Genomic DNA, 72089 nt, shown 5'->3' with positions numbered 1-72089 from the left:
CATATTAAAAGACATGTTGCTTAACTGTTGCTTGCTCCTCGCAGTACTCGCGACAGCACGAAGTCTTTTAAGCAAAGCACGTTCGAGGTTCATGCACACCTGCACAGGTCTACCTCAATACACGTGCTGATAGAGCACACGTTACGCAGAATATGTGCATTTTGCTTCCCTCGGCACCGTGCGCCTGCCAGCCGACGCTTCATCCTGGAAGATGGGAAAGAAGCGGCTGCTTTGAATAAAGGAACGAATGCTCCCTACCGCAGGCGTATCTTATGTGTGCGCACGAGAAGCGCAGGGAAGTGAAGGCTAGCGGATGCGCTGCAAGAGTCGGCAAGGCTCCACAGAACGTACGCCTGCGACGAACACATCAAACGGCTGTTTCATGGTCGCACGTAGGCTGGTTCTACGCGCGTACTGTTCTGCACCGTGCGCCGGCTATCGCAAAACTTTGGTTCCGTGATGCTTCACTTACCGTGGTAAGAATCAGGCCGCAGTCAATGAACCTAAATGCGGAGTCAGAAATAACATTCTGCCTCCTCGCCGGCGCGCTGTCGCAGTGATGCGCGGCCGCCCGAAGTTTGTTCAATAAAGTGCAGTGAGAATGCCGTGCATTTTTTTTTTCGTATCACCAGACGTCCAGTTAGCAAGACCTATAGCCCAAGCAGAGAAAAGGAAGTAGAAGGCAGCGATAAAGGTGACCTTTTTTAAAAAAAAAAAACACGCGAAAACTGGGCAGTGGCCGGTACCTGCGGTTGATGAGAACAGTTCAGTTGGCTGGCCTTGTAAGGCATGTTTATTTTCATAAAAGACGGTAAAAGTATAGCCGATTCGACCTCACGGCCGAATTTGCGAAGTTCATTATGAACTTCTTTTAGCATGACTTTAGCATGAACGGTAATGCAATGAGTCATCGGGATTGCTTAGTATTGCTGCGGAATGCGCGCATGTCCGAGCAGCCCAATTGCGAGCAGCGCGGCGTGGTTTTGCGAGAAATGTAAACAAGGGAGGAGAGCTGGCCCGATGGGCTGAGCAACGCCATGAGCAACGCGAACTTCCGGCTTCACTTTAGCTTCACAAAGGGTGACGTCAGGGCCTCTCCTCAGTTTCCTTCCTCCATGGCCCTAGTTATACTGATATATAACTCTATGCGCTTCTGCGATTACGCTACCACTAGAGCGCTGCGATCGACCGGCGTGTCTAGCTCGCGAAATTTAAACATGTGCAAAACTTTCTGCATTTATGAACTAAAACGCTGTCTAAACAACAGAAATTAACATAATTCACAAAAAATAATCACTGCAAATTGTTAAAATATATCAAAACGGCGTCTAAGCTTGCACGTTTCCAACCACAGATCATGCAGTGTTCCTCATCGTCTGCTCATCGTTTCGGTTGCAGAAGACAAACACTCGTCTACTCGTTCCATTCGGTAAGCACGCATATCTTCTTAGTATTTTGAAACACACTATGATAAAAAGCCCGGAAGTAGCACCTGCACTGTGCCTGGTGGGATGCATAGGATTCATTTCATGTTGCATCAGCCAGAAAGGCGGTTGCCAGGTTTCACTGAAGAAAACAAACACACAAATGCGCACGCACACACAGATATTTAGAAATGAAGCGCTTCACGTGCACATAAAAAATGTGCGAACGCGGCAGGAAAGACCACATGCAATCAGCGAGCTCCGTACCTACATGCATGACCTCCGACACAACCATAACTGCCAACCCCGGAGGCCCGGTATTGCACCATTATTCTCCCTCTTGCCAGCAATGACTCCAAGCTGCAGCGACAGGTAGCGCTGCAGTAGACCGGCGTGCTCCAGCACCCTCGGCCGTCATCGCAATAAGAGGCATGTTTTCGCCGCCGGACGATACACTACCCTATTTCAGTACACCGTAGCGAAGCTCAAGCACACACTATCAGTCAAGATGGACGCATCCGCGTTCTACGGGTCGGCACGTGAGTGCCCCCTACAAATCTCCTAATTTTGTCATCATATGTTTTTAGTAGCAAGTAATTCTTATAGAAAGTTGCTCATTTAGGCTTCTGACGTTTGCTGATGTTTACTTGAGCTTAGCTGGAGCGAGTCTCGTGTTAAGAAGAGAAATATATAAGCGTACACAAACGTGCACAACGCGCCTTCAACACGAGCGGAGCCAGGAACGTGCTGGGCCAGGAAGCATGAGCTGACCAGGAAGCCTGGACTGGGGCTTCCTTTGGTACTAATAAATATTATTTGTCTTCCTCTCTCTCTCAAGCTGATTTCGATTCAGCTATACGGTCCGTTCCAATCATAGCAATCGTAGCATACCAACAAGTGCTGTCTTCATGGCGGTGGGGGTGATAAACTTTATTGAAAGGGGGAAGGTGGCTGAGGGATCGGGCTCAAGTAAAGCCCTGGGCCTGCTTGGCCTTCTCTGGCCAGTCCACCAGTACAAGCTGTCGGTCGACGACACAGGCCCTGAGCTAGGTGGTCCAGTCAGCACGCTGCAGACCGGGTGATGAGAAAACGGGAGCGAGGCGCATTCCTACATTATGTGTGTGAGTGTCCCTGTTTGTAAACAGAGCCTACATAGGTCGCTTTCCTTGCCCCTTGGGATTTTGTCAATGTACTTTCGGTGTGGGTATCTGTCTTGAAAACGACAGGCGTTGCCACTTTTTATTGGTCACATGGTGGCACGCCAAAGGAACTGAAAGAAAAATGATTCTCGCAGACGCAAGCGGTGCCATCGAAGTTTGCAAGAGCAATCGTGAGCGCCACGCGTCTGCACGTAAAAAAAGGCGCGACGCCGTCCAGATCGCCTTCTCGGTGTGCAGATGTTAATTGCTGTTTTTCATTCAATGTAGGAAGCGATAGAGCCGCAGGACAAACACGGGAGCTGCCGCTGCCAAGTTGTGGCTGCTATGGCCACGCTTCTTCTTGCCTCCATCGTGGTCGCTCCCTCAGTTAAAGCCTTCTTCACGCGAAGTATATGATGGTGTTTCGACGCCGGGTGCGAAAAACAATGGCAATGGAGCGAGCTGCGCGGAAACTCGCGTGGCGTATTCTCACATGGCTCATACTGAAATAACAAAGGTTGTTTAATTCTCTTACGCACGCTTACATTACACCGTTATTAATGCGATGAGCACTAATTTATGGTATCTATCTATCTATCTATCTATCTATCTATCTATCTATCTATCTATCTATCTATCTATCTATCTATCTATCTATCTATCTATCTATCTATCTATCTATCTATCTATCTATCTATCTATCTATCTATCTATCTATCTATCTATCTATCTATCTATCTATCTATCTATCTATCTATCTATCTATCTATCTATCTATCTATCTATCTATCTATCTATCTTACGTCAACCACGCAGACCAAGTTGGTGCCAACTATAGGGCCACTAAGTAAGTGGTCGTGGTCGCGATGCCGTCGTTGTCGTTTCATCGTCGTCATTCCAGCTTCGTCATCCCATTCTAGTCATGCTGTCGCTGCCACAGCGTCAGCTTCACGCCATCGTCATGTTATTCTCCTCATGTGATCGTCGTCGCGCAGTCGTCGTTCTACCCTCTCAATTACTTCAGAATTGTCATTATTGTCGTCATGCTGTTGTCCTACTGTCGTCGTCGTTTTATCGACGTCATTCCTTCGGTGTCTCTGTTTCGTCTTCATACAGCAGTAATCATGCCGTCAGGCTCATGGCCAGCCTTGGAAAGCGAGTGTCATAACAAAGTGTGCCGAAGCAGTGGAAGTCTAAAAATGACTGCTACCCGCTCTAAATAATCTTTCTTAATTAATGTTGTGTTTCGCTACATTGCTTGAATGCTAGTCGCATTGTCATCGGCAGCCTTCGCGAGATGAGTTCTGCCGCAATTTTGAAATATATGATTTTATAACGCAGTTATTACAGTAAAGTGGTATAGGGCTAGGGCATGTCTGTCATCCACGAACAACTCGCGAACTAGCCTGTTGGCGACCCTCGGCACAACCGCACGAACGCGCTCTTAGCCACTGCTCACGCATTCGCCGTCGTCGTCGGCTTCCAAAGCTGGCTTCATTGACGCTCATTGCTTAAAGGGGCATGAAACATTCAGTTGCAAGAGGAAACTATCGTCGTCGTCATCATCATCAACTATCATCATCAGCAATGGCTCGAGCATTGTCGTCTTCTTCGACAGCTTGCTCGTTTGCGTCCCTCGGCGCAACCTCTCGAACGCGCTCGTGCCTATGCTCACGCGTTCGTCATCGTCTTCCACATATGGCTCCGTTGCTGCTGATCCTTTCAGCGTAGAATTTGATTTCTCTTCCGTCGTCGTAATGGGGAGGCCGCGTTATTTTTTATGCGAAGCATATTACGAGAGCTCAACTCAGCTCCTCAGGCGCGGCGGTGTCGCCTTGAATACCACGTGACACCGTGACGTCACGACAGTGGAGAAACGGGGCTCCAATTCGCGCCGTCGCTCGCGGCGTCGCGGCGGTATATAAGCAGCTGCGCTTGCCTCTGCTAGACACTCACGAGGTGAGATGCCTCCTGGAGACAGAGCTGCTCGTTGGAATGAGAAGCGAAGGTTGCGGCGTGCTACAGAGACTGATTTTCTAGATGGCTTTGGCTCAACTCTTGCAAGATGGGCTGGGTAGGAATCGAACCAGGGTCTCCGGAGTGTGAGACGGAGACGCTACCACTGAGCCACGAGTACGATGCTTCAAAGCGGTACAAAAGCGCCTCTAGTGAATGCGGTGTTGCCTTAGAAACGAGCTGTTTCTAAGGCTCAGGCGTGCGTCGCTTGCTCAGGCGCACATTTCGTTGACGCGCCGAACGCTGCGTTGCTCGACGCTCACCGCGTCCAATGCGGGGCGCGTAGTCGCTGCGCTGTAGCCCATTGTCTTACACCCCTCGGCGGGTCGACGAGAACGCTGTCGCGTTCCACTCTTGAAGGCGAAGCAGAGTAACGCATGAGTTGTTTCTTCGTCTAGCCGAACCAAATATAGCCAAGCAACAGCAGTTCACCAGGCTAAACAGTGGTTCAACAACTAAAATAAAGGCTAGTATGCTTCGTATCCTGGGCTTAACCTTAGCTAAGCCACAGCCATTTTTTGTTATTTACGACGACCCGTGCTGGATCCATGTGCTCTCGCTTTATCGACCTCCAACGCTGGATTTCGACCATGTCGAGTGCTGTGAGTGATACCTATTGACTTACTACCGCAACGCGATCACACGGATAATTGAAAAACATTCGTCGCCTTTTGAAGGTCCTTGAAAAACTATCGCCTCTTGAAGATCCATGGTGAGGGCTGCCCAGCCAGGCCTAATCGAACGTGAGCTACCACAGCATCGACGGCTGGCCGCCCGCTGTAGCCGAGAAATATTTGTTGGGGGATAATCCTTGCAAAGGCGAAAATGACTCCAACACAACCGCCCTGGTTGACGCAGACCCTGAAGACACCCAAACCTCCGAAAAAAATGGAAATCAATACTGGAAACGCCTCAGAAGGTGAAATCAAAGATACCAACGACAATGGAGGAGACTGCGTTACGGTGGTCCGTAAACCCCGACGCGAAGCTAGCCTTCCCACAACTACGACTGGAGAACCCAAACCAGACCGTACGACCAACCAGGTGCACGAACGACAACCACGACTCCCAGCTCTTCCACCGTCCGATCGCAAGACCGTCCTCCGTCCACGAGACGGCCTTGACATCAGCAAATGGTAATCTCATCGCGTCGCCCGCGCGGTGAATCAGGCTGCCCACATTACTGCAACCGAATCTGACGCATTCACACTGAGAATCCGCAAAACAGAACCTGGCAGTGGCGAGTACGCCAAAGGAGGAGCTTACAGAATGGATCAGTCAGATCACTTCCCTCCAACTCGTTGGGAAGAAGTACCAAGTATACGCATACGTGGCAGCCGCCGACATATCCTGCAAGGAAGTTACCACAGGGATCGACAGTGAAACTCACCCGGAGGAACTAATCTACGCTCCCCGCAAGCACCGATTCTCTTTGCACGCATGCTCGAAAGTCGACGGCTGCTCTCATCACCTTCGACGGGCTGGAAGTGCCAAGAGCAATTTATTATTATGGAGGAGAACTTCTATGTCGACCCTATACCGACCGTTATCTCGAGCATGCAGCATATACCTCAAAGCCGGGCACAGAGCGGGCGTTTGTCCCACGCCGGAGAGCACCCGGTGCAAGAGCTGCAGACACGAAAACCCATCGAAGGACCACCAATGCCAACCGAAGTGCGTGCTGTGTGGAGGTGATCACACAGTTACGGACCCAAGCTGTCCAGTCAGGCAGCGCAAGCGCTTCAACAAATCGCACTTTCTACGTAAAATCGGCTACGCCAGTGACGCCAACAACAATACCGCCACCAACAACCCTGGGACTAGCACCAGCCAGCCAAAATCTCACGGGTCAAAATCGCCGCCAGCTCCCACGGAGATGAACGTAGACAGCGGCCAATCACCCCGAAGATAAACGGACTCAAAGAAACTAAATAAATCCAGGGACACGTCCATATCCAGATCACAAAGCCTGTCGCGCGCAAAGACACCCCGACATGAACGGCATGAAAAAGCTGCAAACGACCAAGGACGGAATTACAGTCAACCATGAAGAGGAGCGAGATAAAAGCGGTCACGAAGGGCCCTGCAACGAATCCAACAAAGGTGAGCTGGGCTGAGTGGCTTTCCAACTCTTCCCCCTTAGCTTCTTCCAGTGCCACCAACTTTCCACCCCTTACAACATGCATGCACACGTAGTACTCGTACAGGGCAGGTACCTCTTACAAATAACTTCGCTACCGACGCTCAAGTGCAGGGAATGATTAGGGACATAGCCCGAACGCTTAGGCAAGAGAGACGAATATGTGTAAATGAAATGGCAATAACAGGAATTACAATGGCAATAACAATGGCAATAACAGCAGTTAAAACACAAGTTTCAAAAAGATAGGGAGCGCCTGAGCAACGAAATGCAAATGGACAGAAAGGAACTCAATGAGAGTTTCACGCAAGATAGGCAGGAAATAAAGGAAGAAATCAAAACCACCCTGTAACACATGTTCAATGAGTTAACCAATGAATTTATATAACAAATTCGCGACTAAGTTACTCAAACAGTCACCCACAACGCCACCCCGAACCGCACCTGTGTTAGCCCACTCGAGGCAAGAGACGATATCCGGACACTTCCATACGCACACCCTTCATTTCAGTACAGCTCACAATAAATCATGGCTAGACAACAAAATGTAGCCAAAGCACAACCTATCAATATTTGGCAATGGAAATGGCGCAGTTTCCACCGGAAACTAGGAAATCTTACGCAGTTCATACACGCACAGACACACACACCAGACATATTGGCACTACAAGACACATACATTGAACATAAACTGACTGGATACAATACTTTTGCGCACAAAGAACACCAGAATGGGTCGAATAAAACACAACATTAGTGTCAAAAAGATTAACCGCAATCGACCACAAACTCGGCTCTGAACGCATACCGCACGTACTCACCGAAGTCATTCCTGTAGACAGGAATGAGCCTAGCTTCCTTGTGCTCAACATCTATAGCGCCCCTAAATATCGGGCAGAATGTTTCGCCGGACTCTTCAAATATGCACTAAAGGAAGCAAAGCAACAGTTACTTATTGTAGGGGACTTTAATGCAGCACAACCAACGTGGCGTTACGAGACAACTAATCCGAAGGGTCAACAGCTAGCACTGACGATAGCACAACTAGGGTTAACAATTCTGAAAGACGCAGCCTACCCAAGAATAGGCAACAGCGTCAGTCAAGACAGCTGCCCGGACCTTACGCTGATGAAAGACATCAGGTACCAATGATGGGACAACCTTCATGAGGCCCTCGGTAGTGACCACAATATAATAGAAACGCGTCTAGTAACACCGCGAGCAAAAATCAAAGAAATTAAAATACGGATGACTGATTGCGACAAGTGCCGAAAACGGCGCAAGCAACAAAGCACCAACGAAACCTACGAAGGCGACTCGAAACCAGAAACTCTGCAGGAATGGATACGACAAATTCAGACAGACTTCCATGCGACAACGAAAGTAATCGACACGCGACCAGAATATCCCTATGTCGACTGACAGCTGTACACCTTTGGGAAGCTCGTCATTGCCTGCAAAAAAGGTGGAAAAAGCAGAACAATCGTAAGCTCAGGCAACGGATAGCCGCCTTAACGGCCCAGGCGGAAAGTTACGCGATCGAACTGACGCAAAACAATTGGACGAACCTGTGCAATCCAATGCAGGGTACCATGAGCACCGCCAAAACGTGGGTACTGCTTAGAAATCTCATGGACCCCAATCAAACCAAAGCAACGAGCAGAAAAACCCTTCAAAAAACCATGAGGCCGACACCTGGGGATGATGCGGCCATAGTAGAACAGCTAAAATACACTTACATAGGTACAGGCCCCATACCAGCTTGCATTGAATATCCGCATGTGGAACCTTGGGAATTAGACAAAGACACCACACAACATGAAGTTAGAGCGGCACTGCATCGAATAGTACGCAACACCGCCCCGGGAGCAGACGGAATAGAGTACCGGCTTTTAAAAAACCTCGAGGACGGATGAGTAAAAGAACTCACGGATTACTTTCAATACCACTGGCTAGAGGTCACGCTGCCGCGACAATGGCGGCACGCCAATATTAAAATGATGCCAAAACCAGGCAAGCAGCCGTCTCAAAATCAACAGAGACCCATCTCGCTAACATCATGCATAGGAAAGCTGTTTGAAAACGTCCTCCTGGCTAGGCTTCAGCCGTACCTAGAACAAGCGTTATTGCCGCACACCATGTTCGGTTTCCGACCAGGGCTATCCACTCAGTACGTTCTGCTCCAAATTAAGCAAGAGATAATTGACCAGATCAGCACCCAACAAACCAAAGCCATCCTTGCATTAGACTTCAAAGGTTTGATGAGGGAATAACGATCTCATACTAACCAATCTAGCTGCAATCAAGTGTGGCCGACGATTATATAGTTGCGTCCGGGCGTTTCACAAAGATCGCACTGCAACAATAGGTATAGGGCATATATGTTCAGATTCAATTCCTCTAGCGGAAAAAAGGCATGCCACAAGGTTCAGTGCTTTCCCCCGTGCTATTTAACATAGTTATGAGCAGACTACCACCACTACTGGATTCCATACCGAGAATCAGACATACGCTTTATGCTGATGACATTACCATCTTGACCACCAGTGGCTCAAGTGGTGAAATGCAGGATGCACTACAAGTAGCAGCAGATGCCACCCAGCTATACGCACGACCAGGAGGACTTATGTGCGCAGCTAAAAAATTAGAACTGCTTATAGTAAAAACACTTCAAAGGAAACATCACCTACCCCCTGACATCACGGTGATCGTCGAGGGTGAACCTGTAAATAAGGTTAACATATTACGGCTACTGGGACTCCACGTCCAAGCCAACGCGAAGGCGACATATACCCTGACGCTGCTGAAGAAACAAATTAATGAGGTAGTCCACATGATCCGTAGGGTCGCCAACCACCGTCGCGGCCTAAAAGAATCAGACGTCATGTGCATAATACACGCCTTAATCGTAAGCCGCCTTACCTGTCACACAACTTACCACCGACTCACCCCCCCCCCCAAAAAAAACAGCTAGACATTATAAACACAGCGGTAAAAACTGCGACAGGCCTTCCTATATACACATTAACAGTCAAACCATTACAGCTTGGTTTGCACAACACTTTGGCCGAATTAACCGAAGCTCAGAAAGTCAATCAGATCGAACGACTGAAACGTACGTCGACCGGAAGGCACGTACTCAGAAACTGCCCCACGTGAGCCCTTGTCAATCGCACCAAACACCAGAGAAGACATTACAGTGGCCCCCATATTTCGGAATATGCACCCCGAACACGATAAAGGCAGGCGCGCTGCACGTGCAATGGCACTGCGCCGAGTATACGGCAACGACCTCGGCACCTTCTATACAGATGCCGCGTGTTATCCCGATATTGCAACTAAAGCGGTGGCGGTGGCCGACTGGAGGGGCGAAACAGTACTGTCAGCCACAATACGAACTGACAACTGCACGGAAGCGGAAGAACGTGCCATAGCTCTCGCCATCACCGCTCAAGCCCCAGATAACATATATTCTTACAGATTCCCAGCAAGTATGTCGAAAATATGCAGAAGGCCGTATTTCCCCGATGGCTCATAAATTGCTACACAAGAACCAACATATCCCACTAGTTCACCTAGTTTGGTCACCTGGGCAGGCGTCTCTCCCTGGCAATGAGCAATTTTTCTGAATCGGATGGGCCGACGACGCCTCGTGTAGTGACTGTGGTAACGAGGAGACTCTTCAGCACCTTCTCTGTGACTGTCCTCGCTATAATTTACAGAGACGATCGCTCGCAACCGCGAGCGAGCGCTTTGACCGAAGACCTCTAACAGAGGAACTTATTTTAAGATGCCGTCATCACAAGGGGGGGGCGGCATCGCAGCAGAGGGTGGCGAGGGCACTGTTGCAGTTTTCAAGGGCAACAGAATTGGACAAGCGGCTGTAGCCTGAACAGATGTCTATAGTGCTGCAAGTGTTACTGTGCTGTGCGGTGACATTATGCGGTGACAGTGACCGATTGTGTCTATGCTCCTTTCTTTCTTTATCTCTACTTTGTTATCACTTTACCTCCCCTATTTCCCCAGCGTAGGGTAGCAAACCAGATTTTCCCCTCTGGTTAATCTCCCTGCCTTTCCCCTTTCCTCTGTCTCTCTCTCTGGCAATGAGCGCGTTCATGCGACAGCATGAGGCCTCCCCTTCCGGGTGCCGGTGGAAGGCCAGTCCAACCCAGACAAGTGGAAAAGATACCACATACATACACGAATATGCTACAACACTACAAACTATCCCGTAGAACGTTCCCTCCACCACACGTGTAACTAAACCGTGAGGTGCAGCCGCTTGGCGCCAGCTCCAAACTAATACGTTCCCCAGCCTTGCTTTCTACCACACTTTTACCCCACCCAGTATCCCGACAAATGTCCTTTTTGTGGAGGACACCCAGGCCTTTACCATTCTACGTGAGAATGCTCCAAACAACCCGGCCTTCCTACAATACCCAACGCCTCCCCATCCCAGTGGGAAGCCGTTCTTTCTAGCACAGCCTTTGACGACCAGCGATACCTAATTGACCGGGCCAGCCGGATAGCAGCAGCAAATGGGGCTCTGGACTGAGGGATCCACCCTCTGGGACTTCATTACCAAATAACAAAGTTTTCTACTACTACTACTACTACTACTACTACCACTACTACTAATACTACAATACTGAACCATTGCTGCGTGACGGACCCATGTAACAACAGAGGTGATACGAGAATGTGTGTGCATACCTATCATCATGATTACCACCGATAAAGATAGTAAATATGTTCGTACCTTTGTTCAAAAATTTATCTCACCTACGTGCTGTGTGCTACACAGCTTCGCTGGTCATCCACCTTCACAGAGTGGAATGGTTCATGACTATTCCTCATCCGACTCTCGTCACACTATTGTCGTCCCGCCATCATCTTCACACGCTCGTCATCTAATTACCGTCATGCCGTCGTCGAAATACCGCCTAAGTCGTTCCATCGACGTCGTTCCTTCTTCATCATTTTATTGTAGTCTTGCTATTGTCATTCAATCGTGATTATGCTGTAGTTATCACGCCATCGTCGTCATTGTGTCGTCGTCATGCATTCGTTACCACACCGTTGGTCTTCCAGTGTCGTCATTCCGGCTTTGCCATTGGGTTGTCGTCATACAGCAATCATCACACTATTGTCGTCATATAGCGTCCGTGATATAGTGGTCGTCAGGCCATCACCGTCATACGCTCATCTTCATCCCATTCTCACCTTGCGGTCGTCACCACGTGGTCGTCGCTAAACCATCTACATCATTTCGATATCATCATCAGTGTAGCTTGATATCGGCGTCACACCGCTTTCGCCGTTACATCGACTTCATTCCATCGTCGTCACCGCATCGTCGTTACACACTCGTCGTCATGCCGTCATGCTCATGGCCGACTTTGGCAAGCGTCATAGCAAAGTGCGCTGATACCCGAGATAATGTATGTCTCATATAGCTGAAGCAACGGAAGTCTCACAATGGCGACTACATATTCTAAATAACCGTGTCTTCAGCAATACGGTGTTTTGCCGCATTGCTTTAATGAGAATCACATTATCATCGATAGACATCGCGAGATGGGTTCGGCCTGAATTTTTTTTCTTACCGCAGTGGTGGTTCAGAGGATCTTGCATACTGCTTACTTGACCACGTGGTCGGCGGTCCAATTTTCCTTAGCAAAACTTCTATCGTTATGTGTACGGATTAAAGAGGCCAGGAGGTTTAAAGCAAATACTCGTGCACTGTACTTTGAGTGCACGTTTATTAACCATCCATGGGGTGTCTCCTATAACCCGTGGCTTGCTTTAGGAGGTTACATCCCGAGCATTTCCGTGTACAGTGCGCGAAATTTTGACTGACAAAGTATTGCCAGTGAGAGCACCTCTCTTCTGTCTATGAAGACAATAAAGCATGACATAAGAACTGCATGTATAACATCGTCTTGCACTGGAATATCGAATAAAAGCACGTGATATTCGTCGGTTACTTTGATTTCCCTTCATATTTGATACTTAGGCTACTCCATTCTTTAGCCACTGTGCATGCCACTCGGTATACGCCCAATATTGCCCATCCTACAGAATGGATATGTGCTATGGTGACCCAAGGAGCATTGAACCCCTAAATGCATTTAAACACATGTGTCGCATACATCTCGGTACATAGTCCTCTCATCGCAATTAATTTCTCGACAAGCATCATACTCGTGATATCGCTGCGTTAACATCTCACGCTGTATATTCACCTGACTAAGTGTGGGCAGTTCGTCACAGCTTATGAATGTTGTAGTGCGTAGACATCAGACTTGTACGCATTACAGAAAGAATTCACCCGATTACATTCCCTTGTATAAAGAATAATCGATTCGGTCACTAAAAACTGCCGGCCCACGAAAGTAATTGAGCAATTACTAAAAAGCAACCGATTATTTTAACGTTACTTTCCTCCCTGCATTTATCAACATTGCACAAGTACAGCAAATGGTACAGGCTGGCCTGGCCCTTTCGATGCATCCTCCGCAGCCCTTCACACGTTGTCTTCCCTAAGTATTCCGTTTCAATATTTTATTCGGTAACTTTCCCTTGTTACCTTCTGAACACTGAATGCTCGTTCACTGAGGGCGCTGGAGAGAAAGAGTGTGTAGCAACGTACGAACGCCTTTCTCAAACGATTGTGATTACTCAATGCCGAAGTGCTCGCGTCTGGGTTCTCTATGAAGCCCAGCGCTTCACTTATGATGGGGCTAGGGGAATGCATTCGTGACAGGGCGGGTTAAAAACGGAAAAGTGGTATTAGGTTATCCCTTGCACTAACGTCTGAAATGGTCATCGCCATCAGGTCATTTCAATTTGTCGACCAACATATGGTGAACCTTCTCTCGGCGCCCTTCACTCGTTGGCCATTAGGCTTCACGACTAATTCTAATGGACGCCAGCAAACGTTCACGTTCCTGGAAGAGGTGTCTAAATACGTAATGTAATTTTATATTATGCTGCTTATTATTCAGCCTTAGATATACTGTTCTTGTGTTACAATCATAAAATTAATTACCTGTATATCAGCCACGTAGTCATTCATATGTCTATATCAAACAGAGAGAGACATGAATATACTTGCCAGAAACGTCTGTCTGTATCAGAGAAGATATATAGGCTACATCAAGCTAAGAAGGAAGGCCGCCTATAGATCTTTCCATCGGGCGAGGAGGAAAGGCTGTGCGGCAAGCCTTTGTTGAGCTTCGACGGAGAAAAATGAGCTTCGGTGGGCAAAAATTTCGCGGCGAGGTAGGGTCCAGAAAGACATCATTAACAAATATTTGTTAATGTGTTTTTTTTTAATTTGGCAATTGTTGTAGTTATTTGTATTAGGTACTTGAAGACAATCGTATTCGAGTGCAATTGCATATTGTTTAGTTTCGGAGCGCTTGTTGAATCAGACATTCATAATTAAACTTGGCACTCATTACGCTAATTTTGCATTCAGAGGTGGAATCGCAAGCATAGTGACAACTAGGCTATGACCCAGTCGAGCAACGGGGTAGTGCTGATAACAGCTACGCTCGTGTTCTCGGCTGGCAAAGACAAGACTGGCTTGTCCCTTTCCCATGCAATTATTTATGTCATTATTTATGTCATTATGTATTATTCGTGCTTGCGTCGAGATTCTCGCCTCTGAATACGAAAATGGTGCAAACTTTAAGAATGTCTATCTCGTTACACAGGCGCTCCAGAAATATCCGACACAATATACTTGCCCTCGAAAACAATCGTCTACAAGTACCTAATGGAAACGTATACTGTAATTGCAAAATAAAAAGAACAGTTAATAAGAACATTGTTGTTATGCATTGACTGATTCTACTTAGTCGCGAGAATTTTATCCATAAAAGCGCATAAACCACTTGCGTAAGGAGCATTCGGTAGCTAGAAAATCTTTCCGATAACATTACTTATAATATTACGTTTAAGAATCTGCACAACTTGATTTAGCCCTGAAGGCCAGCCTAGTCAGGCTAAGGCAAGTCGAATCCACAAATAAAGGCAAAGTGTGGTCGTTGGTCGTATAAGTTAGGACAATGCGTGCAATGCGCTGCAGACTTGGCGCAACGCGGAAATTAGCATCGGCGATGGCTGCAATGTCGCTTCTCTCGTTTCCGCTTTTTTTTCTGAAATCTTGGTAATATTTTGCTGAAGAATCTACAATTGACAGACACAACTTATTCTGCTTCGAGCTTCGAGCGTGACCAACACCTGCAGGTGGTTAACATATTACTTATGTCCAGTTTCAGTGAGGGAACAGCAGCTACAATACAGTGGCTATTAGAAATGCAATCACGTTCTACCAAAACACGAATGTGCAGTGTTTTTCCTCCTATCAAATCGCCTCCCAGAAAGGCGGAACTGGGAAAGAGCAACTTCCTTAGGACTGGTGCTTCGCAGCGCTGTGGAGGTGCGGGAATTAAAGGCCCGTAGACGGTCGAGAGTGTACGTTTGACACCTTCAGTTTCACCTCCCACAGTCCAGCCTTAAATATGTGACATCTTCGGGATTTTCTTCAACAGGTGTTTGCTGCTTTTTTAATAGTAGCTTTCTGGTGAGTGCAACGGGAGATAAGAAAGGAGAAACAAAAATTTCACACGTCTCTCATCAATGTGTAAGCGTAAGGCAGCGGTAGTGGTGCTATAGGACATAGCCGAGGTCGCTCAAGCATCGCCCCATGTGCAGCGTGGTCAGAGCTTCTCCTTGGCGAACGCCGGATTCTCTTGCCCCTTGTCGAGCCAGTGGCGTTCTATGTGCGGCACCTGGACCATGGGTTCTGGAGGCGGCGGGCGCCTTGCGGCCAGCCGCTCCGACACAAGAGCCTCGAGGCGCACGAAGGGTTGCTCCAACAACAGCGAGAGCACGGCCGCGGCCACCAGGCTGAGCACGAAGTGGTGCAGCAGCACGTAGGCCTGCGTGGGGACCGGGTTTACGTGCAGATGAACGGCGACAGTAGGCATTTGGGTGAAAAATAATGGCGCATATCCACATTAATTTTTGCTCGTGGTAATTGGTTGCCACAGGATGGCGACCTTTGTTAACGACATGTTTACTGCATCGCGATTCGCCAGCGCTTGTGGCGGACCGCTTGCGAGTATGCGAAATGCTTTTTGAAGATGAGCCCAAGATGGATACTCATAGGACAGTAGGCTAGAGAACTTTATGAGAGGACACCAGCTAATTCGTAGTACCGAACATATTACCGGCGATGCATGGACGGCCAATGATTACACGTTGTCAATCAATCAATCAATCAATCAATCAATCAATCAATCAATCAATCAATCAATCAATCAATCAATCAATCAATCAATCAATCAATCAATCAATCAATCAATCAATCAATCAATCAATCAATCAATCAACTGTGTTTATTAAAGTGTCCAGGAATAACCTCGAGGGCCTTGGTGCTGGCGCACTCGGCAAAACAATGCACAGGAAGAACAATTGGAAGCTCACACACACACATACACACAAACACACGCTCGCACACATAAAAAAGAATAATAATCTTGCTAATACAGATTTTAACAGAGCATAACATGTGTACACGAAGAGAATACAAAGCAGACGAGGAGAAACAGAGGAAAAGATTACAGAATGACGGAACACACAGCAGATATGAGTTTTTGTTCAGTTATTGAAATACGTCTGCAACTCCTTTCAGGATAATATTAGCATTAGGCAAGATGATATGCAGGCACCCTGAATGAGCGTTGTATACATCGCCTGCACTATAGAAAGAGGGTCACAAGACCCTGAAGGCTGAAAGGCGCGCTGTTTCCTTGTGCCTTTCTGCGGGATGTAAAAGCACACATTGGAAAGCAAGTGCGAGCCGCAGATTTTTCCATGTTATAATTCGTGAGGAAAAATAACATCCGATTTATTGCGTGTACTGGTGAGAATAGGTAACGTGAGTGTCTGTGTTAGCTCCATGGAGATGGAAGGCTTTTGACAGAATCGATGTTTAAATATAGATGTGAACTTTTCTTGCAATTTTTCGATAAGTTCACAATTTGACCTACAAGTGCCACCCCAAACCACGGAGGCGTACTCAAGACATGGAAGGCATACGCTCTTATGTGAAGTTACAAATGGCCCAGCCTGTTGGAAGTCTGTCGTCAGCCGACATAATGTGCCGAGCGTTCGAAGCGCATGCTGCCTCGTCTGTTGAGCGCGGGGCGAGAAATTCAAAGAGCTTTCGAAGCACACTCCAAGGTCCTTCGTTCCCTGAGCTCCTGGCAGGAGAACATCTTTAACACTATAGGGAAATAAAGTCCTGCTAGCCTTCCGGGTAAACCTTGCAATTTTGTTTTTGATGCATTTACAACCAGCTTGTTTTCAGCGCACCCTGACGCAAAATTTGCAATGTTCTTCTGAAGAGCGGCGTAATCATCAACAATTTTTAACGGGTTGAAAAACTTTGCGTCATCAGTATATAACAAAATTAAAGAGTTTTGAATGACTGTCGAAACGTCGTTAATGATCAGCGAGAAAAGAAGAGTGCCCAAGACAGACCCTTCAGTAACTCCACTTGCAACTGCATAAAGTTCTGACAACTGACCCTTCACGATAACGTAGCAGTAATGGTCATGTCGGGAGTTTCTTATCAGCGCTGTGACAGAGTGGCGCAGATCAAGTTGTGTCAACTTTGGAAGGAGTATTTTGTGGCATACAACATCAAACTCCTTACTGAGGTCAAATTGAATGTCATCAAGCTGTTCTTTCCTATACAAGGCTTGAGAGGCATGCATAATGAAGCTAATAAGGTTGGTAGTCGTGGAGCATACCGATATGAATCCATGCTGCTGAGGAATGATAGTATATTTATTATAGGATGGAATTATTCAGTGTAGAGTTGACTCGAATAATTTAGATGCTGTGCATAGAAGAGAAATAGGCCTGTAGATACTCGCAGCAGTTTTTACCCATGACTTAAAACACTGGAACGACCCGCGCTGTTTTCCAAGCCTTTGGGAATATGTTCGTCTTTAAAGCAGAATGAAAAATACAAGTAAGCAATGGGACAAGAAGTACCGTGCGTCTTAATCAAAGCAGGTGGAATGTCATCAGGACCACACGAAAAAGACGATAATAATAATAATAATAATAATAATAATAATAATAATAATAATAATAATAATAATAATAATAATAATAATAATAATAATAATAAACTTATAAACTTATTGCTGTGATTTCGGCCCGACGAGGCTCGTATTTAGTAACCAGTTCATTTACAAGTGAAAGCGGTTCCGTGCCGGTTGACTATATATAGTGCCGTTAAATCAAGACAGCGAAGCGAAAAGGAAACGAATGGAACGTTCAGCGAATGGAATTAAATGTGGCTGCAGTCTGCAGAGAACTTGAGTGGCATCTCATTGCTTCTCTCCATCGCAAAGCTATTTATATCTATTTTCATATGTTGAATTATGTTCGAATCGGTAACTTCATGTCAACGTCTCCTGCCCTTTCTTTTCTTTCCCTATCGAATTGGGCAGCAAATTTGTCAAGTTTTAGGCTGTGAAACTAAAAGAATTGTTCACAGTGACATATTCGGATATGAAAGTAACTACTCGGGAATTTATCTTTAGGGAAAGCTGCGACGCAACTTTGGAACAAAATCACCAAAGAAGGACATAATGGACATAATGTTATGAACATTTGTTAACCCGCCGTGGTTGCTCAGTGACTATGGTGTTGGGCTGCTGAGCGCGAGGTCGCGGGATCGAATCCCGGCCACGGCGGCTGCATTTCTATGGGGGCGAAATGCGAAAACGCCCGTGTGCTTAGATTTAGGTGCACGTTAAAGAACTCCAGGTGGTCGAAATTTCCGGAGTCCTCCACTACAGCGTGCCTCATAATCAGAAAGTGGTTTTGGCACGTAAAACCCCATAATTTTAAACTTTTGTTGAACAATATGTGCATAAGAAAGAAGTCAGCATCTTCTATATGCAATTCTGAATATCTAAGTCACCGCAAGCTTTTTTACTGAATGAAAGAAGGTCAAGGAGCAACGTTACTTATAATTTTTGAACCCTCGAAGAAAAGCAGCAGGGGGAAAAGTCTTGGTGTTCGGAGAGGAGAGCGCTGGGTAGTTCGTTACGACACAAGCTTGAACACGTCTGACCTAATAGAAGAGCTTGCGGTCGCGAAATCTACGTCTGTTCGCCAAACTCTTGAACCTCACTGGAATTGAAGTTCCATGAGCCTTTTTTAGCACCCCCCCCCCCACTCTAAGTTTGAATTGCTGTTAAAGCTACCGGCTTGAATACACAATTTTATACGCTCATCATTCCAAATGGAGCGTTCCATGAACTATTTCTCTCGTGATACAACTTCTGTGCTCGTTGTTCGAAGTCTGAAGTCCACTTCACTCGTTCGCCACTCTGCATAGTACCATAAGGTCAGTCTGTCTCATCGCGCAAAGGTGCATCGCTTCGACATCCACAAGCCTTTGCTCTCACAGCCAGAGCTGTGAGGCTCTGCGCGCCTCCGTTTAAAAGCAACTTCCTTTGCAAATAACCTTGGCTCCACTCAATGATGGAACTTGTGCAACAGTTGTGGCTGGCCATCCTATCGCAATGATTACCTGTGCATGTCACCCCTAGTGTGTAACGCTCTAAAAGTTACAGCTTTGAAGGCATTCCGAAATCACGAGTCGAGGATTTACGACCGTTCAGTAACAACAAAAAATGAATAATGCGTTTGTCAACATATACCAAGTGACACGAGCAGTGCGTTAATCATAATTACACTTGAGTTTCACCGCTGTTGAGCCTTCCAGACATGGCAGAAATTCATTGTTCTGGTCACGACGGATTGAATGAATACACCCCTTTAATCGGCATAGCTTTATTTCCAAAAGTCGAAGTGTTGAGGTAGAGTTCAAATCAAAATGAAGACTTTCGGTTCCGGGCATGACCAACTGAAGCGCAAGTCACAAGCTGCAGAAAGCTATCTTTCTAAATAATTATGCTATACGCGCGGTTTTTCTTTGAATACGGATATGTGAGATTCCGTGTGCGTCGTGGAAGGTAGCCCTTGATCAATGCTGGGCCCTGATTCGCGAATCGTTTATTACCAGCGAGTTGTTCCTGAAAGCAGCAACTGCTAATAGTGAGAGGAAACGAAATTAAAGCAACGCCCGGCCGATGAATAAAATCCCTTCCAAATGTATGGTGCGGGCATGTGGGCAAGTGTATGTGTGTCTGCATGTGCATCAGTGATATAAACGGTGCTGCTCGAAGCGCGCGACAGTGAATGGGGAGGGGGGGGGAGGCTACTTCCGTCATTTCGCTCTGATCAGTGCATTTTCGCAGATTCATTTCTATTAAATGTGATTACAATTCGTATTTTTTTACATGCTCGTAAATTGGTCAAAGGGCCGTGGCAAAACGTGACTATGAAACTAACGGCTGCTTAGGGAAAAAAATGGCACAGCTAACAACAGGGGTCGTCGGATAAATATACTTTCATGGTAGCACCCCTGTTCCGTGTAAATGCCAAAACTGCGCACCCTCTCGCGTTTGTGAGCAATTGATGTGCGTTTACTGACCATGGCGTCGTAGGAGAGGTAGTAGGCGTGCTCCCGGACTCCGTTCGAGTAGGCGATGACAAGCGGGCCGACCATGTAGAGCGAGCAGAGGAGACGGCTCAGTGGCTGCCAGCACTTGAGCGACAGCAGATTATTCAGCCAGCCTGCATCGCCGACGAGCGGCCGTATAATGTTTATGATGTGGAAATAGGGAAAAAATAACGAATAACAGTCAGCTGCAGTGTTATTAGCTTGCCGTCATGAGTATCCCACTGATTGTCGACAGTCATGTATAAAAATATGGAGGCATATTGACGCAGTCGGGGTGCTAGGAAGCACACAGGTCTTTACTTCCTCTTCGACACTAGCCTCCGCACACCAAGCAGTAACTAAGGTGCTGCCAGGTAACATTCGTGGAAAACAAAGCAATACAAATAACAGCCAAACAAGTTGTAAACAACTACCAAAGAAAGAAGACTTCAAGGAAGTACCGTGAAGGTGACGGTGAGTAATGGGGCCCATATGCTCATTATCTATGCATCTAACTTATTTGTCACGAAGCTTACTGCTTGCAAAATAAGTATATGTGGGGAATGGAGAGACTGACCGGCATCCAAGGCATTGGGCTGCTTGTGTCAAGAATGTAAATTTTGTTGTATGCCTTTGTGTGATCTTAAATTGATAATTTGCAGTGTCCATTCTATCGAGAGTACGCAGGATGACCATATTTAAGTCGTAGGGAAATTGAAAGAATAGCTCGCCGCGGATAACATCATTCTAACGAAGATGTTCACCTAGCGGACATGTACAATTTGGCTGCTGCTGATTGGCTGGGCTGGGGTACCAGCGATAACAAAACACGCACCTACAACCAGTTTTCCTCTGACTGGTTCCGTTCCGCCCTGTCAGCAGCGGCGGAAATGGACGGCGTACTAAGTGGCCGCTTACAGAATACCTCCCACCCCATCTTAAATCAAACGGGCATTGGGACACATGAACTGATGCCGGCGCGGCACAGATGCATGCGCCCGGTTTCGTCCTTTCGTACTCTTCTTAGCGCGCAAGTGTTTCGCCGCTTTGGTGCATCCTTCTTCTTTAGCGTCCGCGTAGGATACAGTCAGTTATCTATTCACAAATGCTCCGTAGGCATTGCGGTAAATTTGCTTTTCTATCCCATTGAAAGGCCTATTATGTGCCAGGCGAAACATGTCAGTGCAATGTGGGCGAGGGGCCGACGCTATGGCTGCGCAGGGCAGAGGCAAAGCACTAACAGCGCGGACGCCGTGAAATTTCATGCGCTTAGCAATGATGAGCTTCGAATCAGGCTATCTCTGTGTCATATTAGACGCACCAACACCTCGGCCGAGGCACTTCGGACACGCCGGAGGAGAAATTGAAGCTTCACCGTTTCGCCGATATAACCGCAACTGTCACCCAGTGGATTTGCCCGCTTGCAGAGGCACAAAACGACGACAGATGACGAGCGGTACACAGCGGCCCCGTCTATAGTGTGCGTCTATACGCGTTCCTATAACAAAGCGCGTGGATGATGACGTACCACCATAACCGTGGGCACAGGCGACGACCACCCAGCAGATGGAAGTGGCCCAGAGGACTCGCGAAAAGGCGCCGTACGCGGCCGACGCCTCGGTGCTGGGTAACTCCAGGCCGCGGTTCCACTTGAACGGTGCGTGGATGAGAGCTAACAGGGTACCCAGGCAGCACAGCCAGCCAAGAAGCACCAGCCCCTGCGCAGGGTGGGACGCACTCTCTCTGGTGGGTGTCGTTGCACTCATTCGGGTGCACGACGTACGAGTGCAATCTAAGCCAACCTGTCACTGGCCACCATGTGCTATACGAAATGTGCGGGTTGTTCAAAGTGAACATCGGTATTATTTAAATATACCGGAGCTTTACACTTAGGTAGAACCAACTGCACGATGCGTAGCAACGCGCAGCATAGCAACGGCTCGGATATGCTGTCGCAAAGCTTCTCGCTCTTAAAAGCTGTTTGTCGTTGGCAGGTCGCCTTACATAGTAAAATACTGAACATTACGATAGGCTGACAATATAGCTTTGACGGAACCCATATTCACAACATAGTTATTGCTTTAGAGCTGTTCGTAAAGAACATACGCCAGCCAATTGTGACAATGGACATATTAGCAAGCGCGGCCGGTCGCAAACAGCCGTTACAAAGTAAAGGCTTCTCGAATTCAGCCTCAGCACCTTTTCTTCCGTCCAATTATTTGTCTACCCGAAACAATAAATCAGCACCTTATTCGCGGTTTTTCTGAGATGTCACCTAAATAGTTACTGAGTGCGTTGATAAACAGCCAAGCCGTGCAAATGAGTCTAATGAGCCAACATTTACGTTGCAAGCTACGAAAGTAAGCTGCCAGCTGAATAGAAAGGAAATGCCGTCCAGCCACAAACCGTCTGTAGGTGAGATGCGGCTTGCCTTCACGAGTGGCTTTTGGATGTTAATGCTAGAACGAACGCAAGTGAACGCGGGGAAGTGTGAGCAGGCGCGGGCGGGGAGGGGGGGCAGTATAGTACATGCATGCATGAATGTAACTGGAGAGTCATTGCCACCTAGTTTTGTTGAAGTATGGTCCTCGGAGCTGATAAGGAACGTCTTGATCAAACGTTCAGGTTAATATGTTAGGCAATATGTTCGACACTTCTCGATTGCTTATCCATCTAATGGGAAATGCACGCACGCTAACAAACACAGCGAGTGATTTATTCCCATTGGGGCCTGATAGAAGTAAGGGTAACACTTTGGGCTAATTCGTTTCTGTAAAATTCATGTCTAATAGCAAAAAAACAAGAAAAAACAGCTGACATACGATAGATAATGTATGATAGGTGTATGCAATATTTTATATACGCGTAGGCGACTTTGTTAGGCTGGAAGATTTGGGACATATTAGCCGGAAAGCCCAGTGTATTTGATGCTTAACTAGACACCAACGTTGAATGAATTGTTGTTTTTAATGATGACACGGCCATGGGTATTGAAGCTCAGTATAGTGTTTGTACCTTGCTGAAGGAGGTCTCTGTAACTATGGGCTCTACGCTTTCTTTTTTGTATGCTGAGACGCAGGTTCTACTGAAAATTGAGCATTGGGTGATGTATGTTCATTTGTTTTCGGCTAACGCATCAACTGCACTGCCACCTCAACAACCAAACATAAGCTTTCGCTGCACTAGCTCGTACCGAATGACGACTCAAACTATACATTGAAATGATCGGTCACCTTGTTGATGGTGATCTTCTTCCGGTGGGAGAGAAGCTCGCCCGCCAGCGTTCCCAAGAAGAAGGCACCGACTCTTGTGTAAGGCCGCACGTAGATCATTTCCGCGTAGGTGTCCCGCGTTCTAGAAGTTTTCGGGAAAATCAATCAATCAATCAATCAATCAATCAATCAATCAATCAATCAATCAATCAATCAATCAATCAATCAATCAATCAATGTTTAGCGGTCTTAGTGGCTACTGTAAGACCGCTATACATTGATAACAATTTAATAAAAGTGAAAAAAAATTAATCAGTGCTCTTTCCAGTCCGTGAAGGTGGTCGAACAGCGAAGAAGTTACACCGAGTGTTACACCATGCAAATCAAACTTCGCAAGCAGTCTATATTGTAAATCTTTTGTTTCACGATTATCTCACCTCATTTTCACTTTTGCGTGCTTCGCATGATGAGCATGCTTTAGGAGTGCTTTTTTTTTGCGATTCGCCCAGTGTTTCCTTTTCTTTTGCGCGTGAGTCCATGTCGCAAGAAGTGCTGCAGCCACGCGCTCCTACACTCTAAGAAGAGTTTACATCCTTTCGAATGCCCCTTCTGCCACACAACGATAATCGTCATCTGCCTTGATGCGTTTCCTTTCTTTAACGCTGCGAGCCTTTCCAGTAAAGAATGGCTTGCGCGTTATCAGCATGATAGCATTCCCGACAGGAAAGTAGCGGGCGCGGCGTTTTCAAGTAAGGAAACTCATCAAGGCAGATGACGATTATAGTGGTGTGGCAGAAGGGGCACGCTAAAGGGTGTAAACTGTTCTTAGAGTGTAGTATCGCGTTTCAATCGCTGGGCACTGTTGGTTGGCCGCAAACCGCATACACAGCATTTGTTTCTTTCGCGGCAGGGTGGAATCAATGGTCGATAAATTCGATGCCGATCTGCCTCGATCGCAGAAAATGCACCATGTAACAACCGTATAAGATTCGCGTATACGATAGCATTCTAGCGGACAGAAAGGGGTCACTCCAACCCCTTTCCCCCTGTTGAGCTCTTTTTTCTTCTCCTGCTAGATTACGTGGCATCTTTTTAGCGAAATTCTTCAACGACGGCACAGCGTCCACATAAACAGCTTCGCTTTAAAAAGGACGTGGTACAGGTGCGCGGACGCTCATGATTTAAATTTTACTGCTGCAGAGCTGACGAAGGACCTTACCCGGGCTTGTACTCACGGAACAACCAGGTCGGTCCCAGGTCATGAAGCAATGTGAAGAGGAAGGTCAGTGCCATGGATGCCACGATGCCACTAATGGCCAGCACACGCCCCACCACTGGTCGACTGCGAGCGTTCGCAACCACGTGTGTATTACAATGGGGTAGTGGCTGACATTACTTCGAGAAACATCTAAAATGCACTTGTCGTCACCGATACAATAAACAGACGCGTTAGTGTAGTACACGCGTGGTCAACAGCAAGCGTAGGGCTAGTTTGCGTCCTTCGCGATACTCCTAAGCAAGCGCTGCCCACGAAGGCACCCATACGCTTTCAACTCGTTTGGTGAGAATGGATGCTGCAAGATAGTTGACTTGCTTGCAAAATAACGCAAGCTTTCTTGAGTTTTAATAAGGTAGAAAGTTGGATCGGTTGGTGTAGCATAGATCATAATTTGTAGGACCGACGTTTAGAAAGAACGAGGAAAAAAGGCACACACATTGCGCGGGAGTACTGGTGTTATCCCAGCGTCTCCAAGTGCCGGCCGCATGCTCTGGACCCTCTGCACAGGCTGCAAGCGCCAACTAGCGCCTCCCGCGCCGATGCAAAGTTACTCACCGCCTACGGCTCGAAGCAGCACTTACGAACACTTATCTCTGCCATGTTGGGAATGACCCACAGACTAACGTGGAACTTCTTGTGGATCGCAAGAAACCACCGAACACACGTGAATATGACCATCCAGCGCATTTCTCTATAGACACACTAAACCGACTGGACTCCAGAACATTTTCTGAGGCGAAATTCCTTGGACCGTGGCCACATCTGTCACTTGCGTCGAAAGTACAGTTTTTGGAAGTGCGCCAACATGAGCGACCATAATTACTTTGTTTAGCGCAAAACGGCAGACACAAGAAAGACGACAGGACAAAGCACCTTGTCCTGTCGTCTTGTGTCCGTTGTTTTGCGCTAAACAATGTAATTATGGATTCGCACCAACTAGCCCGCCAACGCATTGGGATGAGCGACCATGTGTCTTGTCCTGCGCATCCTTCTACGTGCACGCAGCATTCAGTCTCTTGCTCTTTGTACTCCTCTCATTTCCTTACTCCTCCCCCACCCCCACGTAGGGTAGCAGACTATATGATCCAGGGTTGACCTCCCTACCTTTACTATCCCGCACTCTCTCTCTCTCTACCTTAAATTTTTTTTTCTTCGGGAAGTTGTCTTGAAAAAAAGAAGTCCTCAGGGGGCCGTGGAGAGCAGACGTGTCTCAAATGGGCTCCCGCTTTTCGTGCTTCTCATCCTGGAACAAGGCCAACAACGAAGCCAAGTTTTGCACCGGTGCAACCAGCAAGACGAGAGAAATCGGCAGTCACTAGCCAGTTCCGGGTACATACACTTTACCTCAATATATCATACGGTATTCCCGACGACCGCACGCCCGCCCGGTCAAGCCTAACGCCAAAGCAGCTCCCGCAATCCCATCGTAAGAAACGCCGCCGCGCCGCGCGCTGCGTGAGCACGAGCGCTCGACCACGCCGCGCCGAAGAGCCCCTACGATGAGCCGAGAGACAGCTGCAGCAAGCGAAATATGAAAGAACCAGGAAGAAGATGACGCAAATGGCAATGCAAACAGACCGAGCGAAGAAAACACCGGTGAAGATTCCTGTAACTATCACGCAGAAAGTGGCCGAAGAAATGAAGCGGAAAGCGCCTGGACCACGAGAAACAAAAACGGAAGGGACACCGCGAATACAAGAACGCCAGCGAAAAAACCCAACCAATGAGCTGACGTCCAAAACAGCACCGTCACAGCAACAACGCAGACCAGGCTGGATGTCGTTCCTGCTACTCGACGACCTTATACATATAAATGCTACAAGCGTGAACGTCTTGTCTGATTTGGTTATGTGCCGCCAGCAGTAGTGCGACACGGGGTAAGAGAGAAAAAGAAAGAAGACGTTCGTCTAGCGATAACGGCAGCAGACGTTTTTCTATTATAAGGAAGCGACTATACTCGAAATCCCGCTTCACTCTATTGGTGTAACTTTATCAGTGCCTGTGATCCTATCTTCTGGAGCCTCCATTATTGGGTTCAGCCACAGAAATGTTTGCTTGGCAATCCAAAATTACCTAATTGAAACCAATCGATTTCCATGTTAGACTGATCGTCCTCCCTCCCAACCATAGCTTTCTTTTATTTCTTATCTATTAATAATTATAATTATTATTATATTAGTATTTTATACCCGGTTTTCTTCTGATTATTTCCTTCTTTTCTCCAAACACGAAACGTTTACTTTTAAATTCCACCGCTCAAATTGTTAAAGAGACCCTGGAACGATTTTGACGATTTTCCTCAAACGTACTGAGTCGTTAGAGTAGGTCCTTCTGATCATTAATTGACCCATCTAAGTGCTACGCGTAAAGCGTGTAATTTATTATAAGGTTTTAAAGATGCACATCGCTGCCGATCGCAGCACACTGCTCGGCGGAATTTTAAGCCGTCCCTACCCATATGACGGAAATCACCCATATGATGTCAGTGGGGCGAGCTATCCGATTGGCTGACCAGGGCGCGTGATCGATAATTTTTCCAACTTTACGGTAAACAAATAATGTTCGTAATAGCTGAAATGTTAGTTAATTTGCTTTTATAAAAAGAAAGTAACATAAAGAGAATGCACAAGAACAATTTTTCAGTACACTTAAGCACTTCCGGCACAGCAAGTGTCGTCTGCTTGTGTGACAACGTGCTCCGTCTTTGACTAGAGCTCCGCCGTCAGAGTCGGTCTGTCTTTTCGCGAGCGCTGTGATTCGACTTTGTTGCGTTGTGGACTGCAAACGTAGTGACTGGCAATATGTCAAGCTGCGATATTGTGTCCCTCTGCAAGCCAGTAGACGAGCGAACTGGCTGCAGCGCATCGGACTGCCGCTATCCGATCGGCGCCAGGATTTGCGCGATTGTGGCCGTCCTTTTACACCGGAAGATTACTAACGCAATAGCGCTTCGCGCGTGCGGTATTAGGGTAAACGCAAGCGCAAGGCTGTGTCCCCTTGCGTGTCGTTTCAGGGGATGAACAGAAGCGCAAATGTGAATGGTCTGCATGGTGCAGCCACCTGGTGGCATGGAGCTCAACCACACACAGTAGCAGTAACAAAACGTATTATTAGCTGCTGGTGTACATTTTTCGCAGGAGTGTAATCGTTAACACTTTACTTTTGTAAATGTTTAAAATGCTTTATACTTGGTCAGAGCAATACTAGCTCTTTCTTTGGATGGTTAAGCTCTGCGCCAACGGGTGGTTGGACCGTGGAGACCAATCAGGCAGCTCACGTACGTCTACGCTAAAGTTCCTTCATCAGCTTGAGTTTATGCCTTTACCGTTCCGTCGAAACTTCAGCTAGTGTATGATTACCGGAATACCAGACACGTTCGGCGCTACCACAGAATGCTCGCAAAGCACGCTGCTTCGATAGCTCTCGCTTGGGATCGACGGCCAAGCGGCTAGCGGAGAGGTTTCGCGCGGGCGGGCTTCAAAACAACCGGAAGTTGACGATGTCACGTCGCATCGTAAGGCAAACCAGTGAAGGCGGCGCTTAGCCCCGATTGCTTGGCGAACGAGTTCAGGAGGAAGAGCATGGCTAGGGAGGAGGGTAACTTGTAATCGCTTGTAGCTCCATTAATATGTAACCCTTCACTGAAATTGTGGTGCGAATGTTCCACTTAAGCTGTACCCTACGCGTCTACAAAATTTGTCCGAACCGTTTCAGGGGCCCTTTAGCTCCCTTGTTATTATTATTATTTTTTATGGGCCTAATTGAACCACCCGATTCTTGGTCACTCCCCCACTGTGGGTATGTGCCACGGCCACTCAGGACAACAACAACAACCTCGGCTGGCGCTCAGGACTGTCGGTTGCGTCCCAATAAACCCGGAAGCGAAGATCTTGGGAGCCTGGCCTCACAGTTCATTAGCGCAGAAAGCAGTTCGAGCGCTTTTTCACTACCTGAAGGCTACAGACTTGAGTGCCCGACTATAGACATCCTACACCTAAGTTCTCTCTCTTTCTCTTTCACTCTCCATTCCCTTGCCCCCGTGTAGGGTAGCAAACTGGACTCAGTCCGGTTAACCTCCCTGCTTTTCCTTCTTCCCTTCTCTCTCTCTCTCTCTACACTCAGAGATTAGCCCGTAACAGAGTGGTGGAGGTGCTGGGTACACGACGTCGCCGTACTACGGAGTCGCAACCGCTTGACCTTCGCCGGAGCCGCCGTCTAGCCGATCTCTCACCGACAATGGTCATCCTGCAGTAAAACGGAGGACCAGACCTGGAGCCAGTTTCAACCGCGCAAGGGTCTAAGCCAGCGGCTGCCGCACACCATGGAAGCACGTTCGTTCGCGGGAAGAGCGGGAGAAGACGTGGACGAGCGGCTTACGCACTACCATCGGGTGAGCCTATATAACCACTGCAACTCGGTCACGAAGCTTGACAACGTCGTCTTATTTTTGAGAGAAACCGCACAGATGTGTCTCGAGAATCACGAAGAGTCCTTAACAACATGGGAACTCTTTGTTGACAAAATAGAACCGTCTACCACCCGTAAGCTGGTCTAGACCTCGCCAAATGGAGCACCGTCGCAGTCATGCACGCCGTCGGCAGAGTGAGTGGACTATCGCAGCAAGATTTCAATGACAAAGTATGCTTGCAAGATCAGAGAAACGAACATTTAATCATCGCAAGCACAAGGAGGACGCCAGAATGCTAGTCAGCATCAATAGCGTACAGCTCGAAGGCACTTACAACGTCAGAGGCGTCATCAACAGCCTCATACCAGGAACCTGCACCGCAGAACTCATGGCAGAAGTCCGAGAACCGCAAAATACACCGTTCTTCACGCTCGAATGGGGGCGCTGCGAGCTGTCAAGGAGAGTGGACGCATTTCACGTCGGCTCCATCGAATCGATGTCCTGCCGCCAAAAATTTGTTCTGCACCGCCCGAAACCAGTTGGACTACATCCGTGAAGTCACCAGGAACCCGTGAACATCGTTATTATCCAGGTGGGCCAATTTTTGGCAGTTCTACGGGACTCTCTTCTTCAACCACGCGAACGCCGTAGGCGCGGTAGCCGCGGACGCGGCACCAGACGCGGCCTCCATGGCTCTCGTACGGGGCTATGACCCAGACAGCATGCGAGAAATGGAGCTTTCGACCGCGGAGACGCCAGTTTTTGATGAAACTACGGAGTATACCATCCAGAAAAAGTTAGAACAATGGGAGCGAGCAACCTCGACGCGCGCCCGTTCCGAACATCAACGCAGCCACGGTGGCGGCAGTGACGGCCACGTCAACACTCTGGCTCTTGGCAAGCACGCTCAAAGTAAACGCTGGAAGCCACAAGTCATGCCGAAATTCGGAGCGGAAGACGCTGTAGTCGTCATCAAGCCAAAGGGAACGCTGAACCTCGCACAATTTAAGGGCAGCAACCAGATCGGGGAAGCAACGTACGCTGCTGCCGGCATTCCGCGGGCGTCGCAGGCGCTCGCTATTTGGCCGGCCTGGGACCAGAATATAATTATTATTGGCATCAAGAACGCCCAACTTATTCGTCAGGTCCTTGCGATCGGACAGCTCTAACTCGGAGGACAGGCCCGAGTGGTTCAAGCCTACCTCAAGTCATCGGACAACACAAGCCGTGGTGTTATTCAAGTGGATCCCACAGCCACTGAAGCGGATATTACTCAAGCCATTTATTCCCCAGAGGCTCCAGTAGTAGGAGTCCGAAAATTAGGAGAGACCAACGTAGCAGCGATCACGTTCGAGGGCCGGAGGGTGCCTTTCAACGTTTATTATTGGGGCGAAGCTGTGCCGGTTCGCCTCTACCGCAAGACGACGCCAGCCTTTCCCCGCTGCGGCACGATCGGACATCGCGCCGATGTTTGCCCTAATCCACAGGCCGGTCGATGCCAGGCTTGCGGCGAGACGGATCTAGAAGAGGGCCATGAGTGTCAACCCAGCTGCCTCATTTGCGGGGGCCCTCATGCCACGGGATCAATTCAGTGCACGCAAAAGTACAGGAGAGGCGGTGCTGGAACTGGGACCAAGCGGAAGCCCGTCCATGGAAAAGCCAGTCAGCAATATCACTCCAGGAACGCTGGAGGGAGCGAAGCCCCCGACCTGCAAGCTCGGACGCAGGGGGCGACTCCTTCGCCTCGACCGCATGCAGGAGCCTTCAGAGGGGGCCCCAAAGGAGGCGGGCGTCCAGCAGACAAGCACGATGGGCCAGAGCCAGAACACAGTCCCGGGAACAAAACGAGCAGCAACAAGGTGAGCTGGGCCAGTGTGGTTGCTTCCCCTCCCCTCACGTTGGCTAATGAGAGACTTAGGGCTGAGAACGAAAGGCTCAAACTAGAAATACAACAACTTAGAAGACGGCAGCGAACGATACAGGAAACTCTAGAGCACTTCAGGTACGCTCAGCTCAGGCGATGGAGGAGGACAACCCTCCCCCGCTGCCGTCAGGTAGTGCGACTAAGTCACCCCCTCGTATGTCAGAATTCGGCCGAGGAGCGTCGGGCGGCAGCGTAGCGTTGGCGGCTGCACCCTCGACAGAGGAGTGTACCACACGCGCAGATGTGGACGCAATTACAAATAAATTCAGTTCATGGATAGAAAGCATGGAAAAGCGCATGCGAGAGGAAATCGAGAAAATGGAATGTCGCATGCTACCAAGCCTACAGGCTAGCGTAGAAACAATTGAAGAGACGCTAAGCAAAAAAATTGAGCAGAACTTACAAGGAATGACAGAGCAGACAATTCAAAAAATGTTAGAGCCGCATCTCTCAAAACTCCATGCTTACGAGATTAGGATTGACCGTAAGTTACAAGAATTCGCTGAATGCTCGCGCACTAAGACACCCAGATTGACAGGAAAAATGGGCACCAGGCAGATTGCGTCTGATGATGCGCTTGACCTGAGTAAAGAACAAGGACTGACCTCTTCCAGTTTGCATTATGGCTCGTCAAACTAAGTTAACAATATTACAATGGAACTGCAGGGGTTTTAAACGTAAGCGGGAATCTCTGCAACACTATGTGGACTGTCTAGATGAGAGACCGGATGTAATCGCGTTACAGGACGTTAATGCCGCAGTTAAACTCAGGTCGTACAGTACGCATCAAACTAACACTTCGACTTGCATACTTGTACATAAAGACAGTACGGCTTCAACTGTAGACCTCGAACTTAATGCTGAAATAGAACATGTGTTTATTCGTATCCTCCCTAACACTCGTTCCAGTAAAGGGGCGTACGTACTTAACATATACAGCCGCCCTAAACACAGGACAGCAGTCTTTGACGAAATTTTTCGGAAAGCAATGCAGGCTGCAAAAACTGCGCCTCTCATTATAGTGGGGGATTTTAACGCGCACAGCTTTCTTTGGGGTTACAACAATGAAAACGTAAAAGGCAGGAAACTGGCAGCAGCAATATCGGATATGGCTCTTACTATTCTGATGGACCCGCAGCATTCTACAAGAATAGGCAATAGCGTTTCAAGGGACACATGCCCAGATTTAACGCTAGTCAAAAATGTTAAAAATTGCGAGTGGCAAAATACGCACGAAACCTTAGGCAGTGATCATTATATACTCCGAATTCGCCTAGACCCCAACAAGCATCGTAAACACAGGGGACAAGCTCGGCTTACGAATTGGTCGCTTTTTCGAGAGTTCGAGGGTCCTCAGCTCGACTCGCCTATTGAGGATTATGAGCAATGGGCTGAGTCACTTCTAGCTGCCAGAGAGAAAGTCACGAGAACGCTGCACACCTCAGAGGATGTCCCGGCAGTCGACAACCACCTTCTCCACCTCTGGGAGGCCAGGAGAGGCCTCACCAGAAGGTGGAAAAAGCAAAAACACAATCGCAAGCTTAAAATCAAGATTGCTGAAATTACACGACAAGCGGAGGAATACGCGTGGACCTTAGCCAAAAACAACTGGCTAATCAAGTGCGACTCATTAAGAGGTGGGCTTGGCGTCAAGTCTACGTGGAGCCTACTGCGATGCCTCATCGAACCCAGCAAGACGAGCGGAGAGCAGCAGCGGAAGCTCAAGAGAGCCCTCCACGGCTATGAGGGTACGGATGAGCAGCTGGTAGCAGCCCTGACGAGCAAATACCTCTGTACGACCAAAGATGACGAGCCTGTGTTGCAGTATGAAGGCAAAGATAATCCAGAACTCGACAGAGACTTCGAAGTAGAAGAAATACAGGCGGCGCTACTAACCATGAGAAGAAGTACGACGCCAGGACAGGACAAAGTTACAGTCGGCTTGCTCGCCAACATGAACAAGAAGATGCTAGGCCAGCTGACGGATTATATCAATGAGTGTTGGAGAGCTGGCAAGCTGCCCCTGGCGTGGAAATCGGCAGACGTCAGCTTTATCCCTAAGCCGGGCAAAGAGGTAAATATTAACAACCTCCGTCCTATTTCACTCACGTCATGTGCCGGCAAGCTGATGGAGAAAGCAGTGCATGCCAGACTTTCAGCGTATTTGGAGGAAAACGATTACATGCCCCACACCATGTTTGGCTTCAGGTAGCCCCTATCCACGCAAGACGTACTGCTGCAGCTCAAGATGGAAGTTATTGACCCACCCAACAAACGCAGTAGCAGAGCCATCTTAGCCCTAGATCTCAAGGGCGCTTTCGGTAATGTGAAGCACTCAAAGATCCTGGAGAACCTGCGGAAGACACAGTGTGGAAGAAGGACTTTTGAATACATCAGAGACTTCCTACTAGACAGATAGGCTCATGTAAAAATCGGAGATTTTAGGTCCCAGCCAATCCCTATGGGCACCAGGGGTACGCCACAAGGAGCCGTCCTCTCCCCTCTGCTCTTCAATATTGCTCTTATAAATTTGCCTGAGCAACTCGATCGCATAGAAGGAATTCGGCACGCCCTCTATGCAGATGACATCACGGTCTGGGTGACGAAGGGCAGTCTGGGGCAGATGGAAGAGACGGTCCAAGAGGCTGCTTCGACAGTCCAAAAATATGCTGAGGAGTGCGGACTGCGCTGCTCTCCGGAAAAATCGGCACTTCTAATCATGCGCAAACGAGAAGATGAAGCCCCGGTCAAAATTAGGGTGCATGACGCTGCGATCTCTGAAGTGGACACAGTGCGTATCCTGGGACTACTGGTTAACAACAAGGGTGTCAACGCAGCAATGATTACTCAACTCCGTACATCATGCGAACAAGTAATGCGAATGATCACACGTATCACCAATAAAACGAGAGGGATGATGGAGAACGACACTCTTCGATTGGTCAAAGCCTTTATACTCAGCAGAATTGTGTACGTAGCTCCGTACCTTCGGATGAGGAGGTGCGATTTAAAACATTTCGATGTCATGATCAGAACAGCATATAAGAAGGCACTAGGACTGTCGGTCAAAACATCTACAGAGCGCTTATTGCAGTTGGGGGTGCACAACACAACAGATGAGATAATTGAGGCCCACCTGTTAAGTCAATATGCCAGATTGGCAGGAACGAAAACAGGACGCAAGGTACTAGAGGACCTAAATATCGGCTGTCCTTACTATACGGCAACAAGACAAGACATTCCGAAAGAGTGGAGGGGCAAATTCGCGACACTGCCCCTTCCTAAAAACATGCACCCAGAATATCATCAAGCAAGGAGGAGGGCAAGAGCCAAGAAGATGGACCAGATCTATTCTAAATTAGAGGGGGCCTTCTTCGTGGATGCTGCGGGTCCGGTGGGAAGAGTCTCCACAATATCGGTGGTGCATCAAGGGCAGACGGTCAATGGACTTTCTGTTCGGCACGGGGAAATTGCAGAATTGGAAGAGGCGGCAATCGCCATGGCGGCTTCGCATCCAAGTTCAGAATACATCATTACAGACTCGCAAACTGCCTATAGATATTACACGCGGGGCCGAATTGCACCGCTAGCTTGCAGGATCCTCAAACAATCTGGGGTCTTCGCTTCGCGCAAAGAGCTGATCTGGGTGCCAGGTCATGAGGGTGTAGAGGGAAACGAGCGTGCACATGCTGCCGCCCAAGCTTTTCTCACCCGGGGTCCCTCCTCCGCCCTCCCCGAAGACTCGGACTTCCCAGTGCCATTAATAACTTATGCAGACGTATTACAACACTTGCGCTTATCGCGATGAAAATACCCGGGCCCAGTTAAGGGATTAGACAAATCAAAAGAATGCCATTTACGAAGGTTACACACCCTGTCATTTAATAACCCAGTGAAGCTACATGCTATTGAGCCACAATCTTTTTCGGCCGAGTGTAAATTCTGCGGGCAGAAAGCAGATTTGTACCATATGGTATGGGCCTGCCAGGCTAATAGTCTCTTAGAAAGTATAAAACAGCCAACGTGGGAAGGATGGGAGGCAGCCCTGTCCAGCTCAACCCTCAAGGACCAGCGAGCCCTCGTGGAAAGATCTAGGGCGGCGGCCTTAGCCAACGGAATTCCGGAATAGGAATCCGACCACCCTTCTCCTAACTCCCCTCTCCCTTTTTTTTCTTTAAATAAAACGTTTTCATCATCATCACGCTCGAATGATGAATCAGTGGACTGCGGCAGTCGTATTCTTCGAAGGGCCGCACGTCCCCTACTGTATGATCTGCAGCGTGCGAGTGCGCATCTATTTCGTATATTGTGTATTTCACGGGCTTTTGTTTTTTCTTGGAAAGAACTACCAGGACCACTTCAGCAAGAAATAAATGCTTGATTCGGAGGTTATTTAAGGTGCCCTACAACATTGTATTTAATATGCTTGCGATTTAGGCAATAATTAAAAAAGTTCACTAATTAAAAGCAATTAACGAATTAATACTTGGTGATGAAAAAAATACTGGCTGCAAGTACAGGCGTAGCGGTAGAACACCCGCCTCGCGTGCAAGAGGTCCGTGGTTCGAATCCCGGTGCCGGCAATTTTCCATCGGATTAAAAAAAAAATCCGCGTGATGATAAAATTGCATAAGCAGGCCTGGAGTGTGGCCTGATCCCGGTGACCAGAACCGGTAACGCACTCCCTCACCAGAGCAGGATTGGCCACCCTGGTGCAGTACTTGGCCACAACCTCCTATATGAACAACACAATCAAACCCCGGCCCTCAGTCCCCAGCAGCTGTGAAGCAACTGACCACGGCGGCGGTCAGACCTGCGACGCAGCAGAGGGTGCTAAGAATCACTGGCTCCGGACAGGCCGCCATTGGAATATGAACCTGGCAACGTTTAACGCTAGAACGTTATCTAGTGAGGCGAGTCTAGCAGTGCTATTGGAGGAATTAGAAGGCAGTAAATGGGATGTAATAGGGCTCAGTGAAGTTAGGAGGCCAAAAGAAGCTTATGCAGTGCTAAAAAGCGGGCACGTCCTGTGCTACCGGGGCTTAGCGGAGAGAAGAGAACTAGGCGTCGGATTCCTGATTAATAAGAATATAGCTGGTAACATACAGGAATTCTGTAGCATTAACGAGAGGGTGGCAGGTCTTGTTGTTAAACTTAATAAAAGGTACAAAATGAAGATTGTACAGGTCTACGCCCCTACAACCAGTCATGATGACCAAGAAGTCGAAAGCTTCTATGAAGACGTGGAATCGGCAATGGGTAGAGTGAAAACTAAATACACTATACTAATGGGCGACTTTAATGCCAAGGTAGGCAAGAAGCAGGCTGGAGACAAGGCAGTATAGGGAATATGGCATAGGCACTAGGAATATCAGGGGAGAGTTATTAGTAGAGTTTGCGGAACAGAATAATATGAGGATAATGAATACCTTCTTCCGCAAGAGGGATAGCCGAAAGTGGACGTGGAGGAGCCCGAACGGCGAGACTAGAAATGTAATTGACTTCATACTTTGCGCTAACCCTGGTATCATACAAGATGTGGACGTGCTCGGCAAGGTGCGCTGCAGTGACCACAGGATTGTAAGAACTCGAATTAGCCTAGACCTGAGAAGGGAACGGAAGAAACTGGTACATAAGAAGCCGATCAATGAGATAGCGGTAAGAGGGAAAATAGAGGAATTCCAGATCAAGCTACAGAACAGGTATTCCGCTTTAACTCAGGAAGAGGACCTTAGTGTTGAAGCAATGAACGACAATCTTGTGGGCATCATTAAGGAGTGTGCAATGGAAGTCGGTGGTAACTCCGTTAGGCAGGATACCAGTAAACTATCGCAGGAGACGAAAGATCTGATCAAGAAACGCCAATGTATGAAAGCCTCTAACCCTACAGCTAGAATAGAACTGGCAGAACTTTCGAAGTTAATCAACAAGCGTAAGACAGCTGACATAAGGAAGTATAATATGGATAGAATTGAACATGCTCTCAGGAACGGAGGAAGCCTAAAAACAGTGAAGAAGACACTAGGAATTGGCAAGAATCAGACGTATGCGTTAAGAGACAAAGCCGGCAATATCATTACTAACATGGATGAGATATTTCAAGTGGCTGAGGAGTTCTATAGAGATTTATACGGTACCAGCGGCACCCACGGCGATAATGGAAGAGAAAATAGTCTAGAGGAATTCGAAATCCCACAGGTAACGCCGGAAGAAGTAAAGAAAGCCTTGAGAGATATGCAAAGGAGGAAGGCAGCTGGGGAGGATCAGGTAACAGCAGATTTGTTGAAGGATGGCGGGCAGATTGTTCTAGAGAAACTGGCCACCCTGTATACGCAATGCCTCATAACGTCGAGCGTACCGGAATCTTGGAAAAATGCTAACATAATCCTAATCCATAAGAAAGGTGACGCCAAAGACTTGAAAAATTATAGACCGATCAGCTTACTGTCCGTTGCCTACAAACTATTCACTAAGGTAATCGCAAATAGAATTAGGAACACCTTAGACTTCTGTCAAGCAAAGGACCAGGCAGGATTCCGTAAAGGCTACTCAACAATAGATCATATTCACACTATCAATCAGGTGATAGAGAAATGTGCTCAATATAACCAACCCTTATATATAGCTTTCATTGATTACGAGAAAGCGTTTGATTCTATCGAAACCTCAGCAGTCATGGAGGCATTACGGAACCAGGGTGTAGATGAGCCGTATGTAAAAATACTGGAAGATATCTATAGCGGCTCCACAGTCACCGTAGTCCTCCACAAAGAAAGCAACAAAATCCCAATAAAGAAAGGCGTCAGACAGAGAAATACGATCTCTCCAATGCTATTCACAGCATGTTTACACGAGGTATTCAGAGACCTGGACTGGGAAGAATTGGGGATAAAAGTTAATGGAGAATACCTTAGTAACTTGCGATTCGCTGATGATACTGCCTTGCTTAGTAACTCAGGGGACCGATTGCAAAGCATGCTCAATGACGTGGAGAGGCAAAGCAGAAGAGTGGGTCTAAAAATTAATCTCCAGAAAACTAAAGTAATGTTTAACAGTCTCGGAAGAGAACAGCAATTTACAATTGGTAACGAGGCACTGGAAGTGGTAAGGGAATACATCTACTTAGGGCAGGTAACGACGGCGGATCCGGATCATGAGACGGAAATAATCAGAAGAATAAGAATGGGCTGGGGTGCGTTTCGCAGGCATTCTCAGATCATGAACAGCAGGTTGCCATTATCCCTCAAGAGAAAGTCTATAATAGCTGTGTCTTACCAGTACTCACCTACGGGGCAGAAACCTGGAGGCTTACGAAAAGGGTTCTACTCAAATTGAGGACGGCGCAACGAGCTATGGAAAGAAGAATGATAGGTGTAACGTTAAGGGATAAGAAAAGAGCAGATTGGTTGAGGGAACAAGCGCGAGTTAATGACATCTTAGTTGAAATCAAGAAAAAGAAATGGGCATGGGCAGGACATGTAATGAGGAGGGAAGATAACCGATGGTCATTAAGGGTTACGGACTGGATTTCAAGGGAAGGGAAGCGTAGCAGGGGGCGGCAGAAAGTTAGGTGGGCGGATGAGATTAAGAAATTTGCAGGGACGGCATGGCCACAATTAGTACATGACCGGGGTTGTTGGAGAAATATGGGAGAGGCCTTTGCCCTGCACTGGGCGTAACCAGGCTGATGATGATGATGATGATGATGATGACATACGACTGCCGCTACTATGCAGTCAATATGATTTTTCTAGAGCTCGCACGTTTTTTTTTTTATCTTGGTCCAAGTTAACTGGGACACCCTGCATAGATAGAAACGAACGTAAACTACTATGAAGACAAATCTTACAAAAAAAGGCAAGCATAACAGAATAAGCTAACAAGGCTGAGCCTTCACATCCTAAATAAATCGTGAAGTGAACGAATTTTTTCATGTTATATCGTGTTTTTAACAAGTCAATATAAGCACACAATAAATCAGACAATTATACAATGCAGACACCAGGATGAAGCTTTAATTTGCAAGTAAATTCGTCAGGCTTTGTTATACATACATTATCTTGTGGTAGTTGATTCCAATTCTTCGAGCCACTAACTTTATCAAAGCATACCAGACACCAACACAGTGGATAATTTGCGGGGACTCTTTATCAGCTTTAGCATATCTTGAAAATAATGATGACAGCCAACCGCACGCACGAATAACATACGCAGTACTGAACAGCTTAACTCAGGCTAATGAAAGGAAACACGAAGTCATAATACAGTGGTTCCCGGGGCATGTTGGTATAGCAGGCAACGAATTAGTGTACTCGTTGGCAAAATCGACCCATAAAGATGCAGAAATGCAACTCATCCCTTTAACACCAATGGACACGAAACGGATATTGAGAGTACAAAAGAACTGTACGTCAACCTGGTTTATTGAAAATAGTAAGGAATCAATTCTTTACGAAGTGTACCCTCAATTCAAATACCAGCTGGATGTAGAACTTTCGATAAGTGCCGACACACTAATTCATCGACTGCGCCTTGGGAGAGCATACATCAAACATTCCCTATATCGCATAAAACTGGGTCCTTCCCCGGCTTGCTCCTGTGGCCACGACGATGAGGATGTTTGCCACCTACTCCTCGAATGCCCCATATACGCGATGCAAAGACGGTAGCTAGAACAAGAGCTACACTCCATTAATTTATTGCCCGTGGCTGTCGAAAATAGCACAGCGAAAAGCAATGAACGCACTTGAACATTTTTACGAAAAAAACATACATCCTTAAGAAGTACTAGATATTGGATTCAATAATCACACGATGTTACTATAACTTGCTTCGGTTAGTTGTAATTATTAGTGCTTGTATATTACGTGTTATACTTTTTCTTGTATTCTGTGCGTGCATTAGTTTAACTCTGTGCAATTCCTCATCTGTTTATAGGCTCATCGCAGTCTACATCACGACCGTTTGTGTGTATTTGTGACTTTGTTTACAAACTCATTATGGTGCAACTTGCATTTGGCTTTTATGTTGTTATGTTCTTGGGTGTATAGGAATGTATGCTGGGGGTGTCTGACCCTGTGACGTGATTTATTTTCATTTTCTTACATATGTTTTTATATTGTTTCTGCTATCAGAAAAGGGGTGGCCGTCACCATTATAAGGTGACTATGACTCTTTCTTTTCTTTTCATTTCAATAAAAAAACAGTGACGACTAAAGGGGGATATAAATACAGGTTTGTTCGGGCGAAGAAAGGTTATAATTTTAATTCGTGGTCTAGTCGAGCAAGTATTCGCTGGGCAGGTTTGATAAGTACAGATAGATGGGAACCGTTGTGATAGATTTTCCGAAAGAGAGATAGAAGTGACAGTAGTATGCGCGATTGCAGAGAAGGCAATAGAAGGAATGCTAGATGTCTGAGAGTAATCCTTTGTTATGAAACGGGCACTTTTGCTCTGAAGAGATTCGAGTTTATTTATGAGGTATGCCTGGTGACGGCTCCAGATTTGTGAACCGTAATCAAGCTTAGGGTGGACTAGCGTATTGTAAGCTAAATGTTTAGTAGCAGAGTTGGCGAAAAGCAAGTTACGCCTAATGAATCCGAGTGTTTTAAATACGCTGCTAGTTATAGCGTCAATATGTAAGTTCCATGATAAATCAAACGCTAAATGAAGCCCGAAGTATTTAATGTTGGATACATGTTCAACATGTGTGTCATTGGGCTCAATTTTGTAGTGAAAGAAACAGTTTTTGTGTTGTTCACGTTGACTTCTATCTGCCAGTTCTGGCACCATGTACCTAACCTGTTTAGGTTGTTCTGCAAGTTATTAGCATCTTCAGTGTAAGACACCTTCCTATATATCACGCAGTCATCCGCGAATAACCTTACGCTGGAAGTAATAAAATACTACAAGGGTTTGTAGCGGTTATTTGAGAACTCAGTTATCCAACTGATTACATGAGTGTTTAACTTAGGACTGCCAAGCTTATTTATTAGCCGAGCGTGAGGGACCTTGTCGAAAGCTTTCCTAAAATTCACAAAAACGGCGTCAATCTGGCACATATCATGTACAGCAATGTGAATGTCGTTAATTAACTCAAAATAATTGCGTTTCGCAATATCGACCACGCTGAAGCCATGCTGGTTAGAAAAAAAGAAGTTATTTGCCCCCAAGTACTTCATGACTGCAGATGAAATGATGCGCTCGAGCAGTTTGCTGCCGATAGTAGTGAGCGAGATTGGCCTGTAGTTCGCTGGTTAGAGCGGTCACCCAAATTCAGTATAGGGATTACGCGGCTACTTTCCAGTCATCTGGTACACAGAGATTGTCGAAACACAGCACTTAATATATGACTTACTTTTAGCTTCGCTGTCTTAAGTAGGTTAGGGCATATGTCGTCAGGCTCAGGGGCAGAATTCGCAGGAAAGCGATCAATGGCTGTTGCGATGTCTTCAGGAGTGATATATACAGGGTGTCCCACGTAACTTGAGCCAAGAACTTAAAAATAACAGGCGCGTCGGAAGCGAATTGAACTTAACGCATACTATTCGCAGTAGCCTATAGTAACTCAGAGAATTTTTTCTTTTCCCTTTAACTCTATAATTAATTAAGTTTAATTGTGCAACTCTTTAATTATTGGCTGAGGACACAAGACACGCTTCGGCGCCGTGTATGAGGACGCATGACGTATGCATCTGGTACGTCATTGGCCTGTCGCTAGGTAACGCAAGTAAGTCGCAAAGCATAACTTAATTTATGTGCACATATCTTTCGTTAGTTTTGCCGGGAAAGAATAAAAGAAAACAAAAACAATGACTGTTAACTATATTTCGAATTCTTTTTTTTTTCGATGCTCGCGGCAGCAAACGGTCGACATTAATACTAGCGTGACGTATTTCCTGTTGCCAGTTTTCGCCGAGTGTCCCCTCTTGTTGAAATCCTTTCCCTATAGATTACTTTGGAACGTTAGATGGCTCGTGCAGCTCGCGTATAAAAGCCGACGTACTTGGCCGGCAGATCAGATTTCGATGATTGTCGACTATGTTCAATGCTATCGTTGTGCTTTAAGTGTAGCTTGTTTTTGTGGGCACAGGTTCGCCCAATAAAGGTTCCTTTCGTTGTTCAAAGTATTGCTACTTTGTTCTTTACCGTCACTACTAGGTGCTATCTGGTGGAGGTATTTTGTGTACATGTAGCGGACGGCCCCACAAAGCCATGACCCAAATCCGAACGCTAAAGAGAACACCAACGTCGGTAAGAACCAGCGAGGTATTCGCAGGCTGCAAGGACTGCCCTCGGAGCACGGACTTTTGCCTGAGATGACCAGGAAGTTCGTCAACACGTCGACGCCTGTGGAGGTCCCAGCATCCCCCATCGTGATGCAACAGCCCAGGGAGACACCGGCCATCCGTTTTGAAGGCTCGATAACTGGCTGCAAACATTTGAAAGGGTCGTTGCATTCAACAACTGGAACTCCGGCGACAAGCTCTGGCATGTGTACTTCGCCTTAGAAGTCGCCGCCAGGACGTGGTTTGAGAACCGAGAATCAACCCTGACTACCCTGACGGCTTCCTACAGACGCTCACGAGCGTCCTGTGCAATGAGTGAGCCCAAGCTCTACTGGAAAACCACATGCAGCTGTCGAACGAGAACATCGCGATCTTTACGGAGAAGATGACTCGCCTCTTCCGATACGCCGACACAGACATGTCGCAAGAGAAAAAGGTTCGCTTTCTGATGCACGGTTTGAAGCAAGAACTTGTCCCAGGATTGATACGCAACCCGCCTAAGACCGCTGCCGAATTTATTTCCGAGGCCATGACTATTGAGAAGACGCTCGATATGCGGACAAGGCAATATAATCGCCGATCGCTGACCGCAAGCCACACCGACATTCAAGCACTCGGCAGCGAGGACCTGCGGGAGACCATCAGGGCGCTGGTTCGCGAGGAACTGCAGAAGCTCTTTCCAAGTTCGCCGCCTCAAGTGGCCTCAATCACCTACATCGTCAAACAAGAGGTTCAGCAATCGCTTGAAGTTCCTGAGGTGCAACCACAATCACCGCAGCCCCAGCCGGAGGCGATGAACTACGCCGCCATCACCCGTCGTCAAGATCCCTTTCCACGACCGCGCCAGGGCACTGTAACGCTGCAATTCCGTCGTCCACCGCAGCCGCCGCCAGCACGCCCACCCGCTGCCCAGCGCAACTGCGCGAGGATGATGGACATTTGGAGAGGCCCCGACCACCGGCCGCTCTGCTATCACTGCAGAGATGCCGGCCATATGTACCACCGATGCCCATACCGCGACTTGGGACTTGGAGGGTTCGCCGTCAACGCGCCGCGTCCACAGCTTGGCAAGCGCCTACCTCACATGGCCGACTACCTCGCCGCATATGAGAAGGTTAAGAAATAACAGGAAGAGTAGATGATATTGGAATTTCATCAGTAAAGACAGAGCTAAAGAAATTACCATATTCTAATGCGGCGTGTGTGGAGGAAAGGAGCTTTCCGTCATTGGCTGTTGATATTTGGGATTTCGAATCGTAATTTGGATTCTTGGCAGTGTTGCTGAGGACATTTTCTGCAGGTCGCCATCAGAATTTTACCATGCAGTGGCTTCTTTTCATCTCTAAGTTTACTCCATTGAACGAAGGCTTTTAAAGAACACCTTTCTACGCGAAGCCTCCCGGACTCAGTTGACCGTGGCTGCTGCAGCTGTCATTATCTTGCCGAATAGCTCTCACAAAGGATATCATCATCATCATAATCATCATCATCAGCAGCAGCAGCAGCAGCATAGTTACGCCCACTGCAGGGCAAAGGCCTCTCCCATACTTCACCAACTACCCCGGTCATGTACTAATTGTGGCCATAGTGTCTCTGCAAACGTCTTAATGTCATCCGCCCACCTAACTTTCTGCCGCCCCCTGCTACGCTTCCCTTCCCTTGGAATCTAGTCCGTAGCCCTTAATGACCATCGGTTATCTTCCCTCCTCATTACATGTCCGGCCCATGCCCATTTCTTTTTCTTGATTTCAACTAAGATGTCATTAACTCGGGTTTGTTCCCTCACCCAATCTGCTCTTTTCTTATCCCTTAACGTTACACCTATCATTCTTCTTTCCATAGCTCGTCGCGTCGTCCTCAATTTCAGCAGAACCCTTTTCGTAAGCCTCCAGGTTTCTGCCCCGTATGTGAGTACTGGTAACAGACATCTGTTATACACTTTCCTTTTTAGGGATAGTGGCAACCTGCTGTTCATGATTTGAGAATGCCTGCCAAAGGCACCCCAGCCCATTCTTATTCTTCTGGTTATTTCAGTCTCATGATCCGGATCCATGGTCACTACCTGCCCTAAGTAGATCTATTCCCTTACCACTTCCAGTGCCTCGCTACCTATCGTAAACTGCTGTTCTCTTCCGAGAGTGTTAAACATTACTTTAGTTTTCTGCAGATTAATTTTCAGACCCACCCTTCTGCTTTGCCTCTCCAGGTCAGTGAGCATGCATTGCAATTGGTCTCCTGAGTTACTAAGCAAGGCAATATCATCAGCGAATCGCAAGTTGCTAAAGTATTTTCCATCAACCTTTATCCCCTATTCTACCCACTCCAGGTCTCTGAATACCTCCTGTAAACATGCTGTGAATAGCATTGGAGAGATCGTATCTCCCTGTCTGACGCCTCCCTTTATTGAGATTTTGTTGCTTTCTTCGTGGAGGACTACGGTGGCTGTCGAGCCGCTATAGATATCTTCCAGTATTTTTACATATGGCTCATCTACACCCTGATTCCGTAATGCCTCCATGACTGCTGAGGTTTCGACTGAATCAAACGCTTTCTCGTAATCAATGAAAGCTATATATAAGGGTTGGTTATATTCTGCACATTTTTCTATCACCTGATTGACAGTGTGAATATGGTCTATTGTTGAGTGGCCTTTACGGAATCCTGCCTGGTCTTTTGGTTGACAGAAGTCTAAGGTGTTCCTGATTCTATTTGCGATTAGCTTAGTAAATACTTTGTAGGCAACGGACAGTAAGTTGATCGGTCTATAATTTTTCAAGTCTTTGGCGTCCCTTTTCTTATGGATTAGGATTATGTTAGAGTTTTTCCAAGATTCCGGTACGCTCGACGTCATGAGGCATTGCGTATACAGGGTGGCCAGTTTCTCTAGAACAATCTGCCCGCCATCCTTCAACAAATCTGCTGTTACCTGATCCTCCCCAGCTGCCTTCCCCTTTTGCATAGCTCCTAAGGCTTTCTTTACTTCTTCTGGCGTTACATGTGGGATTTCGAATTGCTCTAGGATATTCTCTCTTCCACTATCGTCGTGGGTGCCTACTGGTACTGTATAAATCTCTATAGAACTCCTCAGCCACTTGAACTATCTCATCCATATTAGTAACGATATTGCCGGCTTTTTCGCTTGACGCACACATCTGATTCTTGCCGATTCCTAATTTCTTCTTCACTGTTTTTAGGCTTCCTCCGTTCCTGAGAGCCTGTTCAATTCTATCCATATTATGGTTCCTGATGTCCGCTGTCTTACGCTTGTTGATTAGCTTAGAAAGTTCTGCCAGTTCTATTCTAGCTGTAGGGTTAGAGGCTTTCATACATTGGCGTTTCTTGATAAGATCTTTCGTCTCCTGCGATAGCTTACTGGTTTCCCGTCTAACGGCGTTACCACCGACTTCTATTGCGCACTCCTTAATGATGCCCATGAGATTGTCGTTCATTGCTTCAACACTAATGTCCTCTTCCTGAGTTAAAGCCGAATACCTGTTCTGTAGCTTGATCCGGAATTCCTCTAGTTTCCCTCTTACCGCTAACTCATTGATTGGCTTCTTGTGTACCAGTTTCTTCCGTTCCCTCCTCAAGTCTAGGCGAATTCGAGTTCTTACCATCCTACGGTCACTGCAGCGTACCTTGCCGAGCACGTCTACATATTGTATGATGCCAGGGTTCACGCAGAGTATGAAGTCGATTTCATTTCTAGTCTCACCATTCGGGCTCCTCCACGTCCACTTTCGGCTAACCCGCTTGCTTGCTTGCTTCTTGCCTACCCTGGCATTGAAGTCGCCCATCAGTATAGTGTATTTTGTTTTGACTTTACCCATCGCCGATTCCACGTCTTCATAAAAGCTTTCGACTTCTTGGTCATCATGACTGCATGTAGGGGCATAGACTTGTACCACCTTCAATTTGTACCTCTTATTAAGTTTCACAACAAGACCTCCCACCCTCTCGTTAATGCTATAGAATTCCTGTATGTTACCAGCTATTTCCTTATTAATCAGGAATCCGACTCCTAGTTCTCGTCTCTCCGCTAAGCCCCGGTAACACAGTACATGCCCGCTTTTTAGCACTGTATATGCTTCTTTTGTGCTCCTAACCTCACTGAGCCCTATTATATCCCATTTACTACCCTCTAATTCCTCCAATAACACTGCTAGACTCGCCTCACTAGATAGCGTTCTAACGTTAAACGTTGCGAGGTTCATATTCCAATGGCGGCCTGTCCGGAGCCAGGTATTCTTAGCACCCTCTGCAGCGTCACAGATCTGACCGCCGCCGTGGTCAGTTGCTTCGCGGCTGCTGGGGACTGAGGGCCGGGGTTTGATTGTTGTATTCATATAGGAGGTTGTGGCCAAGTACTGCACCAGGGTGGCCAATCCTGCTCTGGTGAGAGAGTGCGTTACCGGTTCTGGTCACCGGGATCAGGACGCACTCCAGGCCTGTTTGTGCAATTTTCTCAACACACGGTTTTTTTTGTATTTTCCGGTGGAGAATTGCGCGGCACCGGGATTTGAACCACGGTCCTCTTGCACGGGAGGCGGATACTCTACCGTCCCCGCAGGAGTTAGATAAAAAAATAAATTACGGGGTTTTACGTGACAAAACCACTTTCTGATTATGAGGCACGCCGTAGTGGAGAACTCCGGAAATTTCGACCACCTGGGGTTCTTTAACGTGCTCCTAATTCTAAGTACACGGGTGTTTTCGCATTTCGCCCCCATAGAAATGCGGCCGACGTGGCCGGGATCCGATCCCGCGACCTCGTGCTCAGCAGTCTAACACCATAGCCACTGAGCAACCACGGTGGGTCCCGCAGGAGTTGTACAGCTCATTTACCCTACAGTGGTGCCCTATTTGATCAGTCAAGGTGGACCAATCTGAGCTCGGTTATACCGCACGGATAGCACTCGGCTAGAGAACCTGGTATTTATGACCTGCACATATGTGGCCATACATATTTGAGGATATATATAATTTTTTGGGGAGGGTTCCCGCACAGTGATAAAATAAAGGAAAAGACATTAAAAAGAAAGAAAAAAAAGGGGGGAAGAGGAACATAACAGGTGATTTGAACTCGTGACCCTTCGATGTTGCCCGGAAAGATAGCTCAGTCGGTTGGTTTGTCAGGCCCCAGGTTACTTTCAAGCGCCATCGCTCCTGCTCCGAGCCTCATAATTCCGTGGAAAGGGACTCATGTTGTCCGCGATAGTCGCTTTTTGCTTCCGAGTGGTTGGAAGGCATACTTTCTTGGAAAAATGGCCTCCCGAGGAGAAGAGCGAACTCGAGCGGCTTTAGAGACTAGGAAAACTGCCTTAAAATATTTAGACTTGAGGGAAAGCTTCGTTAACAAACTATAACACGGCAATCAGCACTCGAGTACGACGAGAGAAATTGTTGAGACGTGGAAAATTCCCTTGAAATAAATATGGTTTGCGAGACAAATGCTTGTATGTATTGAACTTCTTAAAAGATGAGGGAGGGGGGGAAATATGCGCTCACCGAGAGGGCACCGTCAGCACGAGACCACCACCAGGCACCTTACAGAGATGTGGAGAGCCTCGCGGCCGGAACGAAGCCTCCCTTCTCCGCCGGCCAAGCGTGGAAAACGCGCTTTCCGATCGCTCAAGGTTGCGCGGACATAGTATAACTCTAGCGTCTAGGAAAAGCTTAAACAGGTGCGAGGGCGGCACGCATAGCGTGGGAAGCTAGCCGCCAGAATAACTATCTCAAGGACTGCTGCTGACGAGGGCCAAATACCTTCGTGTAATTATAATTGCACTAATAGGACTACTTTCGAAAGAAAAAAAAGGAAACGGCCCAGAGGGCTATACTACGAGAGCTATGACTGATAATTTTATATATATATATATATATATATATATATATATATATATATATATATATTCATGTCATCTACGGGATCGCATGCGCGCGTTGTTGCTTTGTGTCTGCGTGTAGTAGTTAAGAGAGCCAGTTTAAGGGCGGAGAAGACGGAAGGAAAGGAAAGCAAAATTGCAGCGCCGTGGTTTTTAAGCGCACCCGTGGTAGAGAAACGGAAGGCGATATAAGCATGCGTGGCCATGATACGCACACGAAAAACTGCCTTAAAATATTTAGACATGAGGGAAAGCTTCGTTAACATACGATAGCACAGCAATCAGCACTCGAATATAATTATAACGCTAATAATAATTGTAAATATTCATCTCATCTATGAGATCTGATGCGCGCGTTGTTGCTTTGTCTCTGCGTGTAGTAGTTAAGAGAGCCAGTTTAAGGGCGGAGAAGAAGGAAGGAAAGGAAAGCAAAATTGCAGCGCCATGGTTTTAAAGCGCACCCGTGGTAGAGAAACGGAAGGCGATATAAGCGTGCGCGGCCATGATACGCACACGACAAACTGCCTTAAAATATTTAGACTTGAGGGAAAGCGTCGTTAACTAACTATAATACGGCAATCAGCACTCGAATACGGCGAGAGAAATTATGGAGACGTGGAAAATTCCCTTGAAATAAATATGGTTTGCGAGACAAATGCTTGTAAGTATTGAACCTCTTAAACCTCTTGAACCTCTTAAAAGGATATCACTCATATAACAAATAGGCTTATAATTATACTATGTAGCCCCATCTGTGCTACCTCTGCAAATGTGCCAGCTGCCAGCTTCGTTCTCCACGGAATTACGCCATGAAACAACAAACGGTACCGGCAAGTACCCTCTGCGCATAATTTCCATATTAAAACGAAGCTTCCTATGCTTTCTTTCCCGCGGTTCGGCGCGACCACTCGGTCAGCTTGCCAAGTGGGGTGGTCCTAAACATAGTGCAGCTGCAAAATGGGCAGGTACCGGAGAGAGAGAAAGAGAGAGAGAGAGACAAAATGATAAATGAAAGGCATGTAGGTTAATCAGGACGGAGCCGGTGTTGGCTACCCTACACTGGGGGAAGGGAAAAGGGTAGGGAAAGATTAAGAGAAGAAAAAGAAGTCCACTATGGATGTGTCCGACGGGGTAACAGTTTTCTGCTTTATAACACTGACGGTCACTCAGTCCGGATCACATACGGTCACACAATTTCGTAGCTTAAAAAAAAAACGCACAGGAGATGGCGTAATGAAAAGCTGGTCGATCCCAGGGACAGTATCACGTTGATCATATGGGTCGCCTTGCGGGGGTTTCTACGCCTTGATGAATTGCCGTATAGGCACATAATCGCTATGCTGCAAAACGTGTGGCGAAAGATGAACAGCTTTGTGGCATTTGATGAAACGCTCCAGAAGATCTTCACACCACATGGATGCCAAGATTTGCGTTGAATCTGCATATCTTTTTTTTTCTAAACGGATGAGGATATAACGTGTTAGTCGGTGCAATAATGTTAGTATGAAAGCCTGCCCTACTGGCCCTTGGTCCTGGTCAAAATTTTTTATATTTTACTGTAATTCGTTTGCTGCATCATTTGTGCAGTACTTGCGGGCTTGTTTTGTTTCTGAAAGTAGGAACTGTTTTAGTACCACCGCAGTCTTCCTGAAAGTCGTTCTGTTGGAAATCGGTGACTCTACCAACATGAAGGCTTTGAATTCGGACGTTCCAGTGGTAAAGCTAAAGCAAACTACGCTAGCAGAGAGGAAATGGAGTCCCATTTTCATTAGCTCTTACTAACACATTGCCGCCGCCCACAAGGCAGAACATGAAATGGAAAACTGAGCTTTAATTCTAGCAAAAGGCGAGTGACCCATGATTCCTTCCTTATCAAACGCCAAGTAAGCAGTGCAGCAATGGGTGTGTATTGGCTGTGTCAGCTCGGAGAGCTGCTGTCCATCATCTGAGGCCCTATAAGGTAAAACTATTCCAATCTTTTTTTATTACAATCTCCTGACGTCAAATTTATGTAAGCACCAACGCAAGAATTGGGCGGTAGCCCACAGCGTTGTTTGAAAAGCCCAATGAAACGCGCTCCTCGTTTATGGGATGTCACTTTCTTTTCCTTTCAAAGCGAATAGGATTGCCTACATTGACCAGTCTTTCGTATCTAATTGGCTGAGAAGAGGCGAGGAGCACGCTCACACGGAGACAGTTTCGATGGGGCCGAGCCAGCGCAGTGAAAGTAGATAGCCGAATGAGGAGGGTGGTGCCGGCGTCTGCGATTCTCCCTGCTTTCCCTTACTTAGCTTGCGGTGGCTGGTCGAAAATCGCGGCGGCGTGCAACGGAAGGTTGAAAATGCCATTGAAACGGATCCCCAGCAAAGTAGAGTTGACAGAGCTATGTCGTATACGTGCCAAAAGGACTCGATAACGTTATGCGGCCACACAAAATCTTATACGAAAATAAATCTATCCTCCCCGGCAGCTCTGCGCAGCCAGTGCCACAGTGATCGACGGGCAGCCATCTTCTATTGCTTTCGGAACGGGGCAGTATCTGGCTATTCAGAAAAAAAAAAGTTTTGTTCGGCATATTAATGTGCCTTAGACGCGTACACTTTACTTTGACGTGGTGAGTTTTCGTGGTTTTGTGACGTCGCGTGACAGACAAGTACAGTGGGCGTAGTCTGAAAACATTTCATCAATAGCAATTGGTCAAACGACGCCTTTTTCGCTAATGGCAAAAAAAGCCTCGAATCAGAAATTATTATTTTTCTTTCGTTCGGTCTAACCATGCATAATCAGTGTGCACATAACATATCAGATGGGGCGTTCTCGCGGTTTTCGTGACGTCGCGTGACAGACAGGCGCAGTGGGTGTTGACTCAAACATTTTGTTTTACCAATCGTGGAGGACTCATCGCAGAAATAAAATTGAAAAGTCAGGAATAGCTTTCCGTTATAGGCGCCCCTGTTTCCTTAAATAAAGACTGATGGAGGGACTTACTGGTAGAATACGGGCACGAGCACTGCTCCGGCCACAGTGAACTGCATCATGAGAGCGAACAACCAGGCGTGCTCCAGGCACTGCAAGGTGGGCAAAGTTTGCTGGTTAACACAGATAACGTAACGACAGTAGAGCAAAAGATAATCATTTGCGCGTTGGGCAGCCGTTGATATGCAGTCAGCAATATCGTCTGTTCAGACGGTGCAATGCAATACATACTATGCTAAATGTAGACCCGCAGCTCACTAATTCAATGAAGAAAACGAAGTGACCGATGCGGTATCCAGCTATCGCAGCTGCCAAAACACAGTTAAGCCCAGCCACATGAAGAGACATTGTTCGGAGACGGCTCCATGAAATGGTAACATCTCTTTTGGATGTGGCTGCAAGCGCGTTCTTTCTTATTTATTCTGGATTTAACTAGAATCCAACGCAATCTCTCTGTCAAAATAAAATAAACATGAATCCGTCGTGGCTGTAACATCCCTAGAAGTCTGAATTGTTTTTTCGCAGAGGGAAACGTCAAAAACTTCTCCACTCTTGTACATTCCGCTGTAGTTTCAAATCTTGAAACCACTTGAGGGGCCAAATCGAGAAATCTTTTCATTTGTAGGTGCTGCTATCCACTGCTTGGCCGCCTTCGCCAATAAGATGTCCAACAGCACGATTAGCAGGCATGTGCTTTTAATAAATTTTAACGTAAGAATAATTTTGTAAATACGGGCCCTGTTTGTTACTCGTTCTCTCACAACTGAAATCAATTGCTGTGTTACTTAATGGCCCTCTTGGTCTCTAACCTGACAATATACAAAAAACGTCGCTGACTCCAGATGCATAATGAAGCCGCAGAAGAACCACGCTAGAAACAACGGCGGGTGCGATAATAAAAGTAAACAGTTCGGTAGATGATGGTCAAGACCTGCTGCTTCCTGGGAAAGAAGTTGTTGATGTGCAGCACGTTGAGCCACCAGCTGTTGCGGCACTGGCCCACCATGCGTACAGATTCGTACTCCCATGTCGGACCCTGGCCCAGCTGGGGAAACGCCGGGGCCACTAGGACTGTAGTTAGCACCATCAGGGGCGCCAGCCTGCGCATATTTGGAATGGCGGAATTGTGTATGCGTTCGCGTGGGGCGGTATGCACGTCACCTTGCTTCTGTGGATACAAACAAACAAACAAACAAACAAACAAACAAACAAACAAACAAGGATGCAAACAAACCATAAAATCCAAAAAGGGAATTAAAGAAGGCAAAAAAACGTTACCGTAAAAAACGCATTCTTCTTAGCTGTCATTGTGCACCGTACACACAAATGAATTGATAGGTGGCAATAATTTTCCTTCTATTTTTTTGTGCGCGAGCAACTGTTCATTCCATATGCAATTTTATTTGATGGAATTATTGTTTTCCCTGACGGATTGTGTTCAGCCTGCTTATGCCCAAGTAATGTGAACGAGGCTGCATCCGGAAGTGCGGGAAAAGTCGAAGTGGAGTTAAATATGACATAAACAGTTAAGACCGTAAAAATCAGGGGACAGAACTTCAATTTTTTTTTAATGTAAATGAAGCGGGAAGATATTGAGTTCATTCCCATCGAAAATAGAGGAGACGAGGCAACAGAGTTGCGAAAACGTTTTTGCACGTTTCTTATCCCACCTAAAGGCAAATTAATACGCTTTAATACAGCACACAACAGCAAATATACAATACAGTTTGCAAGATCACAGATCGAGGCGCAAGAAACACGGGAAATATACAGGCTGTAGACCCAGCCTCAGGAAAACGTACAATGCTCTTAAGAGGGGAACGGTGGTAAAAAGAGACAGTAAGAAGGAAATAGTGAAGACGGAGAGTAATGCCCCAACCACTGGCACGCGCCGAAAGCTTCGGCGCGCGCTGGCAAGCGAACGCGTCGCTTCGCTTCGGCTGGAGGGAAGGGGCGCGCAACCACTGGAGACAAGCTCCGACGCGCGCCGAAGCTCGCTCCTCGGCTGCGGCGCACTGTTGCTGGACTATTCCGTCTTCATCCGTCAAAGTCCGGCCTAAAACAGCCTGCTGTAAACTAAGCTTGAAACAATAAGTTAGTGATCTGTATGTGCTTTTAGATATAAAAAACACGTTTGAATAATGAATATACACCTGCCGCAACAGTTTGTTTTTATTTTTGAAGTTACAATAGTCTACAAAATATCGACATCAGCGCTCGCGCGTCGTCTGTCTGCAAGATCGCTTTGCAAACACCAGCACGACGATGCCATATATCAAAGACTGTTGTACCATTTCATTTTTTGGTAGCTTATTGCACAGCGAACTATGTAAGAATTAGGCGTGCAATGTATAACTGAAAAAAATATGTGTTGGAAATATTGCCACGTAGTAGTGACGGTAAATAAATAGTGCCGGCTCAATCGCAACGATAGCGGCGAGCAATGTCGGCAATCGTAGAAAACCTCATCTGCGGGTCAAGCGCGTCGGTTTGCATACGTCAGTCGTCGAAAGTTACAGCCTATTCGCTTGTGCCCGCGCGCCTTCCAGAAACTACAACACTATTCGTCTCTCGTATGCAATCAGATAAGCAAGGTTCGTCGACAACAGACAGAACCATCGATAACATTCGCGAAACTTCCGATACGTTCAGGCGCATCCTGCACCGAGCGATAACGTTTTAACATGTTTTAGCCGGTGAAATAAGGTAACCGGATACAGATAAAGCATCCGTGTCAATATAATTATGCTTGTTGGTGCATGAGATAAACGTGAAAAAGTGGGTTCTGAGAAAATCAGCAAAACATAATTGAAACACCCGTAGCACTCACAAAAAAAAAACTAGAATAGCTAAAATGTATGTAATTCGTATCTTGTCTCCCCCCAATTGTTGATTCTGCCAAATCTAGTCCATGGAGCACCTCTATTATTCTAGGTTGTTTTGATGCATCAACACCGCACCTGGAAGCCTTCACATTGAGTGTTTTGCTACAAAACATTTTCACAGTGTAAGGGCCATGTTCTATTGTAACTGGTTTCCACATATCAAGTTTGCCTTTCTTTACATTAATGAAATGACATACCGTCAGATAATACAAGCTTGAGAATTAGAGGGTTTTAATAGGAGTCTTTCGTTGACCTTTGCCAAGTCGTACTATTGAAGCACTTATTCGAATGTATGGGAGCAGCTCATTGGCATAGTATAAGAAATATATAAACAGGATATTTTCACAATCTATACACTTCGTCACCACAAAAAGAAAAATTGCAGTTTATTGTTTTCAGCCTGCTATGATGTCTTGACTGAGAAAGATATATTCAATTTGTTCTGCGAGGCACGCAATAATTGCTGTGGCATATTATTTTATTGCACAACACTGCATACACTAGCCAGCCATTATTAAAACTCAGAAGAAATTAATAGCACAATGCATATGATCAGGCACATAGCATATTATTGCACTTTCCTAATTCATGCCAGAACGACGACCACAGGCGTCCTTCTCCAACAAGGTCAGCATCCATCATGCCTCCTTACCATCGGGCTTCACACCCTCAGCACGTTCAACCTCAGCTTTGTGGTGTTTAAAACAACCTCAAGTGCATCTTACGGTTCCAGGGATAAGAAAGAAGACCGTCCTGCCTACCTTGGCCTTGAAGCAAGCAGCTCTGGATTGTTTGCACACTTTCTACTTTGATCGAGTCCACATATATACGGATGGTTCTTCCACTCAGACCAGCTCCACCAGCGCAGTGGTTATACCATCACGATCACTAAGCATCCAATACAAGATTTCTTACTTGACAGCATCGACCGGTTCGGAGCTTGTTGCCCTCCGAGGTGCCGTTGATTATATTATTAACCAACCGGCTAATCAGTGGGCAATATTCTGCGATTCAAAGGTGGCCTTACAATGTCATCTGTCATCTCTTCGTCGCGGGTCATGTGAACAACTCGTGTCGGAGATACGAGAAATGCACCATCACATGATCACGAAAGGACACGACGTCGTGTTTCAGTGGCTGCCTGGTCATTGCGGTATCTCCGGCAACGACCTCGCTGATGAATCTGCTAGGAAAGCCCACGAAGGAGCAACCCTTGTTTCTATACCTTTATCGCGGACCGACGCAGCCCAACACTTAGGCAAGCTAGCGCACTGTTTTGACATTGGAAAAGTGGCACACGCCTGAATTCACTCAACATCGATTGCATTCCCTCGATCCCTCTACGCAACTGCGACTGTTACCAGGTCTTCCGCGAAATGAGGAAACAGTGCTGTGCCGCTTACGTTTGGGCGTCGCATTCACCAGTGCATATGCATTTTTGATTGGCATGGCTGATAGCGCCGAGTGCAATGCCTGCGGTGTCGAGAAAACCATATCACACCTAATGTGCTACTGCCCATCTTTTGAAGATGAAAGGCAAGACCTTTGCAGAGCTGTCAATCAGCTAGATGGAAAGCCGTTCCCCTTGAACAAGATCTTGGGACCATGGCCTCGCATATCGCAGTTACAAAAGGCAACAAAAGCGCTGCTGCAATATTTGAAAGATACCGGATTGAGTCAGCGTCTGTGATCCGGACTGAGTGACCGACTGATATCCCCAGTGGACTCTCTCTTCTTTTAATCTTTCTGTCCCCCTTTCCCTTTCCCCAGTGTAGGGTAGCCAACCGGGCTCAGTCCTGGTTAACCTCCCTACCTTTCATTTATCATTTTCTCTCTCTCTTCTTAATTCATGCCTTTTTTTTAATTGCACAAAAGCTACTGCACTAAAATAGTATACTAGTACATACTTAAAAAGCACAATTTTATACTACGATAATAATCAATCATTCAAATTTTCATTGTAGTGCCCAGGAATGGCTAGAGAGCCTTTGTACTGGTGCACTTAACGAGCTTTGAGGAATGTATAATGTCATGGACCACCTCATACAGGAACAAAAGGTGCGATTAATTAAGACTTGAATCTAGAGGTGCGAGTTGAAGTATATTTGAGAAGGCCCAACTGTGGTTGCCAGAATGGCAAAAGGGGTGCTTGAAAATAGACATCAATTTATTCTGGATGCGTTCAATGAGGTCAGAATTAGATTTGCTCATTGCACCCCCCTCCTACAGAGGCATACTCTAGTAGTTGGAGGCACACAGCAGAATTTCAGAAACACAACAGGTGAGTGGAAATCATGCAATACACGGCATGCAATTCCAAGAGCGTGAAGGGCATCTTCTGTAATTATCTATGTGAAGAGAAGCTTAGCATTTTGTCGAAGTACACACCAAGATCTTTCATTTCATCGACCCTAAGGAGTGGAGCATCATGTAGGGTGTATCAAAATTTCACATGGTGCGTTTTGTGCGTATAACTTAATGCAGTAGTGTTGGAAGCATTTAAGAGCACCTATTGTTTCTGCACCAGTTTGAGAGTGAAAAAATGTCTTTTTGGAAGTCGATGCAGCGGTGAACACTGTTGACAGTCTGAAATAGTTTTAAGTTGTCGGCACACAGTCATGCTGTTCATTTATTAAAATGCTCTTAGCACTAACAGAAAGCGAGGAATCCCATATCGATTCAAACACCTGACGCACTGAAGAGGATAGATATAGGTCGGCAGTTAGTAACTGCACATCTAGCACCTGATTTGTGCATGGGCAATGTTCATGCTACCTTCCGAGTGCTAGAAGAAATACTAGACTTTAGAGAACTATTGAAGATGCTTGTGAGAACGAAGAACAAGTATGCTTCCATACATCTTAACCCTTTCAGACACCACTTTATCCCGTTAATCGAAAAGTTGCTTTCACCACATCTCTTGCATCCTCAGAATCGTAGAAAGTGTACAGCTGCAGCAAATATTAAGAATTTTCAATTGTTTAGCGAGTTTTGTCAAGTTTACAAAATTTCGACTCCATGCGAAATCTCACTACAGGAACACAAAATATGAGAACATGTACTATTTCGTGTTTTGAAAAGCTTGAAAAACACTTATCCAGCCACTTGACAATTATGCCTGGTGCACGACATTGTAAAAAACAATGAAAGAAGTGAACCCGCTACATACAACGTACTGACACAGAGTAATAACACCCAGCCGTCTACCTTCCCACTCATTTTGTTAAAACATTCTGCACGTTATTCAAAATTGCAGCACAGTTCCAATAATAAGTGTTTCAAGATGTATGAAACACATTTTGAATACCATTACTTTCATCAGTGCTTTTGCTATTGATGCACGCTCCTGCTGTGCCCAATTGTGTAGACAGCGTCTCAGAGGGTTAAGCTCTGTGGAGGAAATACCATCAACACCACAAGAAAGGGAAAGTGTAAGGCAAAGTTTAAGGCACTTCATATACTTGGAAACGAGGTTTTCATTGACTGTTAGCATACACTGTGCCAGACTGAGAAGGATATAGCAAACAGAAATGTTCTACAAAGGCATCAGCAGTGTTCGAGACAACACCACTATTTTCATGAAGAAGACGTACATCTTTGGCATTCTTTTTAGAAGGGAGAGCCCACAAAGCTCCAGAAATATTTTGAATTATGTGTCACGCTGGCTTCAACACAATCAACGTGGTCAAAGTGATGATTCTAATAATAATAATAATAATAATAATAATAATAATAATAATAATAATAATAATAATAATAATAATAATAATAATAATAATATACTTAGTGGTAACTTAGCACACTAGACTAAAAAGAGGGCTGATGCTTGTATGTTAGAGCATCTGATAACCAGCCATCTAGAGCAGGAATTTGCAGGATGCAGAAGACACTTCCTTCCCCTCCACGTGCACACACACTTGCTCAATAACACAGCACGGCACACACGCACACATTCGACAGGTGCACAACACACAGGAGTGCTAATTCAGTCTGGTTCCAAGGAAGGAGAATCCAAATCGCCAGGGGGGTGGAGAGAAAGCTTTGCATGCGAGATATAATCATGGAGTTGTGATGTCGGGCCATAGAGGCGTGATGAGGGCTCAGGCTGTGCTGACCACTTGTTCAGACGAACTGAAGAAAGATTAGTGCTGTTCAGAGAGTCGTCAAACACCCTGCAGTATAGACTAGTGCAATGTTGCGTTGGTATTGTAGGGTGTGCTACTTGAGGGGTTTGAGGCAATCCTCGAAGGCTGGCATGAGCTTGTGACAACCGAAAAGACGGGAGTAAAGGGTGCGTATTGTCCGGCGCTGAACAAGCTTAAGTTTGTTAGCGTCGCGAGTTTGGTACGGGAACTATACTGATGAGCAGTACTCAAGTCGTGACAGAATGATAGAAGTGTAGAGTGCTCGGAAAACCTTAGGTCATAAGGGAAGGGAGACACGGGACACAAACCCAAGAAAGGGCCGGTGCTTACATACGGTGCTGGTGACATATGCGGAAAAGTTGAGAGAACAGCTAAATGCTACACCCACAATGGGAAGGGCCCGAACAGTCTTTATAGAAGTGCATCCAAGGAAGAAGGTTGGACGTGCAGCAATTTCGTTGTGGCTGATACGCATGGCAGCACTTTTTACGGTGCTACTACAAAGTTTGATCCCAGTCGTTCACCCTTACGGAATGTATTTATTGTAAGCACATATGCTGTGCATCGGCATAGTGTTGTTGTGGAAGCGTTAACTTGTTAATCAAACACATTCTGCGCAGATGCATTAGTAACTTGGTTTTGAGTAGATCTTTGTCCTGACTACAATTTATAGTACCACAGCAAGAAACATTTTAGTAGAAGCTGAAGGGATTCCAGGAGTTTAAGCATACTGACTGCACAAAACACTGATGACACCTTTTCACCTTCCCCACAATGCACTCACACCATCTACACTCTCCATAAGCAAAAAGTGAGATAAAAAACCAATTACAGTTTCATTGACTCAGTACTTGCTGCTTCTGAAGCGGGCATCGAGGCAATCGTGGTATACGCTGCTACATGCATAGGTCTTGCATGATGCAGGTCCTGCTATGCACTGCACACAGGGCACACGTTGCAAACAGATAATTTCTTTTTGCAGTGCTCAACTATAACGACACACTCACTCAAACATGACTGCGTTGTCACGTATGCTTCAGTGCGTCTGTGTTCTTGATTGCTACACGAGCGATTTATGCCCAACTAGTCCAAAAGACGGACGCACTAGAAAGAAGTGAGTGAATGAGTACAGTGAACTTGTACTGAACGGGATTCACATGCCCAATAGAAGAGCGCAGTGTCAGCTGAAACAGGCGGCACGGCTAATTATGTAAGTACTTCTAATAGTTCGGCTACTAGTGTATTTCGCTTTCGGAAGTTATCTTTTCCACTGGAAACAGCGCAGACCTTGCCCGTTAAACTTGAGTCAACCGACAACACACGAAACACGCCGCGGTTGACCAACCCAACTTCCACACGGTTCATTCACCACATCACCGGTCACACGCAGTCAAGAGTGCCATATTTTAAGTAACTGCAGCACCAAACGGACCTGAAAATTCATTTCCTTCGACAGAGTTTCTCAGGTGAGTTCGTTCACCAGTTACGAACTCGATGGACGCGCTACGCCTACGCGTAACGTAAACAACATCGGCGATAGGAGAGTGTTGATTATCCAGACTTCGGAGCTCGTAAACGTGTTTCCATTCGTTTTGAGCACAACAAAATGCACATACAACAAGCACAGACGTTCCGGCAATCGTGATTCGGTTGGCTGTTTTAGCAGACGATCGTACCGAGCCCGGCGGAACCCAGTGGGCAGGTTGGATTAGTCGGCGTCGTTCGAAGTCGCTTCGGATCCACGTCGCACTGCCACAACCCACGGTCGTCGGTCGGTCGGTCGTGTCGTTGTCGGCCTACTATTACAACACTGTCTTTCAGGGACACTGTCGCGCGCGTCGTGCGTCCAAAAAACTCGGACGATCGTTGGTGCCGGCGCACTTCGCATCGTCGGCCATTACAGGCCTAGCAGCCGGAGGCTCCGCAGCCTCCGATTGGTTGACGCCTACGACTCGTCGCAGCCTCTCATCGGTGCACGCCGGCGCAGGTTCGCCGCGCGTCAGCAAACTTCTAGCATCGGCAGTAGACATAATCGCTGCGCGACGTTCCGCTTCGCCGAGTTCCCGACCGACGCTTTGACGCATTTGGCTCTTCGGCGAGCGCCGAAGCTTTCCAGCGCGTGCCAGTGGTTGGGGCATAAGAGGTGCACACAAAGAAACATGTACAGTTGTTTCACACATCACAGAAATATCCAAGATCCCAGATTACAGTGCGATTATAACAGTAAAGATCAAGAGAAGCAACAGCGGAGGAAAAATAAGACAGTTAAGTTTACTACATCTATGCATATGATCACAGTCGCCAAATATTTTTTACTTGTACAGATAAACTACAGGTGCTTTTTGTGGAATGTCAAATTGCATCAAAGATTTTTAATATCGCCATACCATTTTATTTTAGGCTAACGGTTGCGTTGGTGTCTTTCTTTTTTCTGTGCAGCTGCCCCATAAAGTGACACTTTGTGTTTTGGCCATAAAACGCACGCTGAGGTTTTTATACTTGCTTGAACATTCATTTTAACAAGTTGGGCTTGAACTTTCAGAGAAAGAGTCTCGATGTTCTGGACATGAGGACGACGAGTTCTAGCGCGATTTCTCAGCCTTGGTTTTTCCATAAATGCGATAACCCATACACGCCACTTAACTCGCTAGACTGGTGATTCTCAATAAGTGGAAGGTGTTCGAGAAAAACGGGCTTTAACGTTTTTTGGAGGTCTCAATCTACAGGAAAACTTAGCAGTAATTAGCCTAAGGAGCTAAGCAGACATTTCTTCCCGGCATTAAAGCAGCAGAAGTCACTAGCATAGTGAAATTCAGGGAGATATGTGGCTTTCAATATTCAGGAGAACAGTGATCTTGCTATTTGAAGCACTGCTGGACATTGTAGTTCCAAAAAATTTGACCATTTATTATGCGGCGCAAATCTCACATATCACCAAGAACCTGACTGCAGGTGTTTTGCGATGAGCGAGAAAACACGAAAAGTATACAAAGCTTTATGTTGTAGCGGTTCCAATCAGCGCTGTACTGACGCACACTATTTCTTACGCGCCACTTAATATGCGCGCCACTTATTAGCTACCATTTCACGCATGGGCAATACGTGATTAACGGCCTTTTAGTATATATGACCTCACCTCGAATTCGCGTAGCCATCGAAAACGCACAAAATATTGGATATTTAAGCGAGATTGTTTTATAAAAGCCATCAGTAGCTGCACATTATTTTTGCTATCGTTACGGTGGTGATAAAAGGCAAAACGCTTTCCCATTGACGGCACGACCCCTTCCAGAACGAGCGAGAAATTAAAAAAAAAGAGAGAAGCCAAGTAATCTCCTCTGCATAACTCGTCGCATGTGAACTTGTAGTATGATACGCTGACAAAGAAAGAAATATTTTGCGTATACCTGATCACTCGATGAAGCAGGTACTTGAGCACATAGCGTTTGGTCCGCACGGCGTTCTCCTCTCGCAGCCGGCGGTTGCTCACGTAGACCATCATGAGACCCCTGCGCGCGTGAGTGAGCGCCTGCGCGTTATGTTAGGCAGCTCGTCCCAGCAGCCTAACCAAAAGTGCACCTGACTCGCGCGTCTACTCATGTGCGTGTGCGGCCCCGGTTAAAGGGTGCGTACACTTAACCTCCACTTGAGAAATCTTTCTCCCTTGAGACGGACTACGCAAGCCATATGTGTGCGTTAATAGATTCAAACTTTCACAGCGTCGGCTTGGGCGCTATTAGCTCCGTCATTATTATGATAAAGCATTCCATAAAATTTGAGCGCGACTTCTTGTGCCTAGCTCGGTGCAAGTAACAGCTTACAAAAGTAATATAATCCTGGATAATGTCACCATTCTAATACGTTCATATTGATTTCCACGCTTCCGCAGTGGTCTGAGCGCCATTATCACCGGGGTTGATTGGTCGCGTGAAACTTCACGAATGTGAAAATTCGAATGAAAATACTTCCAATGAAAGTTCCAATGAAAATCTTCTCTTTCATTCACACTAATACGGATCTTATCAAGGCTCCCATGAGCTTGTAGCAGTTGTAATAGTTCGTTGTAATCAGGATGAAAACGAAGAATGAAAGGAAGGGTCCCGGGCATCGTACAATGCGATAGACAACACAGACGAGGAAAAGTACGGACGACAGTTCATATACTGATAAGACGTCAGTGCCCATGCAGCACATGAAGTGTGCTCAGTGTGTCAACAAGTGTTCATTAGGGAGAAGCCGGCGCCAATAAAGACGCTAGCCTCTCCTCTAATTTACGTAAATGAAAAGGTACACACTAAAAGCAACAATAAATTCCTTTAGACTGGTAAGGTGTTCTTTCAAAACTCTATCTTCAGTCATTTGGAAGGAATAATTTTATTATTACTTGTGAAAATGAAGCTTAAACGTCTTTTTATTGCACATCGTGCCAGAACTTCAGCGCCTGTACGTCAGTTTGACGTCAAGCCTTTCGAATTGTTTTCTCCTATTGGACGGTGATGGCACCAGATGAGTTAACAAAAATTTCTACATTAAGTTACTGGTTCCTTTAAAATGCAATTTTACCCTTAACTAGACCTGAGTAGGTCTCTAGCAAAATATATGAAGTCACGACGAGCTGATGTGGACATTCGACGGTGGCGTCGCCAAGCTTCATTCGTCGTCAGGCGCAGATTAAGAAAAAGACCCCGATGGAGACGATATCAGATGCGCAATTTGATCTCCAAAGAAACAATCGCCTGACATATAACAGGTGTTGAGGCGTTTCCGGGAGGGTAATCGAACATTCTAGACCGATATAAAATACCTGTCTCTAATGTGTCATTAAGACCTAATGCTGCACAAACAGACATTACCACAGGCGCTAAATTTTCTATACTTTTTCAACCGTGAAAAAATCCAAAAGAACCAGCCTCCGAACAATGGTTGACACCGCGCTCAGATCGACGCGCACGGAACTACTGGCAGTAGGCATGACAGGTGAAAACTTCCGCTGCACGACTCTTATTTCAAGCGCATTCTTACAGCAAGCAGATGATGGTGTCTCCGGCCGGAGTGAAGTTCACAATAAACTCTATGGTGATGTCCTTGATCTTGTCCTTGAGCGTTGCCAAGTTCTCTGAAACAAAACGACACACGAAAGCGTACAAGCGTTTTATTTCACCATAGAAGCCGAACATAAATTTTGTCAGAATACGTGCTGCTGTTTAGGTCATCCGAGCAACTATTCTTGCTAGACGTTGCACCTATAGCTATATCTGCTGCTCTTCAAAGTCGACGAAAGCAGCTTGGTGTCCCTAGCACTGACGCACCGCTTAGCTGTGGTGCAAAGGTGCGTTTGTGTGAGCGATCTTAATAAATGGAGCGCATGCTGCAGGATTGGGCTGTCTATAAGGTTTTCAATGAGTAAGCATTTCTATGCCTACCCAACAAGAAAACCCGTCCGTCACGTAAGCCGAATGGTTTTAAAGAAAAAAAATGTATAAAACGAAATAAATTCTAAAGCAAGAACGTTGGCGGGAGGTAATTTCGAGCCTACGATCACACGCTCACAAGGCGATTGTCTTACCCACAGCGCGAAACAGCAACGTTTTTTTTATTTATTGCATGGAATTATGATTACACATACATAAAAAACAATTTCACACATGCTACGCAGTCCAATGAAAGTTCAAAAACAGGTCAAACAAACACAAGCGTCCAGATGCGAAATGCACTCAGGAACGGGATCAATTGTTTCAGCCACACTATGAAAGACAGACCTTGTCGAGAGAGGTGGCTCGGCATGTCTGTCGATTATGCGGCTTCTCCATAATGAATAGAGTCCTACTAACATAAACAAATCATATGGTGTATCACTTATTGTCTATTTGAAAGGAAGGAACCGGATACCGTAAGATGTGGGAGAAAGTTGTTTCTAATAGTTTTTCGTAAAGTGTCCCAAAACTAAAATTCGTCGCGATAAAGAATGAAGCAATGTTCTATTGTCTCGGGTTGGTTGGAAAATCACGCTTGCAGAAAGTGAACATATATCTGAACCTTATGAAGGTGTTGTACCGGTGGTACAAAACAAATGTCAAAGGAGAATAGTTTCTATGAAGGCTTTGTTGAAAGATTGGTGATGGCGGAATAAAAGCCGTCTCTAGGAGCACACGTAGAGCCCGTTGGAGCATTTTAGACATAAGGAAATTCCGATTTAAAATTTAACACCAGACATGCCACATCTTCGGTGCGTTTCTATGGCCGCGGGATGCGCCTTCTGTTGGGGCGTCCCTACAACGAACGAAATGCCAGCGATCTCTCAGGGCTCATGCACTTCCCGTCGCGCAACACAGAAAGATAAGCAACCAATGAGTTGGAAAGGATGATAAGGAGCGATACCAGGCTATATGGTTCCCATCACGCTTGATAACGGTTCGACGCGGACATATATATATATATATATTGTGAGCATTATTCATACGCTTCATATTCTCACCTGTACATACTCATCATCACCGTTTTGGGGCCTGGTAGTGGGGCTCTCATTCGAAAGAATAAAAAAGAGGCTGGCTGCCTAAACCTCGTCTCACAACTGGTGGAGTGTGCTGTCCGGTTCCTTCGCCCTCTCGCTCCCGGTCTCTCTCCAGCTTCACCTACGCTACATCCCTGGAGCTCCGCTCGGGTCGCCACCTTTACCAACTGCACTCAACCATGTCGCAAGACCAGCAGACCAGTACCATGACATCCACTTTGCCTACTCCTGCGGGAACCCCTTCTTGGACAGTCACCACCCCTCAGAAGGATCCACCGGTATTTTCTGGGCTTCCAGGCGACGACTTTGAAGACTGGTTGGAGCTATACGAGCGCGTGAGTGACTTTAACCACTGGAACGAATCAGCAAAACTTGCTCACGTCGCCTTCTACCTAATCGGAGTTGCGAAAACTTGGTTTTACAATCATGAGCTCGATTTGGTCAACTGGAGCATCTTTAAACACCATCTACACCAGATTTTCGCGAACACGTCTGTCCGCTCCGATATCGCTAAGAAGCTTGCTGAGCGTGTACAGAACTCAGGCGAGTCCTACACTTCGTATGTAGAGGACGTCCTCGCCCTCTGCCACCGCGTGAACACCTCGATGGCAGAGAGTGACCGTGTACGCCACCTGCTCAAGGGTATTGGGACTGCGGCATTCATGCTCTTGTAGTGCTGAATCCCACTACCGTCACCGACATCATCAGTACGTGTCAGCGTCTCGATGACCTTCATATGCTCCGCTTACACCCTGACACATCTGATTTCAAGGCGTCCAACGACAGCGAGCTACGTGCTTTGATTCGCTCCATCATCCGTGAAGAACTGCACGCCCAAGCTTCGTCAAACCCTCCTGAGGTCCATCTGACGCGCCCTGGTGGCGGCCTACGCCACCAGGGGGGAAGAGATAGCTGCCGTGGCCTGCCCGCAAATCACGAGCCCACACCCTATCCATACGCCAACGTACGTTCAGGTTGCCTCTGTAGCGCCACCCTCCCAGCAGCCACCACAACAGGCACCTGCACCGCACATGTCCCTGAATCCTATCACTGCAAGACCATCGCCTGTTCCGTCTTATAACGCATGGAGCCCACCTCGACCGGTTTGTTACTACTGTGGCATCCGTGGCCACATTTCCAGGTTTTGCCGACGCCGTCAGCAAGATCAAAGGCATGGCTATGACGGCTTTGAAAGGGATCAGTTTTCTGGCCCTGTACCACGACGTAGGCGTTCTGACTACGATTATTATCCACGACGTTCCCCATCTCCACAGGACTTCAACACTGCCGGTTCATTGCGTTTCCCGCGTCGTCGCTCTCCATCACCGATGCGGCGCTCTTCTTCCCCTCTACGACCGGCTACTTCGTCCTCCGATCACCGCCCGGAAAACTAAATGGTGCAGCTTCAGGAGGGAAAGCTGCATCTTTTGGACAACGTGAAACTCCTCCGGAGCGCCCGTCAAATGTACTTTTGGTGTGGGTTGAAGGTGTCCGAATCGAAGCCTTGGTTGACACAGGTGCATCGCTTTCCGTTATTAGTGCTGACTTGTGTTCTCGATTGTGAAAAGTGAAGACACCGTATAATGGCCCTCCCCTTCGTTGTGCTAATGCAGTTCTTGTTCAGCCCTCCAGTGTTTGCACTGCGCGCGTTTTCATTGATGGCATCCTCCACCACATTCAGTTCGTCGTGCTGTCTTCGTGCACTTACGCGATGATATTGGGATGGGACTTCTTGTCCTCCGCCTCAGCTTTCACCTCTTGCCGTCAGCGAACTATTCATATGACGGACACTGAATCTTCGTCCGCTGTCAATGCTCATAGCCTGCGTTTTGTCACATCTACCGACTGTTTCATTCCCGCCGGCAATGAGCATATTCTGACACTGACTTCCGACACTATTATTAATGGTGATGTGTTCCTTGCAGCGAGCGGTTACTGCATTTCTGGTGGGCTTAGCCTTACTCCTAGCCTAGTACGGTTTCAGGACGGTAGAGCGTTAGTCGCTGTTCATAACCCTACTTCTTCGCCAGTTGTGCTCTCCCAGGGCTCTACTGTGACATGCTTTACTGACACCGAACCTCTTTCGCTGGTACCGCTTCACATCGAATCACCACCTTTGTCTACCACAACTGATTATCACACTGCTGCCGCTGCTTTAACGGCCGCGATAAATCCCGATTTGACCGCTGCGCAGAAAGAAGACTTTCTAGCACTCCTGCACAAACACAGAGCCTTATTTGACGTCCACTCCAAGCTCCTGGGGTGCACTTCCGTCGCAGTACATCGCATCGAAACCGAAGGCAGTTCGGTTGTACGCCGCCACCCGTATCGCGTGTCTTCCGCAGAACGGAAAATCATTGCGGATAACGTTGATGACATGCTCAAAAGAGACATCATTCGGCCATCCTCCAGTTCTTGGTCGTCTCCTTTCGTGCTGGTTCGCAAGAAAGACGGCTCTGTACGATTCTGCGTCGAATATCGAGCCCTTAGTAAGATCACGCGCAAAGACGTATATCTGATGCCAAGAATTGACGATGCTATTGACTCCCTCCAGGGTGCAGGATATTTCTCTAGTCTAGACCTCCGATCCGGATACTGGCAAATCCCCATGCACGAAGCGGACAAGGACAAGACAGCCTTTGCAACACCAGACGGACTTTACGAGTTCAACGTCATGCCATTCGGTTTATGGAATGCCCCTGCAACATTTGAACGCATGATTGACACAATTTTACGTGGCCTTAAGTGGAAGACCTGTCTGTGCTATTTAGATGACATCGTTATTTTTTCTACAACTTTTCGTCAGCACCTTGAGCACTTGGACGAAGTTTTCACATGCATTTCCAACGCTGGACTCCAACTCAACACAAAGAAATGCCATTTTGCCAGAAAGAACATCAAAGTGTTGGGCCATGTTATCAGCAAAGATGGCGTTCGACCAGATGCTGAAGACGTTGCTGCCGTGCTTCGCTTCCCTCACCCTGAAAATCAAAAGCAATTAAGAAGTTTTTTGGGCCTGACATCCTACTTCCGCCGCTTCATCAGTCATTTTGCGGCCGTGGCGTCGCCGCTACAAAAGTTGCTCAAGTCGGGCACTGCTTTCCCTTGGGCAGATGAATGCGAACTTTCTTTTCAAGCCCTCAAGCAGGCATTAACCACCGACCCTGTCCTCTGTCACTTCGATGAGAACGCACCAACTTGCTTGCACACCGACGCTAGTGGCCATGATATCGGTGCTGTACTTTTACAGCGAGATACCACCTCACGAGAGAGAGTTGTTGCCTATGCCAGTCGCGCACTAACACCTGCCGAAAAGAATTACTCGATCACCGAACAGGAATGTCTCGCAGTAGTTTGGGCGATCCAAAAATTTCGACCATATCTTTACGGACGCCATTTCACGGTCATAACCGACCACCACGCCTTATGCTGGTTGTCGCCAATCAAACATTTGTCCGGACGACTTGGTCGCTGCGTGGTACGCTTACAAGAGTACGATTTTGACGTTGTCTACAAGTCTGGGAAAGAGCATCACGGTGCCGACGCTCTCTCTCGCTGCCCGCTGCCACTATTAGCTTCGAGTACATCTCTCCATTGCTCGCCACTTGATGATGAGACTAAGTCGTCACTCCAGTTATTACCGTTATCACCTCTATCGGTTACTGACACGTTATCTTCTAATCGCGTCACTCACCTCGCCTCGTGTCAACGTTCTGACCCCTACTGCGACAGCATCATCCAACGCCTGTGCGGAACTACATCTGCACCAAACGCCAGATTACGTCGACAACTGCGACTATTTAAGCTTGAAAACGATGTGCTGTACCGCTACATATACAACTCCGACGGACACTGCTGGGTACCTATTCTTCCACGTTCGATGCGCACACAAGTCCTTGAAGCCTTGCACGACGACCCATCTGCTGGCCATTTGGGATTCCACAAAACATACCACCGCGTTAGGAGCCGTTTCTTTTGTCATGGCGTCTACCTTTGTGGCCAAGTACGTCGCTTCTTGCGTTCAGTGTCAACGGCGGAAACGACCGACTTCGCCTCCTGCTGGGCTTTTGCAGCCCATTCCACGTCCCGAGACACCATTTGCCATCGTTGGGATAGACCTAGTCGGCCCTCTGCCCATAACGCCAGCGGGTCCTCGATGGGTCGTGACAGCTGTTGACCAGCTCACACGTCACGCAGAGACCACTCCTCTACGCTCTAGTTCGGCTTCCGACGTTGCCATCTTCTTTCTAGATGCCATTGTGCTGTATGGTTCACTTCGTGTACTGTTAAGCGACCGCGGCAGGACTTTCATGTCAACAATGCTAGCAGAAGTACTCGGAGCTTGTGGCACAGTTCATAAGACAACATCCGCATATCACCCACAAACAAATGGCTTAACCGAGCGATTTCATCGCACACTAATAGATATGATATCAATGTATATCGGGCCAAACCACGACAATTGGGACAAACTTTTACCTTTCGTGATTTTTGCTCACAACACCGCTATCCAACAAACTACGGGATACTCACCTTTCTACCTAGTTTACGGCCGTTCAGCGACATTCACCATCGACGCCGCTTTCTTCAATGCCCCAACTAACACCTCGGCCAGTATACCCGAACAGTTCGTCTCGAGACTTGAGGAATGCCGTCAACGAGCTCGCTTCAACACAGAAGTCAGTCAGCTAGATCGCAAGCAACCTTACGACATCTCTCGTCGCGACGTCTCCTTTCATCCTGGAGAGGAAGTGCTCCTTTGGACGCGCATTCGTACACCCGGTTTGTGCGAGAAGTTTGAATCCCGCTTTCTTGGACGCTATATTATTAACGAACAAACATCCCCCGTATATATATATATATATATATATATATATATATATATATATATATATATATATATATATATATATATATATATATATATTGTGAGACGAGGTTTAGGCAGCCAGTCTCATCTTTATTCACTCGAGTGAAAGCCCCATCACCAGGCCCCAAAACGGTGATGATGAGTATGTACAGGTGAGAATATGAAGCGTATGAATAATGCTCACAATAATTTCCCCGCGCACGCAAGCGGCCAGCCAGGCCGCGACTTAGCCAGGATGGAAACGCCGAACGAATCGCTTGAGGCGGGAAATGTGAATGATCTCTGAACCACGATAACCATGGTTCGAAGAAACGTCTACGGGAGTAACGCGATAGTTCACGGGGGATGTTTGTTAATTAATTATAGAGGGTCCAAGGAAAGGGGTTCAAACTTCTCACACAAACCGGGTGTACTAATGGGCGTCCAAAGGAGCACTTCCTCTCCAGGACGAAACGAGACGTCGCGACGAGAGGTGTTGTAATGTTGCTTGCAATCTAGCTGACTGTCTTCTGTATTGAAGCGAGCACGTTGACGGCATTCCCCTAGTCTCGAGACGAACTGGTCGGGTGTACTCGCCGAGGTGTTAGTTGGGGCATTGAAGAAAGCGGCGTCGATGGTGAATGTCAGAAAACGGCCGTAAACTAGGTAGAAAGGTGAGTACCCCGTAGTTCGTTGGGTAGCGGTGTTGTGAGCAAAGGTCACAAAAGGTAAAAGTTTGTGCCAGTTGTCGTGGTTTGGCCCGATTTACATTGATATCATATCTATTAGTGTGCGATGAAATCTTTCTGTTAAGCCATTTGTTTGAGGCTGATATGCGGATGTCGTCTTATGATTTGTGCCACAAGCTCCGAGTACTCCTGCGATCATTGTTGACATGAAAACCTTGCCGCGGTCGCTTAACAGTACACGAAGTGAACCATACAGCACAATGGCATCCGGAAAGAAGGTGGCAACGTCGGAGGCCGAACTAGAGCGTACAGGAGAGGTCTCTGCGTAACGTGTGAGCTGGTCAACAGCTGTCACGATCCATCGATGACCTGCCGGCGTTATGGGCAGAGGGCCGACTAGGTACATCCCAACGATGGCAAACGGTGCCTCGAGACATGGGATGAGCTGTAAAAGCCCATCAGGAGGCGAAGTCGGTCGTTTCCGCCGTTGACACTGGACGCAAGAAGCGACGTACTTGGCCACAAAGGTAGACATGCCTGGCCAAAAGAACCGGTTCCTAACGCGGTGGTATGTTTTGTGAAAACCAAAATGGCCAGCAGATGGGTCGTCGTGAAAGACGTGGAAGAACAGGTACCCAGCGGTGTCCGTCGGAGTTGTAAATGTAGTGGTGCAGCACATCTTTGTCGAGCTTAAATAGTCGCAGTTGTCGATGTAATCTGGCATTTGGTGCAGAAGTAGTTCCGCACAGGCGTTGGATAACGCTGTTGCAGTAGGGGTCAGAGCGTTGACACGATTCGAGTTGAGTGACGCGATTGGAAGATAACGTGTGAGTAACCGCTAGAGGTAATGACGGGAGTGGCGACTTAGTTTCATTATTAAGTGGCGAGCAATGGAGAGATGTACTTGAAGATAATAGGGGCAACGGGCAGCGAGACAGAGCGTCAGCATCTTGATGCGTTTTCCCAGACTTGTAGACAACGTCAAAATCGTACTCTTGTAATCGGACCACCCAGCGACCAAGGCGTCCAGACAAATTTTTCATTGACGACAACGAGCATAAGGCGTGGTGGTCGGTTATGACCGTGAAGTGGCGTCCGTACAGGTATGGTGGAAATTTTTGTATCGCCCAAACTACAGCGAGACATTCCTGCTCTGTGATCGAGTAGTTCTTTTCGGCAGCAGTTAATGCGCGGCTGGCATAGGCAGCAACTCTCTCTCGTGAGGAGGTATCACGCTGTAGAAGGACAGCCCCGATCCCATGGCCACTAGCATCGGTGTGCAAACAAGTTGGTGCGCTCTCATCGAAGTGACAGAGGACAGGGTCGATGGTTAATGCTTGCTTGAGGGCTTGAAAAGAACGTTCGCAGTCGTCTGTCCAAAGGAAAGCAGTGCCCATGCGTTGTAAGACGAAACAGGTGGTGGTCTTGTAGTGATAGTATTCAGGGACACGTGCGGTGCAGGTGGCTGTTGTGGTGGCTGCTGGGAGGGTGGCACTATAGAGGCAACCTGAGCGTATGTTGGCGTAGGGATAGGGTGCGGTATCGGGACTTGCGGGCAGGTCACGGCAGCTATCTCTTCCCTCACGATATGGCGTAGGACGCCACCAGGAGGCATCAGATGGACCTCAGCAGGGTTTGATGAAGCTTGGACGTGCAGTTCCTCACGGACGACGGAGGGAATCAAGGAACGTAGCTCGCTGTCGTTGGACGCC

General features: G+C 47.0%; 1 protein-coding gene across 1 annotated transcript; it reads right to left on the bottom strand.

Moving 5' to 3' along the window:
- Positions 1 to 15257: 15257 nt before the first annotated feature.
- LOC139051685 (O-acyltransferase like protein-like) lies at positions 15258 to 52406 on the bottom strand. The gene is made up of 7 exons (XM_070528652.1): positions 52230 to 52406; positions 51311 to 51390; positions 24757 to 24879; positions 23559 to 23679; positions 21854 to 22043; positions 20317 to 20459; positions 15258 to 15670 (listed from the first exon to the last, which is right to left on the bottom strand). The coding sequence occupies exons 1-7, from the start codon at positions 52404 to 52406 to the stop codon at positions 15449 to 15451; spliced, it is 1056 nt and encodes a 351-aa protein (XP_070384753.1). The 3' UTR covers positions 15258 to 15448.
- Between the last annotated feature and the right edge of the window lie 19683 nt (positions 52407 to 72089).

The sequence above is a fragment of the Dermacentor albipictus genome, unplaced genomic scaffold (genome assembly GCF_038994185.2).
Source record: "Dermacentor albipictus isolate Rhodes 1998 colony unplaced genomic scaffold, USDA_Dalb.pri_finalv2 scaffold_13, whole genome shotgun sequence".
In the NCBI taxonomy this organism is placed as follows: domain Eukaryota; kingdom Metazoa; phylum Arthropoda; class Arachnida; order Ixodida; family Ixodidae; genus Dermacentor; species Dermacentor albipictus.
Note: the sequence above shows the minus strand (reverse complement) of the source record. Positions and strands in the feature narration are given on the sequence as shown.

Bases quoted from the DNA above. Each gene is read 5' to 3' on its own strand.
- LOC139051685 (XM_070528652.1), bottom strand. From the start codon at position 52,406: ATGCGCAGGCTGGCGCCCCTGATGGTGCTAACTACAGTCCTAGTGGCC. The intron at 24,880-51,310 runs GTAAGTCCCTCC...GAACGCTCGCAG, and splicing joins CTCGTGCCCGTATTCTACCA to TCGACCAGTGGTGGGGCGTG. The intron at 20,460-21,853 runs GTACGTCATCAT...TCGGCGATGCAG, and splicing joins CTGTGCCCACGGTTATGGTG to GCTGGCTGAATAATCTGCTG.